General features: G+C 45.5%; 2 protein-coding genes, 1 long non-coding RNA gene and 1 pseudogene across 4 annotated transcripts; 1 reads left to right on the forward strand and 3 right to left on the reverse strand.

Annotated features, from left to right (window-relative positions):
- Window positions 1-706: 706 nt before the first annotated feature.
- Window positions 707-22673, reverse strand: ASRGL1 (asparaginase and isoaspartyl peptidase 1). The gene is made up of 7 exons (XM_060158963.1): window positions 22538-22673; window positions 21763-21966; window positions 12438-12580; window positions 11534-11679; window positions 3531-3649; window positions 2614-2724; window positions 707-2213 (listed from the first exon to the last, which is right to left on the reverse strand). Exons 2-7 carry the CDS (start codon window positions 21953-21955, stop codon window positions 2008-2010), a joined length of 918 nt encoding a protein of 305 aa, XP_060014946.1. The 5' UTR covers window positions 21956-21966; window positions 22538-22673; the 3' UTR covers window positions 707-2007.
- A 7212-nt stretch (window positions 22674-29885) lies between these two features.
- LOC132525131 (uncharacterized) lies at window positions 29886-54875 on the forward strand. 2 transcript variants are annotated; one of them, XR_009542187.1, is made up of 4 exons: window positions 29886-29932; window positions 51542-51658; window positions 53355-53797; window positions 53901-54875. It is a non-coding gene; the product is annotated as an uncharacterized LOC132525131 (long non-coding RNA). The 2 variants fall into 2 exon arrangements; XR_009542186.1 differs by lacking the exon at window positions 29886-29932 and adding an exon at window positions 46415-46522.
- LOC132525129 (protein Tob1-like) lies at window positions 31443-35718 on the reverse strand (the record flags this gene model as incomplete). Its single annotated transcript, XM_060157654.1, is given in 3 exon segments — window positions 31443-32317; window positions 32546-32885; window positions 35702-35718. Coding segments are annotated over 3 exon segments (987 nt in total), but the record flags the coding sequence as incomplete, so codon positions are not given.
- On the reverse strand, window positions 51728-52099 carry LOC132525130 (protein BEX1-like; annotated as a pseudogene).
- Window positions 54876-67032: the final 12157 nt, after the last annotated feature.

Consider the following 67032-nt stretch of genomic DNA (forward strand, 5'->3'; position numbering starts at 1 on the left):
GCTGACACCTGCACCTGGGGCTTCCCGCCTCTGGAACGTCTGTCGTGTGAGCCACCGCATGTGCAGCCCTAGCAAACGAATACACCTGCTAACAAAGTACTTATTTCTAAAGGACGATTGCTGCATCTGAGGTGTTCAAGGATGGAACCACATGGACTTCCTCCTGGGCCTGGCCACACGTCCTCTATTTGTCCAGATAATCTGGAGATAAACACTGAGCAGCTGTCCTTCGTTTTCATTTAATCTTCATAGTGACCTATTCTATAGATGACAAAATTCTCAGAAGTTAACCTGCCCGGGGTCACCCAGGTCGTGGGGAGAAGCAGGATCCATTCTGCCTCCAAGCGCCACCTCTCTCTCCCTCTCTCGGGCTCAGGGCAGCTGATACGGGCACGGGGAAGGTCAGGGGACAGGGGCCCGGACTGCGTGACTATCTCGTGCCATGGACGGCCAGCGCGAGAAGCTGGACCCATAGGCCGTGCTGATTCCTGCAGTGGTGGTTTGGCTTCTTCCTTAACCCATCCCGAAAAAACTCAATTCCTCTGAAAACTCTCGAGTGTTCTCCATGAGGCAGGCAGTCTTATCACAACCACACACCACACTTATGCTGAAACCTCTCTTTAACGAGTTTACCTGTCTGAACTGACAGACCAAGGGAGTTCGTGTACATTCTGGTCTTTGTCAACAGTGACTCCTAACCACGCTGTTATTCTTTCAAAATACATTTTATTAGTGGCACATGGAATTTAAAGTGAAGCAATTTCTTTCCAGAGAGAAGGTAAACCCTGACAGACTAAAAAATTGAGCAGATATGTCACAGCAAAAATACCATTTCCAGTGTAAAGAGGTTAATAGGAATACTCGCCACCAAGGAGATGCCTTTCTTCACCGCGCTGACCACAGTGGACACTTGGTTCAGCTGGGGGAACCCACAGCACTGGACAGTCATGGACGCCATTAAGTCAGGGTCATCTCGACACTGACTGGCCCTTCCCTGTCGTAGCAGAGGCGGAGAGGTCACGACCCCCATCACTCATGATGGGGACCCAGGGGTCTGGGAGGTGGAGGATGGCTGGGGGGAAACACGAGGTGAGCAGGCTCGTGTGTGAGCCTGAGAAAACCCTCAGACTTGGAGGGCCTCCAGAGTCTCCATGACGACCCTTCATCAGCAGATTAGAGCCAGGGGTTACCAGAGGGTCCTTAAAGCATCTGGAAACACGCCTATGTTAGTAAGTCAGAGAAGATCTGCACTTTCTTAAAAAAATCAGTTTCTCGGGGCTTCCCTGGTGGCGCAGTGGTTGAGAGTCCGCCTGCCGATGCAGGGGACACGGGTTCGTACCCCGATCCGGGAAGATCCCACATGCCGCGGAGCGGCTGGGCCCGTGAGCCATGGCCGCTGAGCCTGCGCGTCCGGAGCCTGCGCTCCGCAACGGGAGAGGTCACAGCAGTGAGAGGCCCGCGTACCGCAAAAAAAAAAAAAAAAAAAAAATCAGTTTCTCTCTCAGAGATTCTTTCACCTAACGTTCTTCTGGCTCAGAACGAGCTCTGCAATGTTCACGTGCCTCACTCACCAATCCGTGAGCTCTGCTGCCCTGTCTCCCCTTCACTGTCCCCCCACCTCATCCCAGCACTGGGTCCTGCCCCAGAGCGCTGCTCTCCTCCGGGCCCCCCGCACCCTCGCGCCTACAGCCTCTGTCACTGCAGTGGGTCCCCCAATTCCAAAAGGCACTCCCTGCACTGAGGCTGTTTCTGTCCTGTTAAGATCATGCTGTTTCTTCTTTCTAACCTCAGATGATGGGGAGTATTCACGACGAAGGCTCAGCGAGTTTGTCATCTTCACTAGTCTTATTTGATCCTAACATGGGCATGTCACACATCACTTCGGAATCTGTCCCCAACCAAACACTGATCAAGGCAACAGAACGAGTGACAGACTGCAGAATTTTCCATTTCTAGATCTAATTGATTAAGCTAAGTCTTAGCTTCTAGAATACAGCTTCCGGGGACTTAGGGCAGGTCAGTGATGCTGGTGTCGCCAAGGTCAATTCCAGAGTACAGCTTGCCGTCCTTTGCGGCCCCCCAGGGCATGGATGTGGAGGTCCACTTCACCGCCCAGTCTCCTGCTTTGTTGACCAGGATGATACCACCTACACCTTTGACTTTTGACTTCATATAACCCAACGACGCGTCAGCGGCCTCTTCTAACGTCTTTCCTGAAAACAATGAGAGGTTGAGCAACAACACAAGTTACTGAAAGGAATCTGATGGGAAAATTATTTACAGTATGAAAAACCAAAGCGTCTTAACAAAGATTCCTAGTAAGTGATTTCTATTTCAATGTCTCAAACAAGGACTCTCACCCTACAAGGCCCTCCCTGCACTGGATGAAGCTGCCTTTTCTCCCACACGCAGGCTCAGAGTCTCTCTACCGCCCCCAGGAGGCAGAAGGCAACCAGTATTCCAAATGCTCTTCTTTCCTGACCCTAACAGAAGGGGCGTTAACCTGAAAGCAACGTCTGCAGCAAACAAGAAAGGGTTTCCCAACCCTCTCCGTCGATTTATAAACAGCTCCTATCCCCTCACAGTCAGACGGCACGGCTTTGTTCCACGTACCCTGTTCCATGTGGAAGAGGGTGAGTCTGGCCAGATTCACCTTCAGGATGCTCTCTCCGTGCCCTGTTGTTGAAACGGCTCCAATATCATTGTCAGCATAACCTCCAGATCCTGCTCAAGGAAGGGAATTGTTTCTAACTGAGCAGCAACCGTCAAGAAATTCAAACACTTATTACAAGTCTAACGCTACATAAATATTAAACGCCAAGGTGCACTGGTGAGCGCCGTGTGAATAATACCCTGAGATGGGGATGGAGGGCATGTTGGGGAGGCAGGCCTAGCCTTCCCAGGGCAGCGACACCAGAGCAGCCCCTCCTCTGCCCCCAGCACATCCACCCAGCACACAGGGTAAGACATATACACCCCTCCCCTCCCCCCACCACCGGGAATTAAGTCAATGTGCTCCGAGGTTAACGCGAAGAACACTTTGACGTGCAATATCTCGTAGCGGTGGTGTGTCACTCTCATGCCACTCAGATCTAATAACTGCAAACTTAAATTCTCAGCTTTCTTAGTTTGCTCATTTGAGCCCATGCCTGGGAAAAGGTTTCGTGTACTTAACCCTTTGGGAATAGTCTGCAGCTCCTGAAACGGATTAGAGAGAAGACAGAGGCACCGGGGGTGCTGCGGCGGCTTCAGTACCCCAGCTCCACCTCCCTCCCAAGTCCTCCACGCCCCCCCCCAAAAACCACAGCATCTAGGAAACAGGTACCTGCTGGACAGGCCACCTTCTGCACGTGCCCTGGGCGACCCCCTCCAACCCACCGCCACTCCCAGAAATTCTAAAGCTGCTACCAGGAGGAGGAGGAAATGAAGGAAGAAAGAAGTGGGTGTGGGGGTGAGGCGAAGACCAGAGAAAGAGGACGAGAGGACGGGGGAGGGCAGGGGCAGGGGCAGTGATCATCCGTCCATCCCACCTATACACGGCGTGTCCCCGACGCGGCCCAGCATCTTGTTGACGACGCCCCCCGTCGAGGTCGCGTAAGCCACATTTCCTCGGCAGTCCACGGCAACGGCACCCACGGTCCCCAAGTTTCTGCCAAAAAACCAACAAAGAGTGGCTGAAGATGAGAGACACTCCCACAGGTGACAGGGTAGCTTAATACACTTCTATATTAATGGCACATGGGACACACTTTGATTCCAGCATTCCCCACTCATGGAAACGGCAAAGAAAGCCTGTTTGCATTACATTCTACATGTCAGTTAGACTGCTGGACATACCTTTAGCCCTCAGCTCTAAGGGTCCATCCGATCCCAGCACCACCATTTTCTAGCTGGGTGATTGAGTTAAGTTTTATCGTGCCTCATTTTTCCCATCTGTAAAATGGGGATACAAATAACTGGGTGCATCTCAGACTTCCGTGTGCATCAGCACCCCTTGGATCCTCAGCACCTCCGTCCAGAGACCCCCGAGTTGGCAGGTGCAGGATGGGACCCAACATCATGTACTCCTGACAACCACCCGGGTGACGCTGCTGCTGCCTGTCTGCACACCCCTCTGCCCGTCTCATGGGGCTTGCTATGAAGATGAAATAAGTTGACTTTTTCTCTAACACTTTATTATAAATTTGCAAGTAACAAACGTTGAAGCAATTGTACGCTAACAGCCGTATACCCACCACCCCGGTTCTACAGTGAACTATATCTCAGGCACTGGTCTAAATGCTGGGACGCAGCAGAAAGCTAAATGGACAAAGTACCTTCTCCCACGGAGCTTGCATTTGGGGCACAGGGTGACAGAGCAATAAAGAATGTCAGGCTTTACTGAACAGCAATAAACTACAGCCCATAGCAGCACGTGGGACACGTGATGGTGGAGGCGTGCTGCTTTCTGAAGGACTCCTCTGAAGGACTTAGGGTAAGCCATGCTGATTGCTGGGGAAGAACATTCCTGAAGCAGGACATGCTTGCCAAGTTCAAGGAACTTCAAGGAGGCCACTGTGGTTGGAGAGAATAAAGCCAGGGAGAGTGTGCAGCAGGGTCAGAGGGACGGCCAGCAGGCAGACCATGAGGCTTTGACAAGTGGGGTGACTGTACATCCTGGTTTCCCAGGACCGTCCTGACTTATGCCTGTTGTCCCGGCTTAATTAATAGTGCCCCTTTCACTCTCAAAACGAAGTTCCAGTTTGAATACTGAATCACAGGGTCATCCTACTTACAGGCCCTTGGAAGGGCGTTTAGTCTGAGTGAGGTGGGAAGACGCTGGAGAGTTTGAACCGAGAAGTGTCTCGAGATGAGTTAAGTTTAAAAAATAACCATTCTTACCACCATGCCCATCACCGGCACGGCTAACACGAAACAGACACGGTATCAAGTATGGATACAGAGGTGCGGGAACCACGACCCTCACTCACTGCTGCTGGGCATGTGGACTGGCAAGGCCACTTCGGGAGGCCACCCACGGGGTCTCCTAAAGCCGACTCAGCCATTTTATCCCCACATTTCTGTCCAACAGAAACGTGGAGGTAAGTTCACCATGAAAGTGTACAGAATGTTCACAGCAGCACTACTTGTAATAACAGCGAACCGCAAATGACACAAACATCTGCCCAAGTAAATAACCTGTGACACGCTATGCTTCAGCGAAGGTGGACTCTGCTACACATGACAGACATCTCAGAAACGTAAGAAGAGGCACCCCAAAAAGCACGTACTACACAGTCCCACTCAGATAAAGTTCCAAAACAGGCACCACTAGCCCACGGTGCTGGAAGCCGGGCAGGCGGTTTCCTTGCGGGGAGGGCAGTGACGGAGGGGGGTGTGTGTCGGGCTGTGTGCTGATTACATGTGTGTCCACCCTGTGGAAGCGCATCCAGGGTTCCAGATAGGATCTATGCACCCGGAATGTGTGCTATACTTCTACAGAGAGTCATCTTAGGGAAACCGTTCCGGCCATTGTGTGTGGACTGAGGGAGATGAGAGAGGAAACAGAGACCCCTTAAGAGGCTGGAGAGGCAGTGGTTTGTGTCGGGGTGTTTCCAGAGGAGAGGGTGGGAAGGAGGCTGGACCTGGGACATTTTGAAGGCAGAGCTGACAGAATTTGCAGGTGGACCGGATGTGAGAGAGAGAAATCTAAGGCAGAAACTGAAAGGATGCAAGAAACACTTATTGAAAGGTGGAAGACTGGGAAGACGTTTTTTGCTTCGTGGTGTGTGTGGAGTGGGGTTGGGTAGGGAAACAAGTTTAGTTTTGGACAAAAGCTTGAGGTATCTGTTGGGCAATCACATGGAGAGGCTAAATTGTAGCTAGAGATGTAGCCTGGCATTCAAAGGGCTAGAAAGAGAAAGCTGGTATCCTATTAGAAGGAAACGGGAACCCTATCTCCTATCACTCACAAAAGCCAACCCAGATAGCTAAGGACCTAAATATAAAACACAAAATTCTTCAAGGAAATCTAGGCAGCTGTATGTCTCAGGGCGGGGATGGCTCCTAAGTTTCTGGTCTTACAAACTACACAAGAAGAGGGAGAGCACTACTGACCACAAAAAACGTTCAAATGGCAAAAATACCATAAGCAAAGTAAAAGCAAATAAAAACAACAGATTCGGGAATTTTGTTTTGAGCAGAGAAGACAGCCTTAAGATTGATAAGAAGAGGACAAAACAACTAAAGAGAAAAAATGACCACAGGACAAAAATAGGCAAATTCCCGGAAAAGAATGACCCATAAACAAATGCAAAGTATCCAAGCTGGCGGCTGTCAGGGAGGAGCAACGGCAGTGATGCGAGCCCCTCCCGCCACATAAGGAGAGAGGTACCCTGTCACTGCTGGTGGCAGCCCCCCAACACGTACAAGGAAGGGGTTGAGGCAAAAATACAAAGGCAAATGGAGGCCCCCACACATGTAATATTTAGAAATAATAAAGATGTTCTATCCTCTCACCGTGATAAATGTATCTTGAGAAATACTGTAAAGCTATGGTTTTCATTTGACTGGAAGCTGACAAACTACCAATGATGACAATTTATTAACATGCACATTTGTATCCTTTGTTGATCAGCTGGTGATGGCTGGATGAGTGGGGCAAAAAACCACACACAGACACATATACAATCATAAATTATTATGTATTTATTCCATAAAATTAATTTCCATTGCCTTCATCGCAAGGGGCATCGATCACGTTGTTATGATCAACATTTCCATGTAACATGCATTCTACTGACAATGTGACAAATAACACAACTTTTCTTTTCTTTTCTTTTTTTTTTTTTTTTGCGGTACGCGGGCCTCTCACTGTTGCGGCCTCTCCCGTTGCGGAGCACAGGCTCCGGACGCGCAGGCTCAGCGGCCATGGCTCACGGGCCCAGCCGCTCCGCGGCACGTGGGATCCTCCCGGACCGGGGCACGAACCCGTGGCCCCTGCATCGGCAGGCGGACTCTCAACCACTGCGCCACCGGGGAAGCCCAACACAACTTCTCTTGAGCGATGTAGTTCTTAGGAAGTTTCTAATTAATTTGAACTTGGAGAAGCTTCACTCTGCTGAGGCAGTAACATTGGAACTATATATAAAACTCTTACAGCAATACTTAGATTTGGAAATGAATCTTGATTTTTACATTACCACACTCAAATGTTACACGGGGTTATGTTTGATAAATTGTTATCACAGAAGATTTTACTAAATATTTTAATTTGATCATTTAAATCACAATCCCTTACTATAGTCATTTTTGTCATCTCTTAAGCAGTGTTTAAATCAATGCAGAGTATCTTAAATTCTTCTTTCAAATTTCATTGCTGGTATATTACAAAGAAAATGGAAAATAGCAGTTTGTTGCTCGATTTTGTTCAAATCTCTCTACAAATGATACTTATACTTCGATTTATAATGAACAGAAAAACAGCCTCTAAAGAAACTGGTTTCAGGATCAGCTGTACATGAATCTTCTCCTTCAAGTTAGGCAAATCTTTTTGTTTCCTTTGTTTTGATTTCCTTATATTTTCTGCGGATGTCACTTTTCTTGCATATTTCCCATGCACTTCTGGCTTTGTTTCTCTAAATTAAAAAAAAACATTTTTAATCCTTTAAAAAATGTTAATAGCCAAACTTAGATTTTTTTTTTTTAAAGCTTCTGTTAAGCTTATCAATGGAGAGGAATAGTTCAGACTAAGTAACTGTAGATAGTGCACATTCAAAATTAATTTCACTTTCTGTCAAAGTCCGTGATTTGTTCTTTAAGGAACTTCTGCGATTTTTGCTGAACTCTTCTTATCTAAATTCGATTTCATTACTTCAACAGCATTTAGTTGGAATTCCCTCCACGTCTCTCTGAGGTCTGTTATAAGGTCAGATGTGAGTCTAATTAAGCTCTTCCACCTTCGGCCACATCTAGAGTATCTTGCAGTGGACCCTCTACTGTCTCACAGCATCGTCAGTATTGGTGCAGCTGAGGGCATGTCTCCTAGAAACAAACTCACGGTGAGCTGGCCGTGTCACACAGGATACTTCTGGACTCTTGGCCAAAGTTCGTGCTTACATACCTTTTATTTACCTACCATGTTAGCTCCATTATCACGGGCTTCCCTTTTAAATGTTAGTTTTTCAACATGTTTTCTGATCATGGTCCACTCTAGCTGAACTGAGTTTTTTAAACTTCATTATGATTTCATGTCTTGCTTTTTTACCCATTAAACTAACCTATTTGAATTCTCTCTCCTAGATACTTATCATTAGGTTTTTTTCCTAATTACGTTTTGGCATTTTATCAAAACTTGAAATAATTTTTATTAACCCTAGAAATTTCCCATTGTTTTCCGTAAACATTGTGCTGATGGGGTCATGAAAAGTACCATTACACTTGTCCAAATAGTATTATTCTTTCAAGAACATTACATCTATGTTTTCTATCTGTGTCTTCTCTGGTTATCACCTGTTTATTGTTTATTCAGCCTTTTCCCAGCGCTTCTAATAATTGCACGTGTCCTTTTTTGGTGTATGGTTACACCAAATTGCTTTATGATTAGCAATTAAATCTTCCTTTAGTAAAGAACATGAAGTTGTCGGGATTTCATCTGAATTGCTCAAGTTGTGGATTTGGTGAGAATACTATTCCTACTAATTTTCATTGTTTTGATAAGTAATTCAATCTTCATTGAACAAAGAAGCTGTAATGTTCTCTTTGTGAATTTTATGCGGGTCATCCTGGAAGAAGACTGCTTACTTTTTTTTTTTTTTCTCTAATTTTTATTCATTCATTTATTTTTTGGCTGCATTGGGTCTTTGTTGCTGCTCGTGGGCTTTCTTAGTTGCAGCGAGCAGGGCTTCTCTTCATTTCGGTGCGCAGGCTTCTCATTGTGGTGGCTTCTCTCGGTCTGGAGCACAGGCTCTAGGCGCATGGGCTTTGGTAGTTGTGGCACGCGGGTTCAGCAGGTGTGGCTCGCGGGCTCTAGAGCGCAGGCTCAGTAGTTGTGGCGCATGGGCTTAGTTGCTCCGCGGCATGTGGGATCTTCCCAGACCAGGGATTGAACCTGTGTCCCCTGCGTTGGCAGGTGGATTCTTTACCACTGAGCCACCAGGGAAGTCTAAGAGTGCTTACTTTTAAAGCAGACTGTTTCTTTGAAGATCTTTTACTTCTTTTCTTCCTTTTAGCTTTTTTTTCTTTTGTGAATTCCACTTTAGTATTCTTTTTCTATCAAAATCTTGACTTGTACACATTTTCAGTCATCTAGGAATTAGAAAGTGAAATGTAACTATACTGAGAGTGTACAAAATTAGCATATATTTTCATCAAAGTTAAGGGCAAATCCCCCCAAAAAGAATAAAAGTAATTTGCAGATATAATTTCAAAAGTTAGTTTTTTCCTAAAATTTACAAAATTATTAATATTAAAGTCTAAACATCAACTATAATTAATGAATATAACATTTTAAATAAAAATTACTTAAACATTTCAACATTTAAAAAAATTTAACTCAACCTTAAGTATTTTTATAAGAATAAAACCATTCATGAGTCTAATATTCAGTGTCCATTTAGTTGCCAACATAAAAAATTGGTTCCTCATGCAGGTTCTGTCTATACCTGTGATGTCCAATACAGCAGCCACTGTCTGCATGTGGCTGAGCACTGGAAATGCAGGCAGTCTACAGTGAGGCATGTGGTCAGTGTAAAATACATGGCAGATTTGGAAGATCTAGCATGAAAAGATGTAAAGTATCTCATAAATTCTTACATTGATTACATGTTGAAATGATAATATTTGGGGTATATTGGGTTAAATATATTATTAATTTCACTCATTTCTTCTTACTTTTTTTTAATGTGGCTACTAGAAAATGTTAAATTACATATATGGCTCTCAGATTTCTATTGGACAGTGCTGGTCTAGACCTACATATCTACAAATCTAAGAGTAACAGGAATCAGCCCTCATGTGCAAGTCTTGCAGATATCGTACTAATTCATGAATAACTCTAGAACCACAAACTGAAACATGCGGAAAGAAAAAGGACACTGTGCACTACTGGGAAACAACACTTCGTTATGCAAGAATTTGTTTGACAAATTATTGTCTTTTTCTCTTACCTAAGTCCTTCTGCTGTTCAAGTCTTCCCCACACTCCAAAACAGGGTCTATTTCTGATGTCAGCAGTGGCATATTCCACAAACCTTTTGACTCAGGTGGTCTTTACTTCCAAGACATAGAGCAAGAGATGCAGAGAAGCACTTCCCTGGGGGCTGAATGATATTTGTCACAAGAGTGGATGATGAGGGCTATGGGTAATGCTGTGTCACTGCTGAGTGACAGAGATGCCCCATGGATCTGCAATAAAGCAACTGTTTTGTGTAACTGTGATATGAGGGTCATCTAAAGTGCGGGGCCCAGGGCAGGAGCCCCTCTTGCTTATATCGAAGAGCAGTACTGGCTGGTGGAGATGTGTGTTGTTGCAGAAGTTTTGGAAAGCAATGTGGCAACCTCTATTAAAATGTACATGAACCACTGATAAAGCAACCCCATTCCTGTGACTTTAGCCTATAGACACAAGAGCACACTCAGTAAAGATTATCAACAGCTACCAACATATGGCCATTCTTGTAAAACAGATTCCTAACCTGGGGACACACTAGAATTACCTGGGGAACTTTTTTCTAATGGACTTGCCTGGCCTCTCCACCTCAGCTCTACTCAATTAGATTTTTTTTTTTGGCCACGCCATGCGTCATGCGGGATCTTAGTTCCTCAACCAGGGATCGAACCCACGCCCCCTGCAGTGGAAGCCTGGAGTCTTAACCGCTGGACCACGCGGGAAGTCCCTAAATTAGATTCTGTAGGGAAGGGGCCCAGACATGTAGATTTTGAAAAAGCTCCCTAAGTGATACGAAAGTATACCTCTGGTTAAACATCACAAATCTAAAAGGGTATGTGGAGTTAATAGATTACATTCCATTATAAACCTCCAGGCCACATTCAAATTTTATTTTTCAAATTTTGCTTTAAATTAAGGTCCTTTTATTTGGTATTTTTGAATTGGTAACACAGAAAACCATAATTCAGAACACATGATGAATTCACTTATAAGGGCTGTACTGATTTCTCGGCCCCGTGAAAGGGCGCCTAAGTAAGTTCATAGGGTGGTCTACATCACAGAGAACCTGTGCAGTGTACCGAAGATAGCAAACTGATCAAGAAGTATGCAGGTAATTAATACCTTTACACACGGCATTCATCTATTAAATCATGTTGGAGAAGGAACTCTTAGCTGAATTTGAGTTACTATTCATAGGAGTAATAAGTGAGGTTAAATTTCAGAGTCAAAAGAGCAGTTTTTCCATTACTCAGTGTGAACTATTTTGTACAAAAACTGAAACGACCAAGTGATATTTGACTTATTTAAGAAACGTGGATAACCAGACATGAGTCCCACTTTCACATCTGAATAACTCGCAAAAATGTGAGCCACAGATGATACTTACTTTTGGTAGTCTGATTTCTGGAGCTTTTCGTTTTCTAGACGTTTTTTGTTTCTTTCTGTAACCAGCTGTTCTCCAGGAATTGTTGGAATCCCACTGGCTGCTGCAAATTTTGCTGCACCTTGGTCAGTCAGAAAGCAGTGGGGTGTCTTGAGCCAGAAAGAAATGGGAAAATAGTTAGTTTTGTGAAAAAGTTAACATCTTTTCAACTGTTCCTACTGTGTGAAAATCATTATTCTCTCTGGGTACAAAGTCTCAAAAATGCAAATTCCACTGGCTTGCTTTTCTGAATGATGAAAAAAGCCGAGCTCTCCGAGTTTTTGTATTTTCAGAAAAACCTAGATGATGGAATATTACTAGGAATTCAACTTATATATGATCTTACATTTAGAGAATTTAATCCATTTTTATTTCATACATGCTATTTATTTATCTACATATCTATGTATGTAGGTATATATTTATCTGCTGCACCACACAGCTTGCAGGATCTTAGTTTCCCAACCAGGGATCAAACCTGGGCCCCCTGCAGTGGAAGCGTGGAGTCCTAACCACTGGATCGCCAGGGAATTCCCCCATACATGCTATTTAAACAGTTGGTCTTTTCAGTGTGTATGTGTTGTGTTACATGTGTTGAAAGCAGGCTGAAGAAAATACAGGAAGATAACATGAAAACATGAAGATAATGTGAAATGTAATCACTGGTTAAGTGATCATGAGTCAAATTACATCAACTGAGTCAGAATCTTGGTTTCCTTGAGAAACTTAAATAACATTGTTTTTGTTCTTTCATACAATTTCAGGAGAACAGTGATCTCAAGTATTTCCCTACAAGTCAGAACCCTTTTAGTCACTGAAGTGCAGCAGTGACAATTCCTTATGAAAAGGGTGCTTTAGTCCCACATACCTTTTCCATAACAAGACGCGCAACTTTAATGGGATTTGCGACACAGCGGACTGCAGACACCGCTCCTGCAGACAGGTCTTTCCCATTCATGATACTTGCATCCATTTCAACTTCACCATTTTCGTTCAAGACAGATCCACAACCTAAAATCAAAAAGAAGCCGAAAAGCAAGAATTAAGAATTTGGAAATGGCTTCCGAGTTTCCCCTAAGCTGCCTACTTTAATTCATCCTCTACTCCATTGTTAAAGGAACGTTTTTAAAAACACAGATCTGACTTGATACCCCATGACCTACACAGTAAACGGTATGAAGCCCTTCCTGATCTGGCCTCTGACTTACTTTTCCAGCTTCATCTCTTCTCCTTGGCAACATTTTACTGAAATACTAGGTTTCCCTGAATGTACCATTAGCTCTCATTACTCTGTTCTCTTTACCACTAGCAACTTTTCTCCAACTTTCTCTGCCTAGATAATACTTGTAAGCCTAGCTAGTCTTAAACTCTATGTGACTCAGTTTCCTCAGAGGGATAAGAACAAACCTCAAGAATACTTAAAGGAGTATAAAAATATCCAGCAACTAACAAGTGTTTGGTATCTAATAAGAAATTACCAGGCTCAGAAAGAAACAGGAAAATATGACCCATAATGAGGAAGAACAAAAACAAAAAAATCAATTAATAGCAACAGACTCAGAAACGACATAAATGATAGAATTATTAGACAAAAATGTTAAAACGGCTGTCAGGGCTTCCCTGGTGGCGCAGTGGTTGAGAGTCCGCCTGCCGGTGCAGGGGACATGGGTTCGTGCCCTGGTCCGGGAAGATCCCACATGCCACGGAGCGGCTGGGCCCGTGAGCCATGGCTGCTGAGCCTGCGCGTCCAGAGCCTGTGCTCCGCAATGGGAGAGGCCACAACAGTGAGAGGCCCGCTTACCGCCCACCCCCCCACAAAAACGGCTGTCATATGTACCAGAACATGGAAGAAAATATGAAAAGGACCCAGAGAGAACTTCTAGAGACGAAAAAAGAAGTCTGAAATGAAAAATACACTGGAAAGGATTAACACCAAATTAGACACTGCACAAAAGATGAATGAACTTGAAGACACAGCAAACAAAATGACTGAAAAATAATTGAACAGAGTTTATCACTGAGCTCAGGGACAGTTTCAAGCAGCCAGTATATGTGTAATTGGAGTCCCCAAAAGGAGAGGAGAGATAGAGGGACAAAAAAAATATTTAAGGAAATGATGAATTTTCAAATTTGGTGAATACTATAAATTCACAGATCCGAAAAGCACAACAAACTCCAAGAAAAAGAAACATGAACAAAACTACACTCAGGCACATTATGATCAAACAGCTTAGTGCTAATGAGAAAGAGAAAATCTTAAAAGCAGCCAGAGAAAGACACATTAGGTACAGAGGAAAAAAGAAAAATGATAGCATACTTGTTGTCATAAACAATGCAAACCAGAAGACAGAGGAGCAAGATCTTTGAAGCCCTCAAAGAAAAAAAAACTGTCAAGTTGGAATTCTACACCCAGTGAAAGCATCTTTCAAAAACCCAAAACAAAGACGTCTATAGACATAACAGAAGTTAAAAAAAAGTCATCAATAGCAGATGTGCAATATAAGAAATGTTAAAGGAAGTCTTTCAGGCAGAAGGAAAATGATAGCAAAGAGCAATCAGGATTCCCCCAAAGAATGAACACTGGATATGGCTAATATGTGGATAAACAGAAATACCTTTTCCCTTTATTTTTACAATATCTTTAAAATATAACTGTTTAAAGGAAAAATAATAACAACGCATTAGGCAACTTATACACATAAGTAAAACATATGACAACAGTAGTACAAAGGCTACGAAAGGGGAAACAGGTGTATGCTGTAAAAGGTTCTTACATTATGCATGAAGTGTGATATTAAGGTAGACTGTGACAAGTGAGAGATATATACTATAAACCCTAAAACAACCTTTAAAAAAACAAGTCGAGCTACTAGGCCAACAAAGGAGATAACATGGAATTATGAACATTCAATTATTCCAAAAGAAGGCAGAAAAAAGCAGAAAAAGAGGAAACAGGGAACAATGAATAGACCGGACAAATAGAAAACAAACAGCAAGATGACAAAGTTATGCCTAACCATATCAATGATCACATTAAATGTAAATGGTCTAAACACCCCAATAAAAAGCAGAGATTGTCAGGACTTCCCTGGTGGTCCAGTGGTAAAGAATCTGGCTTACAATGCAGGGGACGCAGTTCGATCACTGGTCAGGGAACTAAGATCCCTGAGAAGAGAAAACCCACACGACATAACTAGAGAGAAGCCTGCACACCACGACGACAAGCCCGTGTGCTGCAACGAAAGATCCTGCATGCCTCAGTGGAGATCCTGAGTGCCTCAACTAAGACCCGATGCAGCCAAAAATAAATAACAAAATAAATAAATAAAAAATAAATAAATCTTAAAAAAAGCAGAGATTGTCAAATTGTACAAAAAGATAGGACACAATTACATGCTGCCAATAAAAAAAAATCCACTTTAAATATAAAGATGCAAATAGGTTAAAAGTAAAAATGGACAAATTATACCATGCCAAAATGAATCAAATGAAAACTGGAGGCAAAGTATACTTCACAATAAGGAACATTAAATAATAATAAGGACATTAAGTAATGATATAGGGGTCAGTTCACCAAGAAGACAACAATCTATATTGTAAACAACAGTTTTGAAATACATGAAGCAAACACTGACAGAACTCAAAGGAGAGATAGACGAATCCAGTTACAATTAAAGACTTCAATACTCCTCTCTCATTAATCAGAAATGGACAATCAAGATACAGAAGGTATGAACATTACCAATGAACTTGACCTTATTGAGATTTATAGATCTTTCCATCCAACAAGAGCAGAGTACATAGTCTTTTTAAGTGCAAGTGGCCAAGGTAGAACACATTCTGAGCCAAAAACCAAACCTTACGACGTTTAAAAGAATACAAATCACACAAAGTATGTCCTCTGATCATAACAGAATTAAACTAAAAATCATTAACAGAGAGGTATTTAGAAAATCCACAAATATTTGGAAATTAAGCATCACACTTCTAACTAACCCATGATTCAGTGAGGAAGTCACAAGGAAAATGAGAACACATTTTGAACAGAATGAAAATTAAGGCAACCTGTAAAAACATGTAAAAATCAAAGCAGTGCTAGAGTAAAATTTTAAACATTAAATGCTTGTATTAGAAAAGAATAGTCTCAAATTAATGATCTAACAGGAAAAGAACAGTAAATTATTTCCAAAGCAAGCTGAATGAATAAAGGAAACAATAAAGGTAAGTCAATGAAATTCAGAACAGAAAAAGAGCAAAAGAAAAAACAGAAGATGGGACTTCCCTGGTGCCACAGTGGTTAAGAATCTGCCTGCCAATGCAGAGGACGTGGATTCGATCCCTGGTCCGGGAAGATCCCACATACCGCGGAGCAACTAAGCCCGTGTACCACAGCTACTGAGCCTGTGCTCTAGAGCCTGCGAGCCACAACTACTGAGCCCATGTGCTGCAACTACTGAAGCCCAAGTGCCTAGAGCCCATGCTCTGCAACAAGAGAAGCCACCACAATGAAAAGCCTGCGTACTGCAACAAAGAGTAGCCCCTGCTTGCTGCAACTAGAGAAAGCCCGTGCAGCAACAAAGACCCAACGCAGCCGCAAACAAACAAATAAATAAATAAGAAAAGAAAAAAACAGAAAAATTCACCAAATCCACTTCCTGAAACTAAAACTAGTTCTTTGAAAAGAACAATAAACTTGATAAACTCTAGACTGACGAAGAAAAAAAAGACACATTACAAAAATCAGGAATGAAAGAGGGGACCTCTCTACAGACCATACAAACATCAAAAGCATAACACAGAAATGTTGCAAATTCAGCAACTTAAACCAAATAGAAACATTTCTTGAAGGACAACTGACAAAACTCACTCAAAGAAGAAATAGATAACCTGAATAGTGCCATGCCTATTAAAGAATTTCATTTCTTAAAAACTTTCCATCAAAACAAACAAAAAAACCAATCTACCAAATATTTACAAAGAAATAATAGCAACCTTATACAAACTTCGAGAAAAACAGAAGAGGAGGGAACACTTGCCAATTCATCATATGAAGCCAGCATCACCTTCATTTCAAAACCAGACAGATGTTATAAGAAAATAAAACTATAGACCCGTATCTCTCATGAACATTGATGCAAAATCCTCAAGAAAACACCATCGAATCAAACCCAGCATTCACATATGTAAAAAATAACATGTCACAACAAAGTGGTGTTAATCCCAGAGAAGAAAACCTGGTTCAAAATTCAAAAATCAATCAATCAATATTCACCATATCAAAAGACAAAAGAAAAACCACATGGTCATTCAATAGATGCAGCAAAAGGATTTGATAAAACTCAACATGCACAGATGATTAAAAATCTCAAAAAACTAAGAATAAGGGAACTTCTCAACCTGGTAAAGGGCACCTATAAAACCCTACCACCAACATCATACTTAACGGTGAAAGACAGTGCCTTCCCCCTAAGACTGGGAAAAATCCAAGAATTTCTGCTCTAACCACTCCTATTCAATATAATATTGGATGGCCCAGCCAATGTTCGAAAAGAAAGAAAAGGCATAAAGTTTGGAAAAGAAGAAATAAAATGGTCTCTATTTGCAGCTGACATTACTAGAAGTTACAGTAAGCAAGACAGTGTGATGTTGGTGAAAGAATTTGACAGATAGATCAATGGAGCAGAATAGAAAGCCCAAAACAGATCCACATAAATATATAAACTGATCTTTGACAAAGGAGGTGTGATACTTTGATTTATCATAATTACATATTTTGGTCTTCATCCAGGTACGGTTCACAGCTGCCAAACCCTTTGGAATTTCCTAAGGGATTAGAACAATGGGAGCATCTTTTGTTATAATATTTGGTCTTTTGCCCTCAGTTCCTGAAACCACTTCAGATCCATACAGGTGACCTGGGTGTCCTGTTACTCATAACAAGCAGTTTTCAACCAAAACCAAGTTTATGTTAATGAGGTAACTTTTGAAAACCCCCTAAAGGTGGGGGGCTGGTTGCCACCGGAACCAACCAGGATGAAAGGGCTGGAACTTTTAGTCCCACCCCCTGATTTCTGGGGAGGGGAGGACTGGAGATTGAATCAATCACCAACTGCCAAGGATTTAATCGATGATGCCTATGTAATGAAGCCACATTTTGTGTAAATGTTGAAGAGCACAGAACAGAGGCAAGGGGACAGAACAATTACTAAATATCTGCTGACTAACTGGTTAAGATTTCCTGAAATTCTTTTCTCTGACAGATGTCAGGTAGGTGGTGTAATTCCCTAGAAGCGTCTTAATCCCTAGATCTTAGGTTTTCTACTTCAAAATAAAGAGGAAATGAGTGTCTTCCAGCAAGTTACTTAAACTTTTTGTGCCTTAGTTTTCTCATCTGAGAAATGAGCGTGATAATAATTACACCTAACTCATAGGACTATGGTGCAGATTAAATGAGTTAATCATGCAAGTTTCTTAGACCACTGTTTGGTACATAGTAGACAGTCGTGGTAGCTATGATGATTATTACTCTAAAAAAGGACTGATTTGCGTGAAGGAAGCCAAACACAAAAGAATACACTCTTTGTGACTGCATTTATATGAAATTCTAGAGAATGCAAATTTATGACAAAAACAGACCAGTGGATGCCTGGTGCTGGGGTTGGTGGGGGGGATTAACTGCAAAGTGGCAGGAAGGAATGTTTGGGGGTGATGGAAATTTATTTTTTAATTTATTTTAATTTATTTATTTTTTGCAGTATGCGGGCCTCTCACTGTTGTGGCCTCTCCCGTTGCGGAGCACAGGCTCCGGACGCGCAGGCTCAGCGGCCATGGCTCACGGACCCAGCCGTTCCACGACACGTGGGATCTTCCCGGACCGGGGCACGAACCCGTGTCCCCTGCATCAGCAGGCGGACTCTCAACCACTGAGCCACCAGGGAAGCCCCCGGGTGATGGAAATTTTAACATCTTGGTTGTAGTGTGGTTACACAGGTATGTACATTTTTCAAAACTTAAAATGGGTACAGTTTATGGTATGCAGTAAAGAAAGGGCATGTGTGGGACTGGGGATCAGAGTGGCAAGCTGCCTTTGAGAAGGCAAAAGCGCTAGTGAAGCACACGACAGCTCTGGGCGTCTCCCAAGCAGGGCTACCGTTTGAGTTAGATGTGTCTGTGACTCTGGTAGGTATAGGGCAGGCGCCATGGCAGAGAAAACAGAAGGGGAGCGTGCTCCTGGGATTTGGTCTCAGCTCTGGAAGGGGGCAGGAACCCCACGTACTTCCCCTAGAGCAACAGCTCCTAGCAGCGGTGTACACAGAGGTCCAGGTGGAGCCTCTCAGGAGGGATGAACTGCAGCGGCCAGCGGGCCGAACCCAGAGCCCTTTGGCTGGTTACTCTTCCTAGTCCCTGGCCGTTAACCCCTTGCACTGACAGCTGGGCTGTTCTAAAGAGATTAACCCTATGGCTCTGACAACAGGAAGCTGAAGGGTGGATGATTAACGAGTGGGCCTTTGTGGGGTCAGGATGTGTGGAGGTGACATCTGGGTTTGCCTGCAAGAGCCTGAGGCAATCCTCACTGTCGTCCATGTCCTGGCTCATAAGGCACTGACACCCCCTGGCCATCAGGAAGCTGATGCCCTAGCTTGGGTTCAATCCCTAGCAACTGACCCTTCAGTAGATACAGCAGATTGGATGCACGGAAAGAGTGGCCACCACAGAGCTCGGGTGGGATGGCGTATTGCCACAGATGTCGGGTTGCCCTTGAAACACAGTGACTGGGTTAATGCGATCACAGCATGTCCTGTGTGTCCTAAACAATGCCCATGGCAACTGCCAAAGGAGTCTGAGGCCACCCACCAGAGCTCCCAACTGGTAAGGGATGGGCACACTGACTCTACTGGCCTCCTCCCTCTGAGAGAGGGCTCTAACGTTCCCTGGTTTGTGTGGTCTCCACATCTGGCTTAACCCAAGCTTTCCCCTGTCCCCATGCAAACCAGGCCGCCACTGTTAGGGGATTAGAGAAGCTAAGTCCCATGTAGGGGTCCCTCATCAAATAGATAGTGACTGGGGTCACATTTCAAAGACTGTGGATTGGGACATGCAAGACTGGGCAAGGGAACATGGCACTGAACGCAGGTTCTATCTCCTCTATAACCCACAAGCAGCAGGGCTGAGAGAAAGGAAAAGTGGAATGTTAAAGCAGTGCCTTAAGTTACTAACAGATAAAGCCACTGTGGCTGGGTGTACTAACGTGCCGTCCAAGGCTTTCACACACCTGCATGATCAACGAGTAGCGCTGACGCCCCATATCCCAGACTGGGGACCCCTACGGAAGCACCGATACCAAAAAGGTACGTCAGGAAACAGCCGTTGCCCTGACTTTCACCATGGATCAACGTGCTACGGTGCCGAGAACACCAAACTGCATCACACCTGGGAAAGGAGATTATCTACTGGAATTTGCACTGGGACACTCTAACAGGATGGGTGAGGGGGAACTACTCAATCTCCACTGGGTTCCTGTTGTCCTGCCACAAGCTGGGCCTGTTGAAATGCATTATACCTGGAATGGAATGCGCACCACTGGAAAAGAGAAGGTGAGGGTTCTGGTCTCATGTATCCTGCCCCCAGTCCATCTCCTCAGGCCTGACAGCACTACCTCCCCTGGCTAACGTGGATGGTATATAAAACCAGGTCAAATTCCTAAGGCTGCTGACCTCCCTCTCCTCAAGGCCAGGTGGGCATGTTCTGTTTCCCCCTGGAATGATCTTTTGGCTGCTGTCTTTGAGCCCTCCATTGGCCTGCAGCACATGACAGCACACATAGAGCGTCCTACTAAACGCACTCACCAAGCCTTGAATGTCAGCCGACAAAGCCTGTTCTTCCAGCACACTGAAATGTCTCTAATGAGACAAGCTCTCCTCCAAAACAGAAAGACCTTGGCCATTATTACTGCCTTGCAAAGAGGCAGCACCTAGGCCATTATCCAAACAGGATGTTGTGTGCTCACACCCGATGAGTCTGTTAATGTGTTGCCTCTATTCAATCATAGGACACAAGTGAACGCTCTGGAGTGATCTGGCTCCCCGCCTAGGGGACTTAGTAACAGTGGTCTGAATCATGAGGCTCTCAGTGGAGAAAGGTATCCGTGATCTGGGGAATTATTGTCTTAACCCGTGTTTTCTTCTGTATGTGCCTGATGCTGTGGCATCTGCCTGCAATGCAGCCAGACGGCTGCCAAATGAGCCACCCGTTATTGCCCGCTCAGGGCACGCTGCGGAAGAGAAAGTGTGTGAGACTGTAAGAGCCGGTCACGAGGGGTGGAGCGCTGGGGCAATCGGAGTCCCCTCACCCCTTCCTCTTTCCTTGGAGTGTGCTCTCCGCTTGTCTTCTTGCACCAGAAGCTGCCCAGGACACAGCCTTGAGATGTGGTGTTGAGACCATCTGGACGGTATATGTGACTGAGCCCAGATAAGGCCACTATATAAACTTTTAAGATTCTGGTGGGCATGGACAGGGGTCTATTTATCCTGCAAGGCAAGCCTCTTGTGTAAGTTCCCATGCTTATTAAACCTGCCACCTACCAATCTGGAGAGATCTGCCTTTTCCTGCGGTCTCTCCCTGCCCTCCCTGTATGGGGGACCGATTCAAATTACACCCTGAAGCTCCCAAGGTTGCCACCCAACAGTAGTCTACCCTTTTCCCCCACAAAAAGATGTAATTAAAAAAAGCCTCTTGGGGCTTCCCTGGTGGCGCAGTGGTTGAGAGTCCGCCTGCCGATGCAGGGGACGCGGGTTTGTGCCCAGGTCCGGGAAGATCCCACATGCCGCGAAGCGGCTGGGCCCGTGAGCCATGGCCGCTGAGCCTGCGCGTCCGGAGCCTGTGCTCTGCAACGGGAGAGGCCACAACAGTGAGAGGCCCGCATACCGCAAAAAAACCCACAAAAAACCAAAAAAAGCCTCTTGGTATGTGAATTCTAGAAAGCAGATTAAAGAAAAAAGGGGGAATAATGAATTTTAAAATTCTTTAGAGCAACTTGGTCAACAGGTAAAGAGAGAAAAACTAAATCTTTTCAGCATATTAGATTTTAGCATAAAGCTGAAGAGACTCACTGACACTTTAGAGAGGTTCTATTTATCTGGGGGTAGAAGCTTAACCTGGTTTAGCATCAGTTACCAGTTGCAGTGCAAATTTACCTGCGTTGAACTCGGGATCATCTTCCAGGACGGTCACGGCTCCTTCCACAGCGTCAACTGCGCTCCCTCCCTCCTTGAGGATGTTGTAACCCACGGTGGCGGCTTTGACAATGCCCTGGCGTACCCGCTCCTTGCGGTCCTTGGAGATATTGCTGCCTCCGCCACCGTGGACCACGACGACGGCGGGGTTCATGGCGACGGATTCTAGGGATCAGAAGACGAAAGCGTCCTTTCAAGCGGGTCCAAGAGAACCGCACGGGGCTTAAGTCTCCCGTTGGGGACAAGGTCCAGTTTCTACGCAGGGAGGGGAAAGCCCTCAGAGTTTACAGCCTCAGGCAAATTCCTGAGACCCAGGGAGTACGGAGGACAGACGCGGCTGGGTTTGAACTTTGGAAGTAAAGCCCAGAGCGCCCGCCTCCGGCCCGGGGCACCTGCTGACTTCGAGGGGGCGGTGGGATGCTCTGCACCCCAGAGCCCGCGCCCCCTCCTCGCCCACTGACATCGGGCTTCCGTTTCCCTGGGGAACCCCGGTTCCTGTCTCGTGCTGGGCCCCCGGCCGGGATGGCATCTGGGGTCGCAGCTCCAGCCTTCCTCCCCGGCCCCACGTCGGGCCTCGGTTTCCCTGGGACTTGTCCCCGGCTCCCACCCCCACCGCGGGGCCAGGGGCGGCCTGAGGGCTGGATCTCGCCAGTGCCCTCCCGCCTCCAGTCCCCGGCACCGGGGAGTGTGCCTTTCGGGGTCTCGGGTGGCGACTCCCTCAGGGCCGTCGACTTACCGAGGACGCCGCAGGAGGCGGACGCCGGGGCTTCGGGCTTGGCCGAGCCTCTCGGTCGGCCTCGGAACCTGCACAGTCTACTCTCTCCAGTCGAAGCCGCTCTGGAAACCGCTGTGCCCGCAACCTCTCTGCCAGCAACGGCTCCGCGCCTGCGCACGAGGGCGGGGCAGAGCGCCGCGGAGAATTACCGTAAAGCCCCAACGCACCACCGCGGCGCAACCCCTCTGCCGGCTTCGCCACTGCGGATCCGACTCTCGCTGCCCGGCTCCTAGGACAGGGGCTATGCTGGCCTTCTGTGCACGCGAGCTTCCTAGTGGGATGCGGGGAACTCCTCCTCCTCCTCACGAGGCGGAGGGGTGGTGTTGATGGCGACATGCAAGAAGGGATGTGCCGCGGTTTTGTAACCGAAAACTGAAAAGCACCGCTGCACGCACTGAAGTCCTTCCTCTGCCCGAGATGTTTCGCAGACTTGCTAGTTATTCTCTTCCTTTTAATTGTGTCTCCCCGTAACGTTTGGTAAAGAACAGAAAGATAACCTCCGTAATCGGTCTGGTTCTGCGCCTGGGGTGCACTGAAGGGTCTGAAAACCCCTCCTCTGAGTCTCAGGATCTCAGCTCTAAATTCCTTCAACCACAAGTGACCTGATTTTTTGGTGACAATTTTCCTCCTCCCTGCCCCAGAGCCTGAAAGGCTCTGAACCCCCTAGATGATTGATTGTATTCCCCCGGAGCTGCCCTAGATTACTGTTACCATAGTGACCTTCAAATAGAAGTTTGCACTTCTACCCAGTAAAACAACTGCAAGATACTAGGTTAGTGACATGAACCAAAGGATACATTATTCTGTTACGTAAAATAGCGGCAAAAACTCACGGGCATTTGAAGCTTTGAATTAGAAGAAATAAGCAGCGGGCATTGTGCAGAGAGAACTCAGTCCTTTTCTAGTCCTCCCTTTTCTCTGAGACCACAAGGCATCAGCAACCAAAGTTATCTCACTGGCTTTCTGACCGCTCTAACACAGCCCCACATCTGGTAATTGCTATTTATGAAATTTCCCCTAGACAGCTACTAAGCTATGAAAGTTCTCTCAACACTGGACTATTGTACACAAAAGGCACTCTAGAAGCATCTTCCTATCTCTTCTCCGGGTAGTCGAATGTGTGTGTCATATTCAAGCTGTGTTCACTGCAGCTACTTTGAATCCCAGCCTACATTACTCTATCACTGGGGTACCTCTTAGGGACCCAGTTTGACAGCGCAAGCCAGGGGATGCAGATAAATTCAACATCAGCCTCAGGTCAAGGCCATGGAAAGGAAGCCTGCTTCAGCCATAAATATGCTACATCATAATCTTGACTAGGAAACGTTCAGTTCATCCTGCTGTAATTGGTTTTTTTTTTTTTTTTTTTTTTTTTTTTTTTTTTGCGGTACGCGGGTCTCTCGCTGTTGTGGCCTCTCCTGTTGTGGAGCACAGGCTCTGGACGCGCAGGCTCCGGACGCGCAGGCTCAGCGGCCATGGCTCACGGGCCCAGCCGCTCCGCGGCATGTGGGATCCTCCCGGACCGAAGCACGAACCCATGTCCCCTGCATCGGCAGGCGGACTCTCAACCACTGCGCCACCAGGGAAGCCCAAGAATTTGCATTTCTAATGAGTTCTTAGGTGATGCTGCTGTTGCTCCTCTGGGGACCGCTCGTTGAGAGCCACTTATCTAGAAGGAGCTATTGAGATCTTGTCCTTTGAAAACTCATCCAAACCGACGTTTGTGACAGTCTTCTTCATGGGATCTAGAGTATGGGATTAGGAGGTTGGGAAATTTGTACCAGTTTTGGTTTTCCTTTTTTTCCATTCAAGTGTTCCATGAATGATGAATGAGCTTTTGTTTAAGTGCCCAGTGTTAGAGTGCTCGGTTTAGTCCATCTGGGAGGGTAGGCTGGGGGGGAATTGAAATAGGCTGGGAACGATTAAAATTAGGCCCCCCAAATAAATTTGCAGCACTGATAGCAGTTCTCAGTGAAGAGGCAGCTATTCCAAGAGGTGTCTATCAGCTAAGCTTCCTGCCACATCTTTCCCAGGGAAATTCCCAGTGCTGATTAAAGCCCTTTGGTGGGCTTTTCTGTCCACAGACTAAGTGATGAGCATCTTACGGGCAGGAACCTTGACAGTTCTATTTGCAACACAAGGCCAGACCAGTGCCTGGCTCTCTGAAGATTTTCATAAATGTTTGTTGGATAAAGAACAAATGGTTCAGAAACTCAAAAAAGCAAATTCCCAGAAGTCTGGGGCAACAGCTCTTGGAAAGAATGAAACTGGAGTGGCCTGGATATTTGTGAGCTGATCAGTGAGCACAACTTATTGCTATGGGAGAAAAACCCTGGATTTCAGATAGAGGTGCCTGGAATCCATTTTCCTGGCAGAGTCACATTGGTGCCTACTTGAGGGTTGTGGCTTAGAGGTAGTAACAGCCCCATGACGGGCACCATCTGGGCTGTTGTGTTCAGTGCTTTATGCTCTGGCACAGAGCCTGGTACACAGTAACTGCTTGCTTTTTTTTTTAACTTTAAAAAAATTTAATTTAATTTATTTTTTTATTTTTGGCTGTGTTGGGTCTTCGTTGCTGTGCGTGGGCTTTCTCTAGTTGCAGCGAGCGCGGGCTACTCTTCGTTGCAACGTGCGGGCTTCTCATTGCGGTGGCTTCTCTTGCTGTGGAGCACAGGCTCTAGGTGCACAAGCTTCAGTAGCTGTGGCTCGCGGGCTCTAGAGCGCAGGCTCAGTAGTTGTGGCGCACGGGCTTAGTTGCTCCGCGGCCTGTGGGATCTTCCGGGAACAGGGCTAACCCGTGTCCCCTGCATTGGCAGCCGTATTCTTAACCACTGCGCCACCAAGGAAGCCCTCAAAATGCTTATTAAATAAAAAATGGACCAACTTCATTCAGATGGGGGGGCTTCAGCATCGGACAGGAGTTGGGCTGAGGTTTGGGGGTCCTGAGGATACTGATGGATAGTAATTATAATTCAAAGCTCAACATCTGAATAAGAGAACATACTTATATAAGGAAAGATCCTTCTCTAGATTAATTAACCCTAAGAAGTCTAAGCTGGATACATTTTCAGCTGAAAAATACATTTTCAGGTAAGGGGTGTATTTGTTATAGACAAAGCATGGCAAAGTATAAACGACAAAATAAAAATGGCTATAATTCTGCCACTTGGAGATACTCACAGTTAAATTTTTTGGTATATTTCTCCCTTTCACTATTAAGATGCTCTATTTCTTACTTTTTGACCCCAGGTAGCATTATTTGTGAGCATTTCCATGCTATTAAATGTTGTACTACTAGAAATAATACTTCAGGGAACATTTTGATACATAAGTCCTTATTTGCATTTTTTGATTAATCCTCTAAGAAAAATCCATAAAGTAGATTTTTTAGGTCAAAGGTTATACATGATACATGTTGGAGGTGGAGCAGGAAATAAGTTATGTTTCAAGAGTATCGATGAATTATGACTTTCGTCCTACCAAGAGTTCACAAAAAATATGAGAATTGTTTCTAAAATAGTTTCGGAGAGCCACAGATTTTTAATGGAGTCGATCGCTCTGTTACTGCCTTGGACAGGATTCCAGTCATCAGTCCCTTTGAAATGTTTCCCTGCATAATAAGCACATAGCATGCAAATTTCTAAATCCAGAAAGGAAAGAGCAATAAATAAGCTTCTAAAATGTGAGGCCCTTTAAGAAACCAAGTAAGCTACACAATGCTTCCTGGAATTAGGCAACTCTGCAAGGCAGGCTGGGTAAATTCTCAAGATGACAGGCCACTAAACTGTTTCTCTAGGGACAATAAGGGACCCTGCTTGGCACCCACTTTGGGAGAAGTGGAGAAAGCACACAGGCAGCCAGCCAAAAGCTTTAGTGCCTCATTGGAATTCATCTGGGGTCCGGTGGGCATCTGTCTTTGGACTGTTTTGTTCACTGTTTGTCCCTGTGCCTGGCAAGGAGCCACAACACCACACTGTAGGCTTCACAACCACACACTCTCTCCTGAATATGTTTCCCTGATTCCACTGGGCACAACCTGATGTAGCATTGTCTGTGCTGGGAGGTGCTTAGAGGAATATGAAAGCTCTCAAAAATCCAAGGTGACTGTAGGGAGATTATCAACTAGCTGTAGACACCGGACAGATTGTATTAGTCAGAGTTTCTGGTTGCATACATTGGTACCCATCTGGCTAGATGGGGCTTGTGAAATAAAAAATAATATATATATATATATATGTGTGTGTGTGTTCCTGACACAGAGCTCCTAAAACCCTTGTAAATCCCTAAGTGATAAGAACACGAGGAACATCTTTTGTTCTAATGAGGTGACTCTAGGTGGGCTCCTGGGTGAACCCTGGTTGGGGACTGCTCACCAGAAAGACCGAGCCGTGATTTGAAGTGTGGAATTTTCAGCCCCATCCATCATCCTCCAGAGAGGGGAGAGGGGTTGGAAATGGAGTTAATAATTGATCATGCCTACAAGAGGAAGCCTCCATAAAATCCCAATAGTATGGGGTTCAGTGAGCTTTCAAGTTGGTGAATACATCCACGTACTGGGAGGGCGGCGCACCCCAACTCCACAAGGACACAATCTGCTGCACTCGGGACCCCGCCCCACCCCCCAGACCTCGCCCTATGTACTCTTCAACTGTCTCTTCATCTATATCCTTTATCGTATCCTTTAATAAACTGGTAAATACATTTCCCTGAGTTCTATGAGCCACTCTAGCAAAGTAATTGAACCTTATGGCGGCGGGGGTGAGGGGAGGGTGTGTGGATCATGGGAACCCCTGATTTGTCCCCATGTTTGACAGAAGTTGTGGGTAACCTGGGGTCCTACACCTGCGATTGGCACTGGAAGTGGGGTGGGCGCAGTCTTGTGGGACTGAGCCCTTAACCTGTGGCATAGTGTCAGAACTGAGTTAAATTGTAGGACACCCAGCTGGTGTTGTGGAGAATGGCTTGGGGCAGGGACCATCCCTTCACACACACATCTGGTATAGAAGTATTGTGAAAGTGGTAATAGTATGAGAGCAAAGGAGACATACAGGAGCAAAGGACAGAAGGAGACATACAGAGCAAAGACTTGTAGGTTTTTCCAATACAAAGGTGCAAAAGGACTTATTAGAGAATATTAAGAACCTCTGGGATGCTCTAAATCCTCGCAGATGGGAAAAATAACCAACCACGCGATGGGGCTTACTCTAGGCTCCAGAGAATATACCTTCACCAACTTGCTAGGCACCCTCATTAGCCACCTTCCCTTGGGACTGGACACCTGTCTCTCCAGCTCTGCTTCCCCTGGCCACCAGGGACCTTGGCTACTTGGCCACCAGGAGCACATTCCCCCCTGCCACTTCTTCACCCTGCTCATTTGTGAGGCCACAACTCACGTGGATGCATCTGGTTGGTGGAACCCAGGTCATGGGCCCCCACCTGAGCTGCAAGGAAGTCTAGGAATGCCCAGTTTGGAGTTTCTACTGTGGGAAGGCATGCTTCATATAAAAATATTGCCAAGGGCTTCCCTGGTGGCGCGGTGGTTGAGAGCCCGCCTGCCGATGCAGGGGACACGGGTTTGTTCCCTGCTCCGGGAAGATCCCACATGCCGTGGAGCGGCTGGGCCCGTGAGCCGTGGCCGCTGAGCCTGCGCATCCGGAGCCTGTGCTCCGCAATGGAAGAGGCCACAACAGTGAGAGGCCCACGTACCACACACACACACACAAAAAAAAATTGCCAAAATGTAGGGGGAATCTTGAAAAGATTGGGTAGCTGCAAATGACAAATATCCATTATCCAATGAATGAAAACTTCTGGGGCAAAAAAAAAGCAACACAGTCAAAGGTCTTGTGGCATAAATTATTTGGGTATTAGAGGATTTCAGAGAAAGGAAAGGAATTTGTGAGCAGTGGTTTGGCACAGACAATCTTGAATTTGGTACAAAGGAAATAAAGGATTTGAGTTGGAAGAGGAAACAGAAACAGAGGGCATTTCAGGTGGGAAATTCAGCTTGGGCAAAGGCATGGAGAAGGAGGGGCTGTATAATTTGTTGTCCAAACCAGCACACTTGAGAGTAAAAGTGTAACCGAGCAGGACCCTATGAGGCCTTCCCAGGACAGATCCCCCCATGTCCTGTGCCTGCCTTTTGTTTTCATAAAAACTTTAGATTCCTAGGTCTTCCCGAGTTCCAAAGAATAGATTTAATCAAAGTGTGAAAATGCAGAAACAAAGGAAAACATTCAAGCAAGACAAAAAAATAATAGTTTAACCATTAAACAAAGTCAACGACCTTTAGTTCCTCCTCAAGGGCTAAGATAATATTCTGAGCCATGTTCTTTGAGCTGTTTTGCAGATACTGAAACCCCCACCAGGTGGAAGAAGTTAACTGTATGCTGACCATGAACACATGGACCCCAGACTGGTTGAAACCAGAAGGTTGATGATGTTGACTCCTGATTGCCTCACCACCAACCAATCAGAAGAATGTCCACGAGCCGATTGTGTACCCTGCAACCCTCTCCCTCATCCAGTCTTTAAAAACCTTTCTCTGAAAGTCATTGGATAGTTCAGGCCTTTTGAGTGTTAGCTGCCTGGACTCCTTGCTTGGCGCCCTGCAATAAACCTTACACTTTCCTTCACCACAACCCAGTGTCAGTAGATTGGCTTTACTGCAAGTGGATGAGTGGACCCAAGTTTTGTTTGCTAACAAAATGAAGCACTCTAAAAAATTATACTGGGACAGGGCTTCCCTGGTGGCGCAGCGGTTGAGAGTCCGCCTGCCGATGCAGGGGACACGGGTTCGTGCCCCGGTCCGGGAAGATCCCACATGCTGTGGAGCGGCTGGGCCCGTGAGCCATGGCCGCTGAGCCTGCGCGTCCGGAGCCTGTGCTCCGCAACGGGAGAGGCCAAACAGTGAGAGGCCCACGTACCGCAAAAAAAAAAAAAAAGGGGAGAACAAGCCAAAAGGAGCAGAACAATAACAAAGTATAAAGAATAAAATAAAATTAGAAAAATAAAAGATTAGAAAATATATATATAAATGAATCAGCAACAACAAGGTAAAACAAAACCCCAACCTAAAAGAAGAAAAAAGAAAAAAAAAAGGGCTTTGCTATGGGGGGAGGAGTTTGGGGGGTGGTGGTGGAACTTAGGCAGGGGTGGGGTTTAGGATGGGGCAGGGCCTACGTAGGGTGACGTTTGAACGTAGGGCGGGGCCTAGGCTCAGGACCCATGTAGCCGAAGGCCTTGGGGGCGGGGCTTAGCGCGGGGAGCGTTCAAGTGTGGGGCGGGGCCTCTGCTTAGGACTAGCGTGGAAGGGGAGAGGCAGTACCTGTGGAGTGTGGAGTTCCGGAGTTGGAGGTAAGCCCTGGGTGAGGGTGTGTGGGTGGGGTTTTGCCCAGCGGTTGGAGGGAGTCTCAGAAGGGGTCTCCGAGTGTAGAGGTGGGGCCCTGGGTGGGTGTGTAGGGGCGGGGCTCGGGCTCTGCACTGTAGGAGGGAGGCTCCCAGGGCAGAGGATTAGACCCAGGAGCCCAAGAGGCTCCCCGTGCCTGAGTGGACAGGGAAAGCACTGCCATGTTCCCTTCCTGTCCTCTGCGCCACCCCCCTTGGTCTCCCCCAGGGTCTCCCCTGTCACCGCTGGACCCCTAACCGTGGGTGGGTCCCCCTGGGTGCAGAAACTCCTCCCCTCCCCCAGCCGCCCTTCAGGGGTGCTGGTCCCGTCCTGCCTCCACTTCTCCTCCCCCCTCACTCCCCCCCACACCCCACGTCCTACCCAGTCGCTGGGGGTTCTCCCGTCCCCTTAGGTGTCCGTGGTCCCCTACCGGTGCCTGGTAGGTGCCCTAGTTGTGCGGAGACGTGAATTCTGCGTCCTCCTAGTCCGCCATCTTGACTCCACCCCCTATACTCATTCTTTTTTTTTAATTTTAAAGAATTTTAATACATACTTAATATGAACTATTTCAGTCCCTCTTAACATGTAAGACCCTGACTCAAAGTACTTTTATACCGTTATTTTCAAGTATTGCACAATATAGGTACAAAATTAATATTTATGATTACATTTTCTTTCACAATATATAGCAAAAATCTTTAAACCTTTAACAGAAAATACATTTTTTCAAAAAGCAAATAAATATTCGTACATTTTAATTCCACCACTAAAGGAATATCCTGTACACAATTTAGAATAGTTGATGTCTTTAAAATGGGTATTTTACAATTTCAGTAAAAAAAAAAATACAACATGAAGGTGCTGCTGTCACAGATCCCTGTAGTAAAAAGATATAAATGCAGGGGCTTCCCTGGTGGCGCAGTGGTTGAGAATCCACCTGCCGGTGCAGGGGACACGGGTTCGTGCCCCGATCTGGGAAGATCCCACATGCCGCGGAGCGGCTGGGCCCATGAGCCATGGCCGCTGAGCCTGTGCGTCCGGACCCTGTGCTCCGCAACGGGAGAGGCCGCAACAGTGAGAGGCCCGCGTACCGCAAAAAAAAAAAAAAAAAAAAAGATATAAATGCAATACCATGTCGTAGAAACAATATATATATAACCTTTGATATTTTACAAACTTTGTACTAAATTAAATTATACAATTAGAAGAGACCAATAAACCCACTTATTAGTGCTAATTTGTTTTTTTTTGCGGTACACGGGCCTCTCACTGTTGTGGCCTCTCCCGTTGCAGAGCACAGGCTCCGGACGCGCAGGCTCAGCGGCCATGGCTCACGGGCCCAGCCGCTTCGCAGCACGCGGGATCCTCCCGGACCGGGGCACAAACCCCTGTCCCCTGCATCGGCCTGCGGACTCTCAACCACTGCGCCACCAGGGAAACCCAGTGCCAATATTTTATAAAAGAAAAAAATCAGCCATGTCCTTGCTATATCTTAAATACTATAAGAGGCCATATCTGAGAGTATACTTTAAAATATACAGTCAGTATAAAATAACTTTGTGCTTGGTTCGCAATGAAAAATGATGCATGTTTTATTTTTGTAACCAAGCTTGAATGTATCCTTACTATAAGCTTAAAAAAAAAAATCTCAAGGAGGTTATATAAAAAAAAAATCCCCCTTGGGCCTGAGCATTTTAACTTGTACGATACAGCTTTTCTTTTTTTTAGTTAGCCATAACAGGCTGGAATGGCTGGTTAGAATACTGCATGTTATTTAAGCTAAAATTCAAGCCATCTACAAAAGACTTCTCGTGGAGGCCTCCATAGGCCACAAACACATCAAAGGCATTACTCTCCTGGAGAGGACTGAGGTTAAGGGCGCTGTCACCTGGGAACATTCCACTGGTACTACTACCTTGAGCCTTTATATTAGGAAAAATAAATTCCTTGGCGTTAGGAGAAAGAGCTGAGGTTTTCTGCTGTTGCTGCGGCTGCGGTGGTGGTGACGGCGGTGGCTGGGATGGCTGTTGCTGTGGCCGTGGCTTCTGCTGGCTACCCAGGCCCAGCCCATGCCGAGAGTGCACTGAGGAGGAGATGGCTTTCTGCTTCAAGAGGTCATTCACGTTCAAGCCGAGCTTGATAGGGGAAGTACGTGCAACCTTGTTGCTTCGGCCACTGTTCTTCATTTTGGTAGAGCCGAACTTGGTGGCAGCAAAAGTGGCAGTGGTGAAGTTTAAAGGCTGAGTGGACCGGGGCATGAAGGGAGGGCTTACAGCAGCAGAGGGACCAAAGGGAGGAGATGGAGAGCTGGACGCTGATGAGGCTGGGTCACTTGTGGGCATAAAAACCGGGGCCTGGGCTTCCCTGGTGGCGCAGCGGTTGAGAGGCCGCTTGCCGATGCAGGAGACACGGGTTCGTGCCCCGGTCCGGGAAGATCCCACATGCCGCGGAGCGGCTGGGCCCGTGAGCCATGGCCGCTGAGCCTGCGCGTCCGGAGCCTGTGCTCCGCAACGGGAGAGGCCACAACAGTGAGAGGCCCGCGTACCGCAAAAACAACAACAACAACAACAAAAAACCGGGGCCTCTGGGTTAAAGCTGTTTTTGAGCTCCTTTTCCAAGTCACATCCATTTTCATTATTATCATCCACATAAAACACCTTCACTGGTCCCTTTTCACCAGTTTGGTAGGAAACCTCAAATGGGTCGATCCAAACACTGGGATCCTACGGCAGATCGCCACGAACACCATCAGTGCCCAAACCACTCTCTTTGGAGGCTTGTTCAATCACTGGGTCCACTTTCTCCCCTGCGTGTATACATCTAAACCCTGATCCTTCGTATGGCTTTTCAGTATACCAGTGCCCTTCATATTTCTTCTTAAGAAATCTTCCAAGCTCTTCACTAAAACTGTTGACACGTCTCCTGGGAGGGGGCTGCTTCCACCACAGATCCGGCAGCTGGGCACGGGCACGGGAGGGTAGGCGGCGGTGAGCCGGCCGGGCCGAGGGCACGCCGGCGCCGCCAGGCGGCGCTCGCCGCTCCTGGCTTGGGGTGGCGAGGACGGGGTCAGGGGAGCGCGCTCACTTCTCCGCACAGCCCGGTGCCCGGCCCAGCGTCCGCGTAGAGCGCCCACTCCGCGCCGCGCCGGGGCTTTCCTCCTTCTCCCCTACACTCATTCTTTAAAGACTAAACTTCTGGCCTCTGAGGAGGGGGAGGAAGGGGCTTTTTGTCTGACTGTGGGATCAGAGAAGCGATGTAGCTGTTTAACTCGGTATATAATGTTCAACCAACAACAATTGCTTGGGTTACGGATTGGGTTCAAAGGCCCCCAACAAAACCTGACCAAGTGGTTTAGCAAGGTAAGTGTTGATTTTTAAAAAGAATAACACGAAATCTAGTGTGAGTGATCCAGGCTGGTGCAGCGGCGGTGCACCCCATTTTCTGCCGTTCTCAGCATGTGACTTTCCTGTTTCTGGCATCCTTCTGGGCACTTTGATCACTGCTGGGCAGGAGGAATGGGGAAGGGCAAAGGGAAAAGCTCATGCCTACTAGGTTTGTCCCCTTAACTCAAGAAAGCATCCTTAGAAGTCCCCAAGTGGACTTTTCATTGGCCAGAAATGGGTCCCACGGCTGCCCCTAGGGGCAAGAGTCTCAGGGTGGAGTTTTGTTTGTTTGTTTGTTTTCAGATGGCCTTTATTTCATTCAAAAAAGAGTTTTTATTTTTAACAGGGCACCCTGTATCCCTGAATAAAACCAAGTTCTCTGGGAAGGAAAGAAGGGTGACAGGATACTAGGTAGACAACCTGAAGCTACTGTCACCCCTGTCTCCCCACCTTTGGTAATTCCTGCGCTCCAAGTACGGAGCTTCTCAGGGCTTCACCTGAGTAAACTGATTCACCTCTAGGTAGATTGTAACTTCCTTTCATCTGCCGTTTGCTTTCCATCTTCCAAAGTGACCTCTTTTACCTGCCAGGGCCTTCTCTCCATTTCTCCCTGTCCTTGTGGCTAATACACTTTTTAACATCGTCTGTTATCATTTTAGTAGGATTTGGAAGGGAGGGATGACCAATTTGTGTGACTGATAACACCATTTGAAATCAGAGGTTGCCTAGAGCTCCAAGGAGGTGATTCTAAACACAGTGGCTCTTGGTTTTCTAGGAGGAGAGGAAGTGGGAGGGCTCCCAGGGGCAGAGTGAGGAGGTGGGACCAGAGCAGGAGGAAGTGGGCGGGGCAGGGTGGGGCGAGTTAGCCGGACAGAGGAAGGGATTGAAGGAGAGGGAGGGAAGGAGGAAGAGAAGAAGAAACGGAAGGAACAACTAACATTTCCTGAAGGTTCACGAGGAGGAGCCACCAGCGCACTGCTTTACAACCTTCATCTCTTCTAACCTCAGCCACTCTGCGGACAACCCAACTCCCCCCTGGTCTTTGGCCATAGTGGCCAGAGTGTGTCTGTTTCATCCTCTTGTCTATGGCTTTAGGTCCTCCCAGGGTCACTGGGTAGCAACTCCCCAGCTCCACCACTCTCAGCCACGTGGAGAAAAGGCTTTCCCACAGGTCCCACTGGGGCAGAGTGGGAATCGGTGAGCTCCCTCCAGCCCTTCTAGGGTGTGCAGAAGTCTTGGGGGGGACTTCCCTAGTGGTCCAGTGGCTAAGACTCTGTGCTCCCAATGCAGGGAGCCTGGGTTCGATCCCTGCTCCGGGAACTAGGTCCCGCATGCCACAACTAAAGATCCTGCATGCCGCAATGAAGATTCCACACGCAGCAATGAGATCCTGTGTGCCACAGCTGAGAACTGGCGCAGCCAACAGAAACAAAACAAAACACAAAAACGTCTTGGGGCTTGCTGCCCCCCCCTCCCCCCAGGACCTTCATACAAGAAATGGGACTCAGACCTCTCTATTCTGAGACTCCCGAACTCATTTAGGAGTTCGAGTACCCCTGACTCCAGGAGATGAATTTGTTGAGAAACAGGTCATGAGGCAGTTTTTAGGACCTCCACATAAACATGTCCTGTGATTGTTCTTAGAAGATCTTAGATCTAGCTTGCTCCTCTTCCCTGCTGACCAGAGGATTTTTAATCAGGATGGGAAATGTGTGAGTGCAGATAGATTCTGCCTGTGGTTGGATTCGTAGAGATAGTTTTTCTTTATATCTGGACTGTGGTTTTTAAACTCAAAAGCCTAAAATGTGAGGTCTGCAAGTCTCATTGGTAGTGCAGTCATGCTATAAAGAGAAATACGGGAGAGGGAGAGAAGGCACATACATTTATTCCACGCTGTACAGTTAAAAAAAAAAGATATAGAAGAATTTAAAGTGAAAAGTAATAGTCTTCTGTCCCCCTGCCCCCTCCACTTCTCCAGTCCCTGGCATTACTGCCAGGAGGCAACCCTTTAAAATTTTTCTTTATTTTACTTTATTTTTATTGAAGTGTAGTTGATTCAAAATATTATGCTAGTTTCAGATGCACAGCAAAGTGATTCCATTATATATAATACATATATATGTAAATTCTTCTTCAGATTCTTTTCCATTATAGGTTATTACAAGATATTGGATATAGTTTCCTGTGCTATGCAGTAGGACCTTGTTGTTTATCTAATTTATATCTGTTTTGTGTCTGTTAATCCCATACTCCTAATTTATCCCTCTCTCCCCTTCCCCCTTTGGTAACCATAAATCTGTTCTCCATGTCAGTGAGCCTGTTTCTGTTTTGTAAATAAGTTCACTTGTATTGTACTTTGGATTCCACATGTAAGTGATATCATATAATATTTGCCTTTTCTGACTTAGTTCACTTAGTATGATGATCTCTAGGTCCATCCAAGTTGCTGCAAATGGCATTATTTCATTCTTTTTTTTTTTTTTTTTTTTTTTGCAGTACGCGGGCCTCTCACTGTTGTGGCCTCTCCGGTCGCGGAGCACAGGCTCCGGACGCGCAGGCTCAGCGGCCATGGCTCACAGGCCCAGCCGCTCCGTGGCATGTGGGATCTTCCCGGACCGGGGCACTAACCCGTGTCCTCTGCATCGGCAGGCGGACTCTCAACCACTGTGCCACCAGGGAAGCCCTATTTCATTCTTTTTTAATGGTTGAGTAATATTCCATTCTATATGTATATATCACATTTTCTTTATCCATTGCTCTGTTGATGGACATTTAGGTTGCTTCCATGTCTTGGCTATTGTAAACAGTGCTGCAGTGAACATTGCGGGTATGTGTGTATCCTTTCGGACCATGTTTTTCTCTGGGTATATGCCCAGGAGTGGGATTGCAGGATCATACAATAGGTAACTCTATTTTTAGTTTTCTAAGGCACTTCCATACTGTTCTCCACAGTGGCTATACCAATTTACATTCCCACCAACAGTGTAGGAGGCTTCCCTTTTCTCCACACTCTCTCCAGCATTTATTGTTTGTAGATTTTTTGATGATGGCCATTCTGACTGGTGTGAGGTGATATCGTATTATAGTTTTGATTTACATTTCTCTAATAATTAACGATGTTGAACATCTTTTCATGTGCCCCTTGCTATCTGTATGTCTTTGGAGAAATGTCTATTTAGGTCTTCTGCCCATTTTTGGATTGGGTTGTTTGTTTCTATGATATTAAGCTGCATGAGCTGTTTGTAAATTTTGGAGATTAATCCCTTGTCAGTCTCATCGTTTGCAAATATTTTCTCCCATTCTGTGGGTTGTCTTTTTGGTTTGTTTATGGTTTCCTTTGCTGTGCAAAAGCTTTTGAGTTTAATTATGTCCAATTTGTTTATTTTTGTTTTTATTTCCATTACTCTGGGAGACGGATCGAAAAAGATATTGCTGCAATTTATGTCAGAGAGTGTTCTGCCTATGTTTTCCTCTAAGAGTTTTATAGTGTCCAGTCTTACATTTAGGTCTTTAATCCGTTTTGAAGTTATTTTTGTGTATGGTATTAAAGAGTGTTCTAATTTCATTTTTTTACATGTAGCTGTCCAGTTTTCCCAGCACCATTTATTGAAGAGACTGTCTTCCCTCCATTGTATAGTCTTGCCTCCTTTGTCATAGGTTAAGTGCTTTGACTATAGATTGACTCTGAAAGTTGGAGATCAGTAACTCGTGTTTGCATTACTGTCCTTCCATCTCCAAGTCTTGGGCTCTCTCTGTCCTAAATGATTCAGCACCTCCTTCCATTCTAATACTGTAACTCAGATATTTTTGGAAAGAACTAAGATGTAAATCATAAATAAAATCCTGTTTGTTCTATTAATGTATTACTAACCCTATGCTTTAAATTTGTCAATATCAATATCTTTTTATCTATCATCTTCTCATCCTAGACTGTAGTTCTCCAGGGGCAGCGATTGTGTCCGGCACCCCCTCCCTCTTTGTCGCAGGCTTTTTGCCAAGCAGTTTATTAATAACGTTTGTGCCGTGGCTGATAAAGGAGGGTGAGGAACATGGTGATAGCAGGGTTTGAATCTCAGCCCTTTTCTAATGGGATAAATGAGACCCTCCTTTGGCTGGGAATTTACAGCCTAGGCTGAAAGGACTTCTTTCAGAGAGGCATCATTTCTTACTGCCCTTCCCAGGGGTAGATGAAATTAAGCAGGTGTCCTCCAGGCCAGCTTCTGCCATCCACTCCAGTCCAGAGGTACAGGACGCGGTTACAGCTCTCTGGCCACAATCCGGCACTGTTCCCTTAAGGATCCCCTGGTAGAGGACTTGCGATTATAATGTTGGCCACTGGTGGGAGCTTTCTCCACCCGCAGCCACTCTGATACAGATAAGATCATGCTCTGTGTAGAGTTCTGTAACTTCCTCTTCTCACTCAGTAATGCATCTTGGACCCCATTCTGTGTCAGTGAGTGTATAGCAAGTGGTGGTTGTTTAGATTGTTACAACTCTTGGCAATTGTAAACATAATTGAGCTGATTGTTATGGTCCCTACATTGCTTGGATTGAAGCTGCTTATAACCCACTCTTCGCCTGCCTGTAGGAGAGAGGTTGTCCCCTTCTCACGAGGAGAACTGGCTGTGAAACTGGGCAATGGATTATGGGGTATGTGAAGCTATGCACCCCTCCTTGGCTCCCTCAGCACCTGGCTGCTTGCAGGCTACTCATCTCTGCTCCTTTCCTGTCCCAGAGGGTATTCTGGGGTATAATTGTCTGCACTTCTTATAACACTCTGGAATGTAGGTAAGGGTGTTATCATTCCCATTCCCCCCCATGTGTACATAACTGCTCTGCTTCTGCTTCCGTGATATCTTTCTTTGTTTTTTTGCTTGTTTTATTTTTTCTTTTCTTTCTCTCTTTAAATTTTTTAAATTATTTTTTGTTGTCGTTTTCTTTCTCTTTTTTTCTTTTTTGCTACTGTCATGTCTTTAAGCTCACTGGGGCAGGCCAGGGGATGTTGCCAGTAGATGGTAGCTGTTCACCTGAGCTTGGGTAAGTTCATTTTGGCCTAGAATTCAGCTTTATGGAGCTGAGCTTTCGAGAGCTATTTTACTCCCATGTATATTTTTCACTTGATTCAGAACTCGGAGGGGGAGATGTGATCATTCAACACTCTCACAAACAACAGTGTGGGCTCTGGAGACAGGATCCAGTCTCAAATCCCAGTCCTTTCATTTCCTAGTTTTGTGACCTTTGGCAAGTTACCTTCTCTGAGCCTCAATTTATTCATCTGGAACTTGGGGATCGTGATAACTAGCCACCTTTAGAGCTGCTTAAATAGTGGGTATAATGAACTTAATACATTTCTTGACACATTAAATGCTCAATAAATGTTAATTATTTTGACCTACGCTCTGAAACAGTTCAAATGGCATAGAAATTATCTGATCCTTGCAGGTTAATGAAAATTATTTAGTAAATCCATCTGGTCTGGGGGCTTTTTGTGAGTTAGATCAGGGGTCAGGAAGTCATGGCCCATGGGTCAAATCTGACCCTACACCTGTTTTTGCATGGCCTGAAAGCTAAGAATAGATTTTACATTTTTTAAATGATTGAAAAAAATCAAAGGAGGAATAATATTATTCATTTATTTATCTTGGAAAACTTTTTTTATTGAAGTATATCTGACATATAACATTGTGTAAATTTAAGGTGTACAACAGGTTAATTTGATACATTTATATGTTGTAATATCGCCCGTGTAGCAATAATTAGCATGTCTGTCATGTCATATAATTATCATTTCTTTTTAGTGGTTGGAATGGTTAAGTTCTAGTCTCTTAGCAGGTCTGATGATTATAATATAATATTGTTGTCTGTATTCATTATACTGTGCATTAGATCTCTAGGACTTATTTACTACCTGTTGCAAGTTTGTGTCCTTAAACAACATCTGTCTTACGCCCCCACCCCCCATCCCCTGGTAGCCACCATTTTACTTTCTGTTTCTACACGTTTGGCTTTTTTAGATTTAGCATATGAGGATATCATACATATTTATTTTTCTCTGTCCAACTTATCTCACTTAGCATAATGTCTCAAGCTCCATTCATGTTGTCACAAATGGCAGGATGTCCTTTCTCATGACCGAATAATATTCCATCGTATATAAATACATACCATATCTTCTTCATCCATTCGTCCACTGATGGGCACTTAAGTTGTTTCCATATCTTGGCTCTTGTGAATAATGCTGCAATGAACCATGGGAGTGCAGATATTTCCAAAAGAAGAATAATACATTGTGACACTTGGAGATTATGTGAAAATCAAATTTCAGTGTCCTTAAATAAAGATTTATTGGGAGATGACCATGCTCATTTGTTACAGACTGTTTTCATGTTACAATGGCCGAGTTGAGTAGTTGCAGCAGAGACCTGTGTGTCCCATCAAGCCTAGAATATTTACTACCTGGCCCCTTACGGAAAAAGTTTGCTGACCCTGAGGCAGATGACTGACACCTTTTAATTTCTTCTATGCTTATTATCCTGTTCAGAAATATAGTAAGAGTAAGAGAGGAGGATTTTCTCCTTTGCCATGTTGAGCAAGCAGTGCTGCTGATGGCATAGCCAATGAGCGATGGTATGTAGATAGCAAATATCTCAATGAGATTGTCATTAGATTCCCAGTAATGGAGAGCAGGAAAATCTTAAAATGAAGCCTGAGTTTTCCATTCCTGTGCATTACAAGGTCAAGGGCCCACATTGAAATCCCGTAGTGTGTGTCTGCTTAGGGCAATCCTGGCAACCTTACTTGTTTCTTCTGAGCTGGACTATTGCCCTTCCTCTGCTCAAATAAATCCAAACCATTCTCTTCCAGGAGCCACTTCAGAATATGTCCTTGCCATTGATCAATGGAAAGAAATGATGTATGTGAGAGTATTGTGTGAAATGTGGACTAGAATAAAATGTTGACGATTGTTATTTTACACAAATGCGATTGTCTGGGTTTGTCTGGTTTGCTTGATCAACCCTGGCATAGCCTTTCCTGCTGCTTGCTGAAGTCCTATTTCTGGTTATCCTGGGTTTCATCTCTGCTGCTGATGTCGGGTTCTGTCCTTTGGGTGGAGAAGAGGATGCCTGCAGACCCAGAGCTGCTGTTTATAATCAACATTACTGTTGTTTTATTTTTGTTAACAGAGCTCATCCTCTTTGTCTGATGGAACTCAGCTACCTTCCATCAATGTACAATGACCAAGGACATCGTGATGCCTTTGGGAAAGGGTTGATAGGGGGATGCAACAGCAACTAGGGTGTCAACGACAAAGTCCCAGGTTCCCATCCTCCTATATCCAGGCTAGCTGCCAAGCCTCCGGGTAGATGTCTAAGTGTCCCAGACAAAGCATCCTGTATTTCCATTTTGGTTTTGGATTCTGTTATCGCTGCTCCAGGCAATTCTGTTAATCATTTCCTTTGTCAAGTTTACCCAGGGTTGGGCAGATCCCATGAGCAGATTCCCTTAAACTCACACGCCCCTGACTTGTAAGCCAGAACCATCAACTTTCAGTGGGAACTGTGAGGGCTGGAGATGCCTCAAACCAGAGGACACTCTCCGTAGCTGTATGGACACTCTCCATAGCTGTATGGTCCAGTGGGAGTTTAACACTGGCCTATATTATGCTTGGGCAATGAGGCTTTGTGCCCAAATTCATGATTTTATATTATCCCGATGTCCGTCATTGTGGGGGGACCCAGAAGTTATAGTAACAATCTCTAAAGGCAACGCCTTGATAAAGTCCAGAGAATTTGCCAACGATGTTCTCTCCTTCTGCCCCATTCCATCACCCACTCACTCCTCCACGCACTCCATTCCAGCCACTGCCACAGTCGACCACTGGAACTCTTCTCTCCAAGGTCGACAGTGTCTACTCAACCACTAAGTTTAAAAGACAGTTTTTCATTCTTACCTTGCATTTCATATCTGTCCTCAAAACCCCCTCTTCCTTACCTCCTGTGATCTTGCACCCAGGAGGATTAGAACACCATCTCCAGGTGCTGCAGGGTCAGTGTTAGGTGTGACCCTCACTCTGGAATTCTGGTGTGTCTGAAGCAACCTCCACATTAGTCAACGGAAGGAGTAATGCTCAGTAGGAACCCCACCGCCAGATCCTGTAGGAAGGAAGGCAGAGGAGCTGAAGCCATTGTGATGTGGCCTTGGTTAGTTAGCCAGATTACAACCTGAACTCACACCTGCATGAGAATCCCTGTCCTCTCTCTCAGCAGACATGTTCACTTCCTGTTTCAGAGGAGACAGAAGCCACAGGCTGGATTCCAAGCGGTCACGTCTAATGAGCCCTTTTCATGCCCTATCTTGCTTGACTCTGCAGATAGTACTTCACCCCTCCTTTCCACTGTGACCCCTCTTGTGTCTCTGCCCTTATTTATTTATTTAAAGAAGATGTTGTGGGTAGGAGTTTACTAATTAATTAATTTATTTTTGCTGTGTTGTGTCTTCGTTTCTGTGCAAGGGCTTTCTCTAGTTGTGGCGAGCGGGGGCCACTCTTCATCGCGGTGCGCGGGCCTCTCACTATCGCGGCCTCTCTTGTTGTGGAGCACAGGCTCCAGACGCGCAGGCTCAGTAGTTGTGGCTCACGGGCCCAGCTGCTCCGCGCCATGTGGAATCCTCCCAGACCAGGGCTCGAACCCGTGTCCCCTGCATTAGCAGGCAGATTCTCAACCACTGCGCCACCAGGGAAGCCCTCTGCCCTTATTTTATAAGTCTCCTTGGTGGTTTCCCTTCCTTCTGTTTGTCTAGACTTTTCTGACAGTCAGTTCTCTTCTCTCTTCATGAGCTTGGTAATTTAAACCACACTCATGGCTTCACCTACAATTTTTATGATCACTAAAGCCCTGTCTCCAGCCCAGGGCTCTCTTGATAGCGCCACATCTGCTTGTTGGATGTTCACGGGCCTATTCTGGGTGCTTCCAGCTTGACAGATGGAACTCTGGTTCCTTCTTCCAGGCATCTTGTAGCACTCTGCCCCAGGCCCGACGTTTGTGCAGACACACGGCACTACCTGCAGCTCCCAGACACGTCATTCTCACCACTCCCTAGCGGCAATTATGCTGCTGCGTGTTTCCTCCACCTGGAACCCCCTTCTCTTCCTTACTCCCCATCCCCCAGTCTTCTCAAGATTAAGTTCAGAAGTCATTCCATCCAGGGTCGCCTTCCTTGAATCCCTTTGCTGTTACCCTGTGTGCACACCGGTGTGGAACTCATTACACAGGATTCTAACTGTGGGCTTCTCTTCTTCTTTCCTTGCTGGCTTGTGAGCTCTCTGGGGACAGACTCCCAACGAGAGCACAGCCCCACTCTCTTGCCATTCTGCTGTTGACTGAAGGAAAAACGCACAACATAAGAGCTGTGAGTTTGGGTTTTATTTGGGGACCTTATGAGGACACTAGCCTCTCAGGAGCTCTGAGAGAACCCCTCTGAAGAGGTGGGGGAGAAGCCAGTATACATATATGATTTGGGGCTGTGGAATACGTGCAGGCAAGCATACATCTCGGTAAGAGATTACGCGTGGTCACACGGATCAGATATCTCAGTTAATGGTTTGGTATTTGTGTGTGTGTGTGTATGGGAAGATGCAGGAATCTGGGTTCATTAAAATTCTTCCCGAGATGTCTCCGTCTAAGGAGACTGCTTCTCCAAAGCACAGAGTATCCTGTTATTGTTCTAATTTCCTCAGTGACTTAATCCTTGTAGGACTGGGTGGTGAGCAACACCCTTTGTTCCTCTTTGTTTACATTGCTCTGTGTGAGGGAGAAGCTTTTTTATTTTATTTTTTATTTTTTTGCGGTACACGGGCCTCTCACTGTTGTGGCCTCTCCCGTTGCGGAGCACAGGCTCCGGACGCGCAGGCTCAGCGGCCATGGCTCACGGGCCCAGCTGCTCCGCGGCATGTGGGATCTTCCCGGACCGGGGCACGAACCCGGGTCCCCTGCACCGGCAGGCGGACCCCCAACCACTGCACCACCAGGGAAGCCCGAGAAGCTTTTTTAAAATCACAAATTATCCACTGATGTTAAAGTATATTTGAGAGTTCTGGCCAGAGGTTTGCTGTCTTGCTTGTGCAATCAAATCACTCGGGAGCTTTTAAAAAAATACAGATTCTCCATGCTCCCCTTTCTGGAGATTTTGACTCAATAGATCTGAGGTAAATCCCAGACACTTGGACTATTTAAACTCCACTAGTGACTCTGTGGGGCAGCAGGACCGGGAACCACCGAGAAGGTCCTTTACTAACGAGGGACACATTTATGAATTGCGTTATCAGTGAGCACATTGGCAGGGTTTGGTAAGTCCCAACCAGGGGGCAGCAGTAGTGCTCCCCTCAATCCCACAGGATGCTGGGGAGGTCCTGCGGCCAGCTCCCCCTCCGTCCCCAGGGAGCGGCGGGCACAGTAATGAGAACCATGGAGACCTGGGTTCATATTGTTTGCAGTCTCAGATCGTATGACAGTTACTCTCTTTATGTAAGTTAATCCAGTTTTCTCATTTGTAAAAGATGGCTAATAAAAGTGCCACACCATAGGTTTTATATGATGAATAAATTGTGTGTGTTTGTGTGTAAAATTTACCAGTCTGACACAAACTTAACTCTCAATAAAAGCTGACTACTATTTTCTTGTCCTTTTTGTCAAAAGATGTGTCATAGGCCCTTCCTAGTTTAGAGCACTGACGAAAGCCACATAATCACCAATTTTCAGAACTAGAAGGAAACCTAGATTCACTTCCTCTCTGAACTAGATGGAGAAGCAAGCACAGCTCATGGTTTCTGAGTCTGTAGACCCATGGACCCAAGGATGCAGTCACATCTCTCTTACAGCACTTGGAGCTGTGAGGATTCTGCTGAACAGAGCTTGCGCTGGTGCAAGTATATTCCGTTACGAGGACGGGTATCTCTCAAAGAGGACTGTGTCCACATATTTTTATTACTCCAAAAGCTTTTCCCACCGGCTCAGGGTTTTTTCAGCTCATAGCTTATCCTTTCTCATGTCTGCCTTCCTCCTTGCCTAGCTGGCTCTCTATTTCAGTTCAGCCTTCCCATCCTTGGGGAATTGGTCCCTCACTCCCAATGACTTGGTCAGTGTTCTCTTTTATGGCTGGGCTGGTACCATGAGCATCTTTGGCAGCAATGACGAGGTTGTGGTTTACAAAAGTAAACTCAGTTAATGGATGCGAGCCCCGTTGGACTTTAGCTCCATAATTGCAGGGGCAATATCTGGTTTTCTCTTCCTTGCTTAGAACAGTGCCTGGCCCAGAGAAGAGGAACAGCAGACATTCTTTGCCGGAAACATACAGTTGTCACCTTCCGTACATGCTCTTGGATTGCAAACATATCTGCAGCTAATAACAATGGTGGTAATAGAAAGAGTAGCAACATTTGATTGCTAACTATGGCCAGACACTGTAGAAACACAATTTATTATATTTAATCCTTGCTACAAATGTATAAGCTATAAACTATTACAATTTCCATTGTATAGTTGAGGCAGCCGAGTGTAGAAAGCAAGAAACTTGCTCAAAATTGTACATTTTCAAAGCCAGAAAGTCCACCTCCAGCACTGATGATCTGTGCATTGTAAAGAAAGTGGTACTTTCAGGTTGGATGTCTAGTAGCGGTGACATGTCAGATGGACTGGAGGTGGATGCAAGTTAATTTCCATCTCAGTTGCCCCTTGCACCTCAGTTTCTGATCAAATAAATTTTTCTGGTCGAAGACTCCTCACTGTAGTTCCTTCATCTGTCTCTCTTTAATTCTTTTTTCCTTCTTCTGTTTTTTAGACAAGATTATATATTAACAACAGCAAACACCGGCATGGATGTAAGCACCAGAAATTCTCATTCAGCGGGAATGCAAAACAGTACAGCCACCTTCAAAGGCGCTTTGTTAGTCTCTTAAAAACGAAACATACTCTCACCATATAAGCCAGCAATTAGGCTCTCTGCTATTTACCCCAAAGAGTTGACAGCCTATGTCCACATGAAAACCACACAAGGATGTTTGTACCTGCTTTATTCATAGTTGCCCAACTTGGAAGCAATCTAGATTTTTAACTAAGTGAGTGGATAAATAAACCACGGCACATCAGACAACGGACTGTTATTCAGTACTAAAAAGAAACGAGCTATCAAACCTTGAAAAGACACGGAGGAATCTAAATGCATATCACTAAGCGAAAGAAGCCCATCTGGAAAAGGATGCATGCTGTATGATCCCCACTATATGATATCCTGTAAAAGGTAAAACTGTGGAGACAGTAAAAAGATCAGTGGTTTCCACAGGTTAAGAAGGAGGAAGAGAAGGCTTCCCTGGTGGCGCAGTGGTTGAGAGTCCGCCTGCCGATGCAGGGGACACGGGTTCGTGCCCCGGTCCGGGAAGATCCCACATGCCGCGGAGCAGCTGGGCCCGTGAGCCATGGCCGCTGAGCCTGCGCGTCCGGGGTCTGTGCTCCGCAACGGGAGAGGCCACAACAGTGAGAGGCCCGCGTACCGCAAAAAAAAGAAAGAATAAAGGAGGAAGAGATGAGTACACATGGCACAGGTGATTTTCAGGGCAGTGAGACTATTACACATGGTACCATAATGAGGATAATTAGTATTATACATCTGCCAAGCTCATACTGCCTGCTGCCTTTTTGCTGAGTAGTATTCCATTATATAGATATACACCAGATGCACTTATTGTTGATGCATTACTTGATTTACTTTATATACGTTCTTTTGGAGACTTCTTCTCACAAAGACACAGGCCAGACATTTCAATACATGGAAGAAAAATTCCAACAGACACGCAGAGCCTTTAACATGAAATTATACCCATATATACCACTGGCCCCAAAGCTGTGGCAAGGCCATACATACATAAAGTCAGGGACGATGTAGGGACTAAAGAAACTACAATAAGCAGATCTTTTGTGGATGCGAACCCTCCCATGTCAAGAAGAACATGTAGGCTGCATTTGAAAGATTGGAGGAGCACTGCATTAATGAAACTGTCATGGGCTCCTGATTTCCAGGCAGTGTTCCAGAGGTGTCCCTTACCATGCAGAAGACACTTGAATGTCAAGGACTCTCCCTCCATCCGAAGTCCTTTTCTGCAAGAGTCAAGACTGCCAGACCAAGGTGAGGCACTGTTCCAATACGTCTGTTCTACCTAGGGAACGGATGTTACCGAAAGCAATTCCGAGGGAGAGCTGCCTTGTAGCAGTGAAGCCAGGTGTTAACAACTCTTCCTGCCCCTCCCACAGTAAGGTGAGCTGGCGTGTCCTTGAGATACACGTTCTCATTGTAGGGCAGTCCCACAGGTGCAGGAGACCCCTGAGGACAGCAAGTCACAACCCCTTCACTGGTCCCTTCCTGAATAGGGGAGTTTGAGTCCTCTGCGAACACAAGTGCCACTTATGATAATGGAAATAGCAGATTTTTGCCATCTTTCCCCTTGAGAAGAAAGGAGTAACCCTATGGTGTCCATGACAGGTTGAATGAAAATGAAGGTTTTTTAAACTTATTTATTTATTTGTTTTGGCTGTGTTGGGTCTTCGTTGCTGTGTGCGGGCTTTCTCTAGTTGTGGTGAGCAGGAGCTACTCTTTGTTGTGGTACGTGGGATCCTCATTGCAGGAGAAGCAGTTGGCTCAGCAGTTGTGGTAGGCGGGCCCTAGAGCATATGGGCTCAGTAGTTGTGGTTCGTGGGCTCTAGAGCTCAGGCTCAGTAGTTGTGGAGCATGGGCTTAGTTGCTCCACGGCATATGGGGTCTTCCTGGACCAGAGATTGAACCCGTGTCCCCTGCATTGGCAGGCGGATTCTTAACCACTTCGCCAGAGGGAAGTCCCAATCTCAGACTCTCTTGCCAGCTGCCTTCTCATTAGCTTCTCTAACGGAAGGCATTGATGAAGATAGGAAGGTGGGAAGAGGGCAGAAGTCACGTGCTGCGGTATTGTTTAAGGGAGAAAAGCTTTCTAGAATCCAGTTTAGAATTTGTCTATCTGTGGCAGACCACTAATTGGGGACCTGTTGCCTTCCCATGATCAATAGAGAGAGAGGCAGAGAAACCAATCAATAAAATAAAGAATTTGAGGTGTGGCCCTGACTTGCCAGCCCTGGGCTATATGGACTATGTCAGCTTGAAAGAACCAATTCATCTTAAGTCCCAGTAAATGGAGATACACTTTCTTCTTTCCATGAGAGTCCGTATTGTGCTCATCTGGTGTATTGAAACTTTTTAACGGGAATCTGGACCTCTCATAAAGGTGTTTTGGTCCATGTATCATTGTTTTTTCTGTTTTTTTAAAAATATTTATTTATTTATTTATCTTTGGCTGTATTGGGTCTTCGTTGCTGTGCGCGCGCTTTCTCTATTTGCAGCGAGCGGGGGCTACTCTTCGTTGCAGTGGCTTCTCTTGTGGAGCACGGGCTCTAGGCGTGCAGGCTTCAGTAGTTATGGCACGTGGGCTCAGTAATTGTGGGTCTCGCGGCTCTAGAGCGCAGACTCAGTAGTTGTGGTGCACGGGCTTAGTTGCTCCGCGGCATGTGGGATCTTCCCGGACCAGGGATCGCACCCGTATCCCCTGCATTGGAAGGCAGATTCTTAACCACTGTGCCACCAGGGAAGCCCCATGTATCATTGTTAAATCAGTCTTTCTGCGGGGGAATAAAGGCTGGGACTTCCGCCACCTTGCTGATTTCACTCTGGGGATATCCTAGTTCCTCTCTAATTTCCAGTAGCTACCACAGAGAGCATATAAAAGCTGCTGTATTTTTTACACATTGTTGATACATCTAGCCTTACAAAGTATCTCATCTTACTATCTTAATACTACTTGTTGTATTTCAAGAGCCTGTCTCATGTTTCCTGGCAAAACAATCATGCTCTCTGCAAATGAATGTGTTTTCTCTCTTCTTTGGAAATATTTAGGATTGGTCCATTTTATTATTTTTGTTGCTACTTAGGGGGGTTGACACAAAGCAAGGTTGACTGACTGCATGTCACAGGCATATTTTTGTTTATCCTGGATTTTAATGGAAATGTCATTAGCATCCATTATTTTATTTTATTTTAATTTTTTAATGATTTTCTTTGTTTTGGCCGTGCCACACGGCTTGTGGGATCTTAGTTCCCCAAACAGGGATGGAACCCAGGCTCTCGGCAGTGACATCAGCAAGTCCTAACCACTGGACCGCCAGGGAATTCCTGCATCCGTTATTTTAGAACTGCACTTGCTCTTGGCATTGTAAATTATTTTTTTGTACCTAAATAGTTTCTTCTATACTTATTTTACTTTAAATTTTTATTAAGAATGGTCATTGAGTTTCATTAAATAACCTTCATCTAGTCATATAATAGGGAGATTTCTCTTTTTCAGTTGTTGAGATGATGATATTGGTAACGTGTATGATATTGAACTGCACCCTTGGTTTTGGAATCCCCTGTGTATGTTTCACATTTTAATCCAAGGCCACCTCTGGCCTATATTTAATGATTTCAGAGGAGACCTTTTTTTTTTTTTTTTGCGGTACGCGGGCCTCTCACTGTTGTGGCCTCTCCCGTTGCGGAGCACAGGCTCCGGACGCGCAGGCTCAGCGGCCATGGCTCACGGGCCCAGCCCGCGGCAAGTGGGATCCTCCCGGACCGGGGCACGAACCCGTGTCCCCTGCATCGGCAGACGGACTCTCAACCACTGCGCCACCAGGGAAGCCCAGAGGAGAACTTTTATATACACACACACACACACATTGACATAATACTGTGGTTCTCAAAGCATGGTCCATGGGCCACTGTGGAACTCTGAGATTCTTACAAGGGGTCCTGGGAGATCAAACTCTTTTAATAATGATACTAAGTTATTATTTTTCAGGTCACTCTCATTCTCTTACAATTGTTCTTTGGAGTTTTCCAGAGGCTATGTGATATGTGACACAGCAACAGAATTAATGCAGAAGAAAATATATTTCAGCAGTTTTCTATCAGTCATATGTTAAAGAGACTTGCAAAATTCTAAACATTGGTAATCCCAATGCAACGCAATTTTTTTTGTCCTTTTGGAAAATATAAACTTTTTAATAAAGATATGCTATATATTAAAATATATGAATTTATTATTCTTATGATTAAATAAAAAATAAATATTTTATAAATGTCTCCATTTTAAACTCTGTGTAAATGTAGATAATTTATAAGCCACTTAAACAGAAGCTCTTTTTTGTGGTCCTTAATCGTTTTTACGGTTATAATGGATTCCCTTTTCTGAGAACAATTGCCATAATATAACCACAGACATGTAAGTACATTTTATATATGTATCATTTGAATAATACTAAGTACCCTACTTATTATTTTCACTCCTAGCTATCAATACTCATAAAAACAAGGAAGGTTGAGGGACCTCCCTAGTGGTCCAATGGTAAAGAATCTACCTTTCAAGATCCCACATGCCTCAGGGCAACTAAGCCCCTGCACCACAACTACTGAGCTCACGCCTCAACTGGAGAGCCTGCGTGCTGCAAACTACTGGGCCCAAGTGCTCTGGAACTCATGCGCCACAACTAGAGAAGAGAAAACCTGCACTCTGCAACTAGAGAGAAGCCTGCGCGCCACAACAAAGAGCCTGCATGCCTCAGTGAAGATCCCGTGTGCTGCAACTAAGACCTGACACAGCCAAAAAAAAACAATAATAATAGTAATTTTAAAAGAAACCAACAAGGACGGTTGAGAAGAAGTGGAAGTTGACAAAAGGATGATCAAGGAAGATCTCACTGAGAAGGAGACATTTGAGTAGAGACCAAGGAAACAAGAGAAATTGAAATGAGATTAAAACAGGATTAGTGTGCACTGCATATTCCTATATGTGTTCAAAGGCAAATAATAATAAATTTTAAAATAGTATTCAGTTGTTAGATTGTGTATATTTGGCAAATACACTGCTCAGAGACAGGACTAAGTGGGCAATTAATAGATATTTTTTAAGATTTTTTTTTTTGGATGTGGACCAGTTTTTAAAGTCTTTGTTGCATTTGTTACCATATTGCTTCTGTTTTATGTTTTGTTTTGTTTTTCTTGCTGCGAGGCACGTGGGATCTTAGCTCCCTGACCAGGGATGGAACCCGTGCCCCCCGCATTGGAAGGTGAAGTCTAAACCACTGGACCACCAGGGAAGTCCCAATAGATCTGAATCCAATAATTCTTTCAGTCTCTGATATTCTTTCTTTACCTCCAAAACACATATATATCTTCATCCTTCTACTTATTTATTTTTTTTTGCGGTACGTGGGCCTCTCACTGTCGTGGCCTCTCCTGTTGCGGAGCACAGGCTCCGGAGGCGCAGGCTCAGCGGCCATGGCTCACGGGCCCAGCTGCTCCGCGGCATGTAGGGTCTTCCCAGACCGGGGCACGAACCCGTGTCCCCTGCAACGGCAGGCGGACTCCCAACCACTGCGCCACCAGGGAAGCCCCCTTCTACTTATTTTTATATTATCTCAGTGGTTTCTCTAAAAATGGTTATTACTGTTACATATGAGTCCAAGTTGGGGGACTGGAGCTGGGGGTGCTCCTCAGAACACAGTGGATGCTGACAGTGGGCGGTGGGAGTATTTGCACTGGGTGTGGGCGTAAAGAGATGCAGTGCCTGTGCAGCATTTGAAAGTGATGAGTGAAAGTGAAGCTTCCCCGGAACCTACTTTTCTAAATAACATCAGTGATAAAGTTCACCTCCCTGAAGAGATATCAGTATAAGTTTTAATACTCGTTCTACCTTCCATTGCCCTGGAACAGACCACTCCCAGAGCCCTGTCCTCGATACTCCCCTGACTCCATGCGGTCAGTCAGGCACCCAGGCTGTCCTGATGAAGGCCTCAAGCATCTCTTAGGGCCTCAGGACTCTACTGGATCTTGGCGTTAGGTGGCAGATGAGGGAATAGGGAAGGGGCTTTCTGAGACAGGTCTGGAGGTGATGTTTCCCATGACTCCCCCATTCCATTGACCTGAACTCAGGGACATGGCCACACCCCAGGGAAACAAAGCCAGCTGTGTGTCCTGGCGGCAGAGGAAAATGGCTTGGTAAATAGTTCTCTAGTATCTGTTTGTTTTGCTTTTTTAAACTGCTTTATTGACTTCACAATATATAACGAACATCTCTCCATGCAACAGGTAAAACTCTCCTGCTGATAGAAACTTACAGATTGGGTCAGAAACACAACATTCAATTAGAAGTTGGCAATAGGAGACCCACAAGAAACAAGTAACACCAAAAGGTTTACGACAAAGGTACGTCACAAACATTTAAGTTTAGGAAAATATGTGTCTCCCTACTAACTTCAGGGAAGACATCAGGATTCAAGGCATAAGGCAAAAATCATGATGGTCCTGGTGAGGGGGGTCAGGGCTAACTGCCCGCAGACTATGACTCACTGCTTTTCCCTCAGCTGCCTCACCTCCTCCCCAATCCTTTCCATATTCTCTTCTCTCATCCTTAGCTGTGGCTCTCTAAGACTCTGAGTCATGTCCCATCTACACTGCAGGATGGGCTGCCTAATGCAGAACCGCCTACGATTTCCTCTAGGTACACACTATTCACCAGCCTCCAAAGGGCCACGGGCTCTCCTTTATCAGCATCTCGCCCCTTTTCATCCTTGTTTTCATTCTCCTGGTTGGCATGTTCCATGTTGAGAGTGTTACTGCCTGTTCCTCTCTGGACGCCATTGCTCCTGGGCCTGTCCTCGCTGCCTCCTGCTTCTCCCGATTCTTGCTGCCCGTGCGCCACCGCCACACTTCAACTCGCAGGCCGTTTTCTGTGGCCAAACGCCATGCCGCGCGGGGGCGCATGGGGGCTGCCGTCTCTGCCCCGGGACCCCTGGGGAGGGGTCCACAGGCCGTGTCCGCTCGCCCACGCCATCTCTGGGGACCCCCCCCTCCGGGTCCCTTACCTATTCTCCCTGCACCTCCTACTCTTGGGGGCCGACCCCGGCCCGCACTCCCTCAGGGCCACCAGGAGCACGGAGCGAGAAGTGAGCGAACGACGGCCGGGCTGATATCTGTTTTTAATATCCTTACTGTCTAGAGCATAAACTATTTTGTAAATTGTTGATCTTGGTAGGCAAACCTATATTTCATTTCTTTTCCTTAAATTCTTTTTTTTAAAATAATTTTTTAAAATTTATTTTTATGTATTTTAGTTTTTGGCCCTGTTGCACAGCATGTGGGATCTTAGTTCCCCGACCAGGGATGGAACCTGTGCCCCCTGCATTGGAAGCGTGAAGTCTTAACCACTGGGCCGCCAGGGAGGTCCCAATATTTCATTTCTAATCCTGTCACCCTCAGCAAGATCTATAAACAAAACACATTTTTTCAACAGCTTTATTGAGATATAACTCACATATCATAGAATGCATGCATTTAAAGGGTACACTTCAGTGGTTTTCAATATATTCAGGGTTGTGCAGTCATCCCCACAATCCACTGTAGAACATTTTTCATCACCCCCCAGAAGAACCCCCCAGACAGCAGACATTCCCCATTCCCAATAACTCCCTCAGTCTCAGGCAATAAGTAATCTACTTTCTGTCTGCATTCTCTTTTAATGTTGCTGATGAAAAGTCTGTTGTGAATTCTAGTTATTTTGTGGGAAAAGTTTAGATTTTTCTTTTCAACTTTGATTTTCTGAAAGTTCACGGAAACTAGGCTTTATTCAGACATCAGTCTTTTTCACTCATCTATCTTAGCCCTCACTGAACCCTTTTAGTCAGAAACTGACGAAACACGTTTATTTTACTACCATCCCCAGGCAGTTGCCATCCTGTTCTTTTTTTTTTTTAACTGAAATATAGTTGATTTACAATATTGTGTTAGTTTCAGGTGTACAGCAAAGTGATTCAGTGATATATACATATTGTTTTTTAAGATTATTTTCCATTCTGTTCATGTATTTTGTGAGAAGTGTTTTAACTCGAGTGTTTACTTCCAGGAGACGCAATATTTGCTTTAGTCTAAGACACGTGTTAGAAGTACAGCTAGAACGATGCATTTCTGCCTGGACAGATGTTACTATCCTGTCTCCAGCTCCAGGTAATAAGAGTCCTACAGAGTGTACTTAGAAGGAAAACTACGAGCAATATTTCCATGAGGTCTTTTTCTCCATCCGCATTTCGCCAAAAACTTCTAACACGACACTGAGGATTCTAGCCTCCTCCCTGGTCTGTGATTCCTGTTTCTTTCCACCCGAGTTTGTTACCAGTGCATTTTCCGCAGGGCGTGTAGCCCTCACGTACCTACCGTCTGCTCTCCGTTCCCTATGCCCTGAGTGCTGAAGCTACATATTAGGTAATGAGGACCCCAGGTTGAAGCCTTTTCCGCTCCACAGAGCGACAGCCCAGTGCTGGAGAAAGACACCTAAAATAAATACATTGGGTATGTATTTGACGATTCATTGATTTCTATTTTCTAGGAGCGTGGTGTTTTTTTACCGAGTGATTGGAGATTTTCCTATGATCATTCTCTTCTTGATTTTCAGTTTGATTCCACGATGGTCAGAGAACATACTTTGTACGATTTCACTTATTTTGCCTTTGTCAAGGTTAGTCGAATGACGTGTTGGCGTGGACATCCTTTGCTCCTGTCTCCAGTGTTCCTGCTACACTCCCATCCTCTGGACATCTGGTAGTTGCTGGCGCTGTTGGCACGGTCCACTCTCATTCTCCTGAACTCCGCATGGATTTCCAGGCACAAGTCCCTTGAACAGACACTCTTCGGCTATATCATTGGCCAGGTGGTGTGCCGGGCAAACACGTGACCATGGAGAATGGGTACCCTCACTCCACTGGGGCAGCTCTGTGATGTTCTGAGGCAGATGGAGGCCCAAGCTGTCCAGGTGCTGAGACTGGGGCTAGGAAGGGGCTTTCTGGGCCTGCCCTGTCTAGAGGCTGACATCAGGTTCTGCAGTCCTAGGAGGGTACCTCCTGGGAGCTGCCATTGCTCGGAATCCTGAGACCTCCTCCCTTCCAAGCCAGTGACTGGTCTGACTGGGAGATGGGACTTTCACTGACTACAGTCCCATTTGGCCTTCTGGCGCCGCAACGCAGGACCTTCTCTTGTGTTTCATTCCTGTCCGTGTTATACCTGACAGAGGAGTTGAACCTGGTGGGAGCTGAATTGTCCCGAGAAAGGGCCAGAGGTCTACCTGGTGGAGGGGATGCCCAGGAAGGAAGAGGGACCCTCGGAGGTGTGAGCAGAAGTGGCAATAACTTATCCCTGGTTACAAGATTGTGGGGACTGGTAAAAGTAAGGGGAGATAAGGTTTGATTTAAAAATCTCTTGCTTTGGGACTTCCCTGGTGGTCCAGTGGGTAAGACTCTGTGCCCCCAATGCAGAGTCGAATCTGGGGGCCCAGATTCGAGCCCTGGTCAGGGAACTAGATCCCGTGTGCATGTGGCAACTAAGAAGCCCACATGCCGCAACTAAGAAGTCCACATGCCGCAACAAAGACCCAGCACAGCCTAAATGAATAAATAAATATTTTTTAAAAATCTCTTGCTTTGCTTTATTCCGATGTAGTGCACACTTTTCCCGTGACCTTCCTGAGTTCGTAGGTCATTGTGTGAATGAGCGATGGACCATGTTGCCACTCGAGGGACACGACTAGGGAGATTCACACAATTGAAGGGGGCACCAAATATCTCAGGAAGTGGGATAAATAATATTTTTGTGAACTATTTTTAAAAGTCAAGATCAGTGCCATATATCAAATTTAAAAATCAAGACAGGATTCACCCTGGCTTTTGCCTGAGTCACCTGTCTCACTGGCTCTGTTCCCAGCCCTGCACACTTGGGGCAGAGACAGAGAGAGCTGAGAAAAGTGCCCGGGAGTGGCCAGCAGGGGTCAGAATGAAGATGAAGACTGTGGCGGATCAGGGAATTGGGGCGGGACTCAACCGCCAGAACCTGCCCTCTGGTTCCTGGGGAGAAGGGGGTGGGTGGGGAGGGGAGGAAAACCAGTTTCCAGACAAGGGATTAATTTTTTTTTTTGTTAACATCTTTACTGGAGTATAATTGCTTTACAATGGTGTGTTAGTTTCTGCTGTATCACAAAGTGAATCAGCTATACGTATACATTTATCCCCTCCCTCTTGCGTCTCCCTCCCTCCCACCCTCCCTATCCCACCCCTCTAGGTGGTCACAAAGCACCGAGCTGATCTCCCTGTGCTATGCGGCTGCTTCCCACTAGCTATCTCACCCATGAGTTCTTTAATGAATAATTGTGTGTGTGTGTGTGTGTGTGAGAGAGAGAGATATGAAGCTCTTTGAAGCCTCTATTTTAATCAGACAACAAAAAAGAACTTCAGGTTTGCAGATACTTTATTGAAATGAAAATGTATTTGAGGTTTCAACAATTGTCTTGCAGTGTGTAGATCAAAAGACAAGAAAGAAACACACACACACACACACACACACACACAAGGAAAGACAGCATGTGGTTTACACTCATCGCCAGTCGATGTCTTCTGAGTCAAAGATCTTACGGAAAGTTAAAACGGTTCACAGAAAATACTATTATATATAATTTCCTGGAAAACAAAAATAAACATCACTTAGATTTTCAACTCTTTCTTGTAAAGTAAAATCTTGCAGAATAAACATTTCTTATTGTTTTCCTGAATCTGTCCACACACATCTGTCATCCAAGAGAATTAGTGCTGGCAGTAAAATCAGAATGATCGCATCATTTATTTGATCATTCAGGAGACATTTATTAACGTCAAAGAAGTTCTGGTATTTCCAGATCTTTTCTCCACCAGGGATCCCTTGAGTAAGTTTTTTTCTGCACATTTCTTGTTCCTTGAAATAACTTATCCATAACTCTGCTGCATGTATTATCATTTTTCCACACAGAATGGTGAAAATTTCAGCTCCATGACATTTTTGAGTTCCTGTATGGCCTTACCGTCAGAAATATAGAAAGTAGCCTGCTGCCTTTTACCTTTGACTTTGGGGCCCACAAAATCTTGAGGCTGTGCACTAAGAATGATTTGTCTGAGCTACGTTTTTAAAGGAAAAAACCCCATCATCCTTAATTGTAAGGATTATTCAGTAAATTTTAGTAAATACATATAACATCTAATTTACCATTTTAAATACGCCTAACACCATATTCACTCCGCAGTCAGTGCAACCAATCTCCAGACTGTCTTCATCTTGCAAAAAAGAAACTCTATAGCTGCTAAATAACTCCCATTTTCCTCACCATCCAACCTCTGGAAATCACACTTCTACCTTCTACCACTCTTCTACACCAAAACCTGTACAGGAATATCCATAGCAACGTTACTCATCACAGCCCCAAAGTGGAAACAAAAACCTGTACAGGAATGTCCATAGCAGCGTTACTCATAATAGCCCCAAATTGGAAACAACCCAATTGTCCACCAGCTGATGAATAAGATTAACAATATGGTATGTCCATACAGTGGAATATTGATACAGGCTATCACGTGGATGAATCTTGAAAACATTACATAGGTGAGAGAAGCTGGGCACGAGAGGCCACATACTGTGTGACTGCACTGATGTCCAGAGCAGGCGAATGCATAGAGACAGAAGGCAAAGCAGTGGTTGCCGGGGCTTGAGGGCAGAGGGGCGTGGAGAGACGCTGCTTAATGGGATGCGGTTTCTTCTGGGGGTGATGAAAATGTTTTGAAACTGGAGAGTGGCGACGGTTGCACAACATTGTAATAAATGTACTGAAAGCGGCCGAATTGCACAATTTTGATGGGTGAATTGTGGAGCGTGTGATTTGTATCTTCCCCCAAATAAGCTGTTTAAAAAGAAAGAAAAAGGGAACTCGTGAAGGGGAGGGAGGACTAGGTTTAACATGCCGGGACGAGCGAGGCCGGGCAGAACTGGGATCCAGCCACGGGAACCATCTTCTTAGGATGTGCCCCTGGGGCTGGCACCATCAGAGGCTGGCGGCCACACCAGCGGAGTCTGTGGGCACGGGGTTCCCATGGTCACCGCGGCTGCCGTGATTAATCGTGATTAATCATTCCCTCAAAACTGAAAGTCCTGGATACGAACACGCCTTTGGTCAACCCGGGCCGCCTGCTGCACGTCCAAGCTCTCTGTGCCGGAGAGCTGGAAATGCGACTCTGTCCCCTCTCAGCCTCTACAGTGTGAGGTGGGGTCCTGTCTCCCACCTGCCTTCAGATTCCCATCAAATAGGAAGGGTCCAGACGCTGAGGAGCCAAAAGGGGACACTGGTCCATGACACATGGCAGCTCTTCTGAGAACCCGGAGATGCTCCAGTCCCAGCAAGCCCAAGCCCGGGCTCCTCAGATGGAGACAGCCTGGGACCTGGGACACTTTGCTGCAGCGTTTGCACCTGGATAAACGTCTCCTGGAGCAACAAAATACAAAGAAACTATAAGGGACTAAAAATAACTGCATGCAGTTGGGGCAAAGTATGGACAACAAGATACAAAAAGACCAAAAACCCAAATGCCACTTCTGAAGAACCGGGAGCAAAAGGAGGGGGTCGGGAGAAAAGCAGGGTACTGCTCATGTCCCCTGCACACAACGCCACCAAAGGGGTGGGCAGGCCACCTAAGCCACCCCTCCGGCCCGACCCCTGGACACACCCCTACCCTCCCCCCATAGAAGGAACAAGCTTGCCCCCCTTGGGAAGCAAGCAGGCAAGCAAGCCCTAACCAGAATCCCCTCGGGAACTCTCAAAGCTCCTGTGCTCCAGCGGTTTCCCATGCTGATGACATCAGAATGCCCGGGGTGCCACTGGGCAGCAGAGTTTGGGAACCTCTAGCACACAGCACCTGGCACGGTGCTCCCATAAGGTTGGCAGGACGGTGTGCTCACAGCAACATAGCAGATGAAGAACCCGGGGTCAAAGAGGGCAATGTCATCCTGCAGGTTGACGGCCAGGCTGAGGCAGGACGGGCCCCCTGACCACTGGCATCTCCACACGCAGCGGACACACGTCTGCGTGGATGAGCTCTGCTCTGAGGCTCTGCATCAGGCTTCCGCACCTGGCCACGCTCCCCCAGCACAGCCCCCTTTCTCCCAGCCAGACTCCCACACGGGAGGGAGGAGTGACCACCAGCTTCCGGATGTCACAGGCCCAGGGCCCAGTGGCCATCGGGAAAATATCTGTGACTTCCGTCTAGAAGGCTTGGAACCCACACAAAAGCCTCAGCTGCCTCAGTACAGGGATCTGGTCCTAGGGAAATAGACTTGCCTCACAAAACACTGTCTCGTTAATGATTTCTTACTATAAAGGTTTTTTGCTATAATGGCTTTTTGCCACATTGCCACTGTTTGAAAAACTATTTTTTTAATAAATTAATTTGTTTATTTTTGGCTGTGTTGGGTCTTCATTGCTGCCTGCGGGCTTTCTCTAGTTGCGGCGAGCGGGGGCTACTCTCCCTTGCGGTGTGCAGACTTCTCATTGCGGTGGCTTCTCTTGTTGCGGAGCATGGGCTCTAGGCGCGGGGGCTTCAGTAATTGTGGCGTGTGGGCTCAATCCCACGAGGCACGTGGGATCTTCCCGGACCAGGGCTCGAACACGTGTCCCCTGCATTGGCAGGTGGATTCTTAACCACTGCCCCACCAGGGAAGCCCCACAGCACTATTTACAATAGCCAGGACATGGAAGCAACCTAAATGTCCATCAACAGAGGAACGGATAAAGAAGATGTGGTACATATATACAATGGAATATTACTCAGCCATAAAAAGGAACGAAATTGGGTCATTTGTAGAGACATGGATGGACCTAGAGACCGTCATACAGAGTGAAGTAAGCCAGAAAGAGAAAAACAAGTATTGTATATTAACGCATATGTGTGGAATCTGAAAAAATTGGTATAGACAATCTTATTTACAAAGCAGAAATAGAGACACAGAGAACAAATGTATGGATACCAAGGGGGAAAGGGAGGTGGGTGGGATGAACTGGGAGATTGGGATTGACATCTATACACTATTGATACTATGTATAAAATAGATAACTAATAAGAACCTACTGTATAGCACAGGGAACTCTACTCAGTGCTCTGTGGTGACGTAAATGGGAAGGAAATACAAAAAAGAGGGGATATATATATACATATGGCTGATTCACTCTGCTGTACAGTATAAACTAACACAATATTGTAAAACAACTATACTCCAGTGGGTGCACATGTACGCACTGCTATATTGAAAAAGGACAACCAACAAGGACTTCCTGTATAGCACAGGGAACTCTACTCAATGTTATGCGGCAGCCTGGATGGGAGGGGAGTTTGGGGGGAGAATGGATACATGCATATGTATGGCTGACACCCTTTGCTGTGCAGCTGAAACTATCACAACATTGTTAATCAGCTATACTCCAATGTAAAATGAAAAGTAAAAAAAATCCACCCCCCAGGAAGTCTTCATGTCCCCGCACTTCCAGGCTATGTCATCTGCCAGCCCTGTGGGTGATACCAGATACCATGCCCTGCTGCCAGCGGGCGTCAGGAAGTCTGGGTGCCAACTAGAGGCCATGGGGGGGCCTCCCCTTACCTTCCTTCCTCATGTCTGGACAGCGGTGCAGCAGAGCTGACCTAGAGCAACACCTTCTGAGTCAGATTCCAACCTAACTGCACACTCTACATGACCTTGGGTAATGACTTTGAGTCTCACTTTCCATAAACTTAAAACGAAGATGAAAATAACACCACCACCACCCCCTCCCCTGGCACAGAGAGCCGGTGTGATCGAGAAGCACAGCAAAGGCAGAGACCTTGCACGGTGCCTCGCACACAGTAGGTGATCTGTAATTGACAGTTATTATCCCTGTTTCCAACTAGTTCCCCGGGGAGCAGTTATCTGGGGCTGGATACAAAGCCCACACCCTTGACCCTGACACAGTAAGAGTTTACTGCCATGTTGTGGTATCTGCCTGAGTCAGTCTTCTTGATCTGTTTCAGCAAAACACAAGACACAACTGCCAAAGGGCCAGCGGCCCGTGGTCCTGAGGACGGCAGTGCAAGAGACAGTGCTCTTCCCATTGCAGCCCGCTGGGCTGGGCCAGAGAGGGGACAGGTTCCTGCTCCCAGGAGTGTAACCAGCTGCATCTGGACCCTCCCCGCTCCTGGCGCTGCCACCTCGGCTTGGCCCCTCTCAATAAAATCACTGCAACTGCCTTCATGGTGAGGGTCCTCCCTGCTGGGGTCTCCTGCAGAGGTGGACGCTGCAGAGGCAGACCCAGCAGGGGCTGGGTGCTGGGGGTGGAAGAGGGTGGCATGGCAGCCAGGGGTAAGGGGCACCGGGGTAAGAGGGACAGGTTTGGGGGCCACAAAAGGTGTCCATCCAGGAAGCGTGATGGTCACCTAGATCAAACCAGGGCTTCTCAAGTGGCTACTGTCAGGTCCTTTTCAGACCTGAAGGGATCTCTGATGAAACGCTGACCACACAGAACTACCGTCTCTGCCCTGAGCTTATATTTTTCCTGCATCGTCTCAAATCTCTGTCTCTCTCTGTCTGCCATTGTGTCTGCTCTCAATTTAGTCCAGTGGGATCACAAACATTCAAATAACATCATGACCAAGATACCTGGGGCAGGAATCTTCTAGGCTGGCGTGTTTCCCTGCCATTCCTGCAGTGCTGACTGCACCCTCCCAAGCCCTTCCTGCTGCTCCCAGCACCCCCATGAGGTTTCTGAGTACAAGCAATCCCTTACAGGAGGTGATCCTGTACTTGTTTTTTTGGGTTTTTTTGGCGGTACGCGGGCCTCTCACTGCTGTGGCCTCTCCCGTTGCGGAGCACAGGCTCCGGATGCGCAGGCTCAGCGGCCATGGCTCACGGGCCCAGCCGCTCCGCGGCATGTGGGATCTTCCCAGACTGGGGCACGAACCCGCATCCCCTGCATCGGCAGGCGGACTCTCAACCACTGCGCCACCAGGGAAGCCCCTGTACTTGTTTTGTTACAGAATCCCAGGGGCCCCTACCTCTGTTATTCTCAAATCACAATTCAAAGACACAAATATACCCCTCAAATTCTCCTGCTCTGATTCTGTGGGATGGATTCCCATCCCTCACCGATCCCTCCAGGCCAGAGGCAGGGCTGGCAGGAACAACAGAGACCCAAAGAAACGTCACAGCTCTCACGGGTTATTATCTCCTCTCCCCTGACGTGTAACCCTAGACTCGTTATCTTGACATTAATCTGATAGGATCAGCTTTCCTAGATCTTAATAGCAGAGGAAGGGGAATGTTTAAAGAGGAAAGTAATGTAGGCAGTTGTGTGTTTGTGTGTGTGTATCTGTGGGCAAATAAGATTAAAGGCTCGTGGATTTCGGCAACTAAACCTGAATGAAAGTGTTGGACCTTCATGTCCCCTTTTCTAGGCTTAATAAATTGCAGTCAAGGCCAGTACCAAACGAAGGCGTGACGGTTTCCAAAGCTCCGCATTGTAAGAAAATGAGTTCACTTCCTCCTTGCGGCACGCAGGACAGATGGCTTTGGTCGAGAAAGTTCAGTTATTGGCAGGAGCGGAGCTTTGGTTGGGGTGGGCCATGGAACTTATTTTCTGCTTTGCTGGTTGGGGACAACCAAGGTTGCATTCCTCAGTAAGGATACAAAGCAGGTGCCTCAGGCCTCAAGTAACTCAGCTTCTCTAGCTCTGGCTGCTGCTGCCTGCTCTATACGTATCCACGAGAACCTCAGAACGGAGCTCCAAAAGGACAGACAGGACAGTAACCTGAGATCAAGTTTGCAAACCTTTGGAACACAGGCTATGGCCAGTTTCCCTTCCGATGCCTGCTCTTCCTTCTTTCCCGAAGCTTCTGGGGGGAGCCCAGAGGGAGCAGAGGCTGCTGTGGCTCTTCCCCAAGCAGAGCTTACCCAGCGTTCACTGCTGCTCGGCGGACTGAGCTGCAGGGGCACCCGTGGCATCACCATCCTGGATGGAGCCAGAAAGCAGCTGTGCCTTAGTCTACCTGAGGGAGATGGGAAAGTCTCACAGGGCAGGGAACCACATGGGGCCCGGCCAGAGGAAGACTGTCAGGGAGGTGAGATGGAGGGCTACAACGAGGGGTGGGATTGGCACGCATGGATGGGTCCTACGGAAGCAAGAGAGAGCCTAGATAAACCTGTTCTGTTCATCTTTACTCTGACTAGGTGTTGAAGACCTTTCCCAGCTCTCTTCCTGGGAATATGGTAGGATAGGCTATTTGCACCACCTCATGCATGGGGGCAGGGGAATGGTTAGCAGCAGTGACTTTTAAAAGGCAAAAAGTTTGAAATTTTGACTTTTTTTATAGTTCATAATTTTTGTGTCGTGTAAGAAATCTGTGCCAAATACAAAGATAATAAGATTTTGTCCCATTTTTTTTCTAGTTTTATATTTTTAGTTTTTACATTTAGGCCTATGATCCATCATGAATTAACCTGATAGATGGTATAAGAAGGGTGGGAGATTTTTAAATATATCCAATTGTTCCAAGACAATTTTTTGAAAAACATTATCCTTCCCACACTGAAGTGCCTTTCCACCTTTGTCAAAAACCAAGTGACTATGCATGTGTCGTTCTATTTCTGGACTCTATACAGTTCCACGGATCTATTCCATGGATCTGTGTGTCTATCTTTACACTAATACAATACTATCCTGATTACTGCAGCTTTGTAATAGTCTCGAAGTTATTATGCAGTGTAGCCCCGTCAAATTTGTTCTTATTCACATCTTAAGAACATTGAGTTTCCAATTCATGAACATTGTATTATACATATCCCTTTTAGGTCTTCATTAGTTTCTCTCAGCAATTTTTTTTTTTTTTTTTTACTATACAGGTCTTTCACATCTTTTGTCAAATTTACTAAGATGTTAATAATTTTGGACATTATCCATTGCATTGTTTTTTAATTTCAACTTCTGATTATGCAAGGCAGGTGTATAGAAATACAATCGGTTTTCATATATTAATCTTGTACCCTGCATCCATGCTAAACTCACTTATTAATCCTTTTGTAGACACTGTGAGATTTTCTACGAGTCATCTCTGAATATAATTTTAATCCTTTCTTTCTCGTACCTTTTTTCTTTACTGCCCTCTTGCACTGGCTAGAACCTCCAGTAAAATGTTCAGAAGTAATGACAGTGGGCATCCTTGCATTGGACCTGTTAGTAGGAGGAATGCATCCAGACATTCACCATGCTTGCTGAAGATTTTTTGGTAGGGCTTTTTCAAACTGGGGAAATTCCCTTAAAATTCTTACTTGCTTAAAGCTTTTATCATGAATCAGTGTTAAACTGTCCAGCTCACTTTCTGTATCTATCAATTTAATCACATGATTTTCCCCCTGTATTAATATGGTGAATTACATTGACTTTCAAATGTTAAACCTACTTTGCAATGCTGGGATAAACCCTATTTGGTTAAGATATATTATGCTCTTTATATGAGTCATTTGTTGGATTTCATTTGCTAAAACTCAAAAGAACCTTGATGTTCGTGGCAGGTAATCTTCTAGCTTTCCTTTTTTGCAACGTCTTTTGTCTCGTTTGGGGATCAGAGCAATGTTGGCCACATAGATGGAGCAGGAAAATATTTTTTCCTCTGATTTCTTGGGAGAGGTTGTGTAGAATTGGTGTTATTTCTTCCTTGAACATTTACCTCTAAAATGATCTAAGCCTAGAGGGTTCTTTGTGAAATTTTATTTATTTTTAAAATTTATTTATTTTTGTCTGCATTGGGTCTTTGTTGCTGTGTGCGGGCTTTCTCTAGTTGTGGCGAGTGGGGTCTACTCTTCGTTGCGGTGCGAGGGCTCCTCATTGTGGTGGCGTCTCTTGTTGCAGAGCACAGGCTCTAGGCGCACGGGCTTCAGTAGTTGTGGTGTGCGGGCTCAGTAGTTGTGGCACATGGGCTCAGTAGTTGTGGCGCACAGGCTTAGTTGCTCCGTGGCATGTGGGATCTTCCCGGACTGGGGATCGAACCCATGTCCCCTGAGTTGGCAGGTGGATTCTTAACCACTGTACCACCAGGGAAGACCCTTTTTGTGAGATTTTAAACTACAAATTAAACTTCTGTCATACATAGGGCTGTTTAAATTTTATATTTTTTCTTGAGTGAACTGAGATAATTTTTATCTTCCAAGGAATTTGTGTCCATGTCATTTAAATTGTCAAATTACCATAAGTTGTTCATAATATTCTCTTTTAGTTTTAGTATCTGTAGAATCTGTGGTGGTGTTTCCTCTCATTCCTGACATAGGTCATTTGTTTACTCTTTTTCTCCTTATCAGCCTCAACAGAGGTTTACATTTTTTTTTTTTGAGCTTCTTAAAGAACCAGCTTTGGGTTTAATAAAATTTTCTCTATCATTTTTCTCTTTCCAATGTCACTGACTTCTGCTCTACCTTTGTTATTTCCCTTATTCTGCTTACATTTTTGTTTGCTTTTCTTTTTCTAGTTTATTAAAGTGGAAGCTAGCATCATTGATTTGACACTGTTTTTCTAACATAGGCATTTTAGTGCTATAAATTTCCCTCTAAGTACTGCTTTAGTTGCATCACAAGATACAAGGTCAATACATCAAAGTATAGAAACTGCATTTCTATACACTAGCAATGAACAAGTAGAAACCAAAATTAGAAGGACAATACCATTTATAACAGCTCCAAGAAAATAAATACTTAGCTTTAAATCTAACAAATCTTATACAGGATCTGCATGCTGAAACTGCAAAATGCTGATAAAAGAAACCAAAGATGTAAATAAATGAAGAGATATATCATGTTCATGGATTAGTAGACTCACTAGCATAAACATGTGAATTCTCCCCAAACTTATAATATATAGATTTAATGTAATTTCAATCAAAATCCCAGCAGTGTTTTTGTATAGATAAGCTGATTCTAAAATTTATACAGAAAGGCAAAATTGATAGAAAAGCCAAAATAATTTTGCAAAGAATAAAGATGGAGAAATCACACTACCAGATTTTTAAGACTTATAAAAGCTACAGTAATCTTGACCATGTGGTACTGGTAAAAGGACAGACCCATAGATCAACAAAAGAGAATACAAAGTCTGGAAATAGACCCATACAAATATGGCTGATTGGACAAAGATACAAAAGAAATCCAGTGAAAAAGAATAGTCTTTTAAACAAATGGTTCTAGAACAACTGGACATCCATCTATATGCTCCCCAAAACAAAAAACATAAACCTCACATTAAAAAAAAATTAACTCAAAACAGATCATAAGCCTAAATGTAATATATAAATCTACAAACTATTTAGAAGAAAATATAGGAGAAAATCTTTTGAGAACTGGGGCTAGACAAAGATTTCTTAGACATGAAGCCAAAAAAGCACCATCCATAAAAAGGAAAAAAAGCTGATAAACTGGATTTCATCAAAATTAAAATTTGTGCTCTATGAAAAATACTGTTAAGTGAGTGAAAAGACAAGTTGCAGACTAGGAGAAAATACTGCAAAGCACGTATCTGACATCACATTTGTACCCATAATATGTAGAGATTCTAAACACAACAGTAAGAAAACTAACAACTCAATTTAAAAATGAACAAATGAGGGACTTCCCTGGTGGCCCAGTGGTTAAGACTCTGTGCTTCCACTGCAGGGGGGGCATGAGTTTGATACCTGGTCCCCTGGTTGAGGAACTAAAATCTCACATGCCATGTGGCATGGCAAAAAAAAAAAAAACCCACAAGGCACATGAAGAAAGAAATCGTGGCCCAGTAAAAAAGGAACCAAAAAACAAAAAGAACAAATGAGTTGAACACTTTGCCAAAGAAGATACACAGATGGCAAGTAAGCACGTGAGCAGATGTTCACCATCACCAGCTATTATGGAAATGCAAATTAAAACCACAATGAGAATTCACTACGCGTCTATTAGAATGGCTAAAATAAGAAGCACTGACAATATCAAGTACTAGTGAAGATGCAGTGCAACCTGTAACTACCTTTTTGCTGAATAACAATTTTTTTCTCAAACACACTATGTAAATATGCTTTTATAAAAGGTAATATTTTGACATTGTGGTTTCAGGCAAAGACACATTCACCAGTTGACTCAACACAACAGTTTCTCATCAGAGAACATACGGAACAAATTTAAATTCGCACCGTATTTGAATGAACTGTAAAATGTTTTTCTTTGCGTGGTGGAATCTTCTAGATTTCATTCTGTTGTGTGCATTCACTCTTTACTCATTTTAAAAAGCTCTCTTATATTCAGCCTTGATTTTGTCCTAAAGCAGGGTCAGCAAACATCTTCTGTAAAGGTTCATAGTAAATATTCTCAGCTTTGCGAACCATAAGTCCTCTGTTGTAACTACTTAATTCTGCCCTCAGCAGAGTAGCCGGAGACAACAGGCATTCGTATCTACTGGGTGGGTTCCAATGAAACTTTACAAAAATGGACTGCAACTTGATTTGGCCCATAGGCCGAAATTCACCAACCCCCATTCCAGGGGCTGGAGTAGGAGATGATGAAGCTGTGGCACGTTTAGAACATGGTTGGCAGCGATGGGGCAGGGCCAGCTTCCATGGACACTAAGCATTGAATTAGCAGCTGCCTGGATTTGTTGGAGAAACATCTCAACTACTTGCACGTACTGGTCCCGAGGTAGTTTCAAGAGA

The sequence above is a fragment of the Lagenorhynchus albirostris genome, chromosome 9 (assembly GCF_949774975.1).
Source record: "Lagenorhynchus albirostris chromosome 9, mLagAlb1.1, whole genome shotgun sequence".
NCBI lineage: Eukaryota > Metazoa > Chordata > Mammalia > Artiodactyla > Delphinidae > Lagenorhynchus > Lagenorhynchus albirostris.

Bases quoted from the DNA above. Each gene is read 5' to 3' on its own strand.
- ASRGL1 (XM_060158963.1), bottom strand. From the start codon at position 21,955: ATGAACCCCGCCGTCGTCGTGGTCCACGGTGGCGGAGGCAGCAATATC. The intron at 12,581-21,762 runs GTAAATTTGCAC...TTTTGATTTTAG, and splicing joins TGATCCCGAGTTCAACGCAG to GTTGTGGATCTGTCTTGAAC. The intron at 3,650-11,533 runs GTAAGTATCATC...GTTTTTTGGCAG, and splicing joins CAGAAATCAGACTACCAAAA to AAACTTGGGGACCGTGGGTG.